Raw genomic sequence first — 68,292 nt, forward strand, 5'->3', positions numbered from 1 at the left:
CAGAAAATTATAATAGAATGTGTGAATAGAATGTTTGGAATTTTGCAACTAAAATACTAACTGCATTCTGCATTATGTATTTATTTATTTATTTAGGCCTATGCCTATTTATTTATTTACTGACTTATTTATTTATTTTATTTATTTGGTATATTAGTTAGTAGGCCTAGTTAGTAATATTCCATGATAGGCCTACGTCGGTTTATTATTGATTGTTGATAACTTGACAACTTGATTGATTGATCGATTGATAGTCATTTCACATTATATTCCTAGTTTATAGGCCAATTTGAATAACATCGTACATTAGATAAATATACCTATCAGTATTGATTTATTATATTCAGCAATATCAAGGATTACTATCAAACTTCTCATAGCTGATTGTCAGTTGGCTCAGTGGTAACGTAGTAGGTTTTACAACACCGAGGTCCCGGGTTCGATTCCCACCTCTGCCTATTTTTTGCAAGGCTGAGAAAAAATGAAATTTCTGGACTGCAAACTTATTTGGCGCGCGATCTGAGCTGGTCCTTTTCTGGTGGCTGTGTCTGTTACAGGCACACTCCCTCTGCATCCAAACCAGGTTCACCTCCCTTAAATGAACTTGTAAATATTATGACGACCAAGGACTGAATTTAAAATGTTCCAAGTCTGATTTATGCTATGTTTATGTAGGCCTTTTTTGAGGCTCTAATGATGGAATTTAGCTGATTGCGGTAAGCATAATACTGTGAAGCTCCAGAATTGTTCTTTATATCAGGCGGTTTTATCCGTACTGGTGCATACTGTGCCTGTCTAAAATCTTTCTTTCTTTCTTCTTCTTAGTACAACCGAAAATTGCCGAGGCCAAGTTTGTGAAAATATTGGATCCAATACATAATAATGATAAAATTGGATGCTTTACGCCTAATAGCCTATTTATTGGTCTCGCTATGAGTTTTAAAATATTGGACTCGACTACGTCTCGTCCAATATTTTAAAACTCATAGCGAGACCAATAAATATGGGCTAAAATCGATCCAATTTTATATCAAACTTGGCCACAAGAAACACACTGGCCCAAGCTTAATATAAGTTACACTCAGAATGGGTTCAAAGGTCATGGTAGGGGTTATTAGGGGTCATTTTGTGAAAATCTTAAAAATGCTAACTGCTCCATTGCACATTATGACCACCAAACGTGGCCAGAAGAACCGCTGGCCCAAGCTTTAAATACGTTGTACCACAGATTGGGGTCAAAGTTCATGTAAGGCTTAATAGGTGTCATTTTGTGAAATATTTGCCTGAAATTTCATGAAGCAGCTATCATTAGAGACAGCAATTTGACATATATCTTGTGCATGTAGACGCCTAGTCTGTCTGGTGTTTTGATAACAAAAATATAAAACATAGACAATAGTTCTGCTGTCTGTATTTCAAAACTTGTTAGAATTCGTCAGGATTCGTCTACTCAACTATTCAACTGCAATCCATACACCCTTCATGCAAGACATGACTTGAATCTTCCACACAGGGAGTGTATATTACAAATGGAGTCACCCATTCAGGTAGGCCCATTTGAAATTCACACTCCCTGTGTGGGAGATTAAGGTAATGTCTTCCGGAGGGGGTGTATGAATTTCAACTGGACCAGCCCATTTTGTGTTTATACCAGTATTTAGATCACATGAAATAATGCCTACCCATGATGCATTTATGAAAATCAATACATACACACTATAGGCTATGTGGTAAATGCTATATTGTTTTCACTGAAAATCAATAATACACACTATATACCGGTAGTTCCTAGTGATGGTGCAATAATGGTACCACAATTTGGTGCACTACCTTCCATTCTTCATCGGCAGGGGCATCGGGCGGCCGGGCGCCATTTTCTCATAAGAACACCACCGCACCTTGTTTGTAAAAACAGACAGAATCTTGTTCTGCTTCTTCTAGGGTTAATGCCCTTTTATTAATCTCCTTGAGTTCTGGGTCATTTGATTGTTCCAAAACCAGCTTGTCATGACTTAATGAGTCTTTAATAGTTTCCCAATTGCTCATGTTCAGAAGTTGCATCATCTTTAGGGATATTTTTATGCCCCAAAGAAGGAAGCTTTTCTTCTTTCTCATTCAACTTTGACACAAATGTGTCTTCCAAATTGTAGCCTAAGTCCTCATTCGCTTCTAAGGCAGCCCTTGTACTCATTGCCCATTTGACTGCACATGCAGGAAATATCTTATCTTTCTGAGTATCATCTTCCTGCAAAGAGGGCTTATCTGTGACAATTGGGTCTGGAAAAACCTTTCCCCCTGCTAAATCATTTCCTAACAACATGGAAACTCATTTCACTGGCAATTCCTGCATAACCTCTGATTTAACCAGAAACCAAGTCACATATCAAGTCAATTTTATGGAGAGGTAGGCCTACATTGAGTATTTCCATTCCAATACCCTGGATTAATACATAACTGCTGAACTATCATCATTAGGCCTAAAGGGCAAGGTTTCTTCCAGGATCACAGACGTATCTCGCACGATCTTTATGGGCTGTGGACTACTCTTATCATCAAGGGATACCAATCCATCTAACACAAAAGATTCAAATTCTTCACAAACCCTGTCTTCATTACTTTTTACTTGGGAATTCTTGTTTCTTGATTTGGCTGGCTCCTTGTTTGACTCAAGTAATACTGCACATTGTAGGTTATGTTGGATTTTAAGTCAGTCCCACTTTTTGATTTACTGTTTGAGCCCCCTGAGGTCCGTTTACTATGCTAATCTTTTCATGTCATTTTATAATGTTAAAAAGTGCAATATTAAGATAAATGTTTTTACTGTGACTTTTATATGCAATTTTCTGTATATCTTTGTGTGTTTCTTATCAGGTGCAATTTTTTGCTTAAATATTTAATTCTGATTGTTTTTATATCCCGGGGGGGCCACTGTAATGGTGAAGGGGGGTATCAGGCGCGTCCGTAAATTCACGTTAAAAGGGTATTTTTTCAGACTAGGGTACGTTACGTGCGTAACGTGAATAGGGTATCAAATTCATGTAAAATTGGTGTAAAAGGGTATGTTTTTGGAGCTCTTACGTACTTAGGGTAGTTTTGCCAAGTTTGGGATTTTGTGCTTTCTCTTTCATTCATGAAAAGTGAAAGGAAAGTGTCTTCTTCCTACACCCCAAAAGCAGTTAAAAGCCATCTTTTAGCTGTCAGAGATGATAGATCCCTATACTGGCCCAGCTAGCATACCAAACAAGAGGTCCCCGGACGAGGTCACAACTTGTTCAGAATATACAACCAATCAGCATGCTTTTGATAATTTTCTTAACTGTGGAGTCAATAAATTATGAGGAAAAATATAAGAAGATTTCCGATAGGCCGAACCTCTTTAAACTCATTAATATTCATAGTCTTGGTGGCTTCTAGCCCAGAAAATTTGGTTGATCGGAACATGGTCTAAAGGAGCAACAAAGCAACCACGAACTTCTAGGTTTGTAAACAAGCTGTGTCAATGAACGTTTGACATGTGTGAAATTTTACTGGGTATTTACAAACACAACGATTGAATAATTTGGAACTATTTTGGCTTTCTTAAAATATAAATCAATGAGTTTCAGGATTTTGGTTGGGTTTACCACTAAATCCAGTATGATAATTAATGCTCTAGGATGTTTTAAATCGAGACGAAATTAGGAAATAAACCAAGCTAAACTGGCTGTGTTTGCCGTCTTCTTCCAACTTCAATGTGTGGTTTGCAATCGCCATGGTCGTAATTTGCGTTGGACTTGGATATGTGGAGAAATGGGTACATCCCAATCCCAAAGAATAAATTCTACAATATTTCAATAACAAGGGTTGGACCTGTGATCCAAAAAGGGGAAATTATTGGCCCCAAAATCCCCGGCCAAAATCTTGAAAATATTGGACATACTGCATGAACTTTGAGGTAAGCTTTAGCACCACGTCAACTTGTATGGCTCAAAATTCAGACGGCTTGCCACAAATTACTTGCCCTATCATGCCACTCGCCGCCTGGGTTCTGTGTGTTTACTTGTTTAGGGGTAATAATTGCATCAATTACTTGTTTAGGGTTGGGGAAAAGACAACTACTTGTTTAGGGTAGCAAATCCTGCAACTTGTACTTATTTAGGGGGGAAAATTTCAGTCTCGGAAATACTTGTTTAAGGTGCTTTTTGAGAGTCCTCGGACGCGCCTGATACCCCCTCTTGACACTATAGTGGCCCCCCGGGTTTTATATGCGTATTTTTATATTGTAATTTATTGTATGTAATTTGGCCCACGGGCCACGAATTTGCAATAAAATAATATCAATCAATCAATCAATCAATCAATCAATCAATCAATCAATCAATCAATCAATCAATCAATCAATCAACCTTTACCACATGCACTTTGCTGTGAAGTAGACTGATTTTTTACTTCTTGGGTACCACCCTGATTTGTTTTAGGTTGGTTAGGCATGTTTCCAAAACTTCTGTTATGACTGAATTTGCTTGAATTCAACTTATGGGTTAAACCATAGTCATCTGCGATTGTTGCTGCCTCATGAAGTGTTTTAATTTTACTAGTACTCTCATGAGTTTTAATGTCAGCATGGACACATCTTTTGAACTCTTCTATGAGAACTAATTAATAAGTTGTCCAAAATCATCTTTGATTTCCTTGGAGCCGAGCCACCTCTCTAGCAAATTCTGGGAGCATCTTCAACATGAGTTTGGTGTCAAAGATTTACAGATGACGATTTTTTGTCAGCATTTATAAAGATCAATTTTTATACCAAGCTAGTCAAAATTTATTTCTAAGTCATATACGACGTAAGTCCAGTACGCGAGTTGAAGTCACCTATTAAAAGAGCTGTATTATTATTATCAAGTTCAAACCATAATGTAGATTCTGATGCACAGTTTCCAATCATTTTAAGTTTCGACCCTTGAAGTAATACTGAAATACATAAATGATAGAATCTGGGTCTAGATCATTGTATTTAGTTTTTGATAAACAAACTATGCCAAAGTTATTGTTATTAACGTAATCTTATATGGTATTTAAATACGAATTGCTATGAAATCCACTAACAAGCTAGGTTAAGTGAATTGTTAGATGGAGCACAAGATAAGATACAGACTTGACATTTATATAGTATGGAATATTTCTTGACGAAGTGCCAGGAGCAATCTGGGTATGCATAAACTGCACGGGTTAAATATTTATTGCGGTATGTCGGGAGATGGTGTCAAATAATTTTTGATTGAAAATGTGCTTTCCATGAGTTTACATTATGGTGCTCATAATGTGGTGCATTTGCCTAAAATGGCGGATTTTAGCTCCTCCCACATTCAAAACTGGTACAAGTGCATTTCAGTTCTGATCAACACTTATTGGTATTTAGGTTCAGAACATATCACCTCAAACTAATTAATTTGATAATATCATAACAATGTTCTGAAATTTTACCTCCCACAAAACTCAATTCAGTCTCCTTAAGGGTAGACTCGGTATTGTTGGTTGAAGCAGCCAAAATATCGATTTTCATTATCTAAATCAATATATTATTGAAAAATAACACTTTGATGTTTTGCAAAAGTTCATTCTGCAAATCATATACTTTGAAAACTTGCTTGATTTATTGTTGTTAATAAATTATGTACGTTTTACAAAAGTGTTTTTGTTTCAGCCCTCTTTAAAACATAACTCATGAACCATATAGGACCAACAAAAGTAAATCTGTGATATTTGAATTCTTCTACATACTCGCTATAAAATGATCAATGAAAATTTTGCCAAAGCTCACTACCATTCGCAAGATGCTGTGAACTACCAAATCGCAACAGTTTAAAATAGTTGCTAACCTTAAAAGAGGTTCGCTTTTTGAAAGGGACAGCTAGTCATAATAAAGAAAAAGCAGAATGAAATTCAGTCTCCTTAAAAGAGATTCGCTAGTCAAAATTGGCATTAAAATGCAAAATGCAAAAAAAAAAAAAAAAAAAAGAAAAAAACGCGCATTTATCCAGGTAAGTCCATTGTGTGAGCAAAACAGCTAGACGGCCCCTATATAATTAGTTAACTTGGTTACAAATCAGATCTATAATTCCATCTTATTTATATAAATAGCGAAATATTCTATGTTTGTGGGTTTTATGTTTGTATGTTAGTATGAAGATCGAAAGGCTCCGTCAGTTTCGATCCCAATGTCGCAAAATTCACACGGGAGATTGATGAATACTAGGCGGTTACCCGTATTTGGCGGTTCTCGGCTGTCGCGATTACCTGGCTGATGGTGACTGCACTCCCCAAGTTTTATGCCCATAGGACAGTTTTTACTAATTTGACCTCAGATGACCCCTTGTGACCTCGAAATGACCTTCCAAAATTTGGCTCTAAATGTTGACTGTACCCATCACGTTTCATGCCCATATGACAGTTTTTAGTAATTTCACCTTGGATGACCCTAAAATGACCTTCCAAAAATTTGACTCTTAAAGGTGACTGTACCCACCAAGTTTCATGCGCATACGACATTTTTTACTAATTTGACCTCAGATGACCCCTGGATGACCTCGGGTGATCTTGGCCCACTAACTGAAACAAACTTGTTCTGTCTGAGGTCCAGATGCACCCATCCACCAAGTTTGAGGAACGTGCGACCCCTAGTCTCCGAGAAAATAGACGGAAAACAGTTTTTACTAATTTATAATAAATAATAATAAATACTGAACTTATAGCGCGCACAAATTTCCAAGGGATGCGAGGCGCGAGAAGAAGACAGAAGGAAGGGAAACATCATATTTGGGGGAACAGATGAGTTTTAAGGAGACTTTTAAAAGTCCCAATGCTATGGCCCATTCTGATGACTATTGGCAGCTTATTGCAAAGACTGGGGCCAGCCACAGAATTGACCTCAGATGACCCCTGGGTGACCTTGACCCACTAATCAATACAAACTTGTTCTGTCCTAGGTCAAGATGCACCTACCCACCAAGTTTCATGCCCATATGACAGTTTTTACTAATTTGACCCCTAGATGACCTCTGGTGACCTTGACCCACTAACCAATACGAACTTGTTCTGTTCCGGGTCAAGACGCCCCCACCTGTCAAGTTTGAGGAATGTGCGACCGCCAGTCTCCGAGAAAAACAGTTTTTACTAATTTGATCCCTGGATGACCTTGGGTGACCTTGACCCACTAACCAATATAAACTCGTTCTTCCTCATACCAAGCTGCACCCACCCACCAAGTGTGAGGAACGTGCGACCCCCGGTCTCCGAGAAAAGAGGCGGACAGACAAACAGACACACAAACAAACAAACAGACTGAGTCTGGTGAATTATAGTAAGATACGGGGAATGCAGTCGAGAATTGGCCTCAAAATCAGTAAAAAAAGTGAGTTTTTCGGGCAAATATATAGCGCCTGTTCGCACTGTGACAAAAACCCAAAAATGCAAAAAAAAATATTTTTTGCGGCAATATTTCCAAAATGTATTGATTTTGCCCCTCTTGAAATTCACTGCCCCCCGAAAAAAGTCCTGGTGCCGCCATTGCTGATATCCCTTGAGAATCCCGAGGCTAATAGTCTCTCCTTTTCGGATCGAGCATGGGTATCGAGCCAGAATTCAAGTACCCCTAGTAGGTTTCGCTAAATTTATTGATAACAATTTTAACCAATTACCTTATCCAAAGGGGAGAATAGGGCTGACCATCAAAATCGAAAATTAGGGGGCTGGTGAGGCCAGGGGGGGAGGGGGCACATCGAAAAATTTTGGTGGGTATGCTCCTCCGGAATTTTGAGGTAGTGGGTCTTTGGGAGCTGACGGCGTGTCGGAGCTCGATTTTGGTCAAATATAGGGTTTTTCGGAGCTGCGAAATCCAAAAAGGGGGTCTTTCCGGGGAAGCATACCCGTATGGTCATTTGTGTTGAGTGCCTCCCCGTTGAGGCCCATCGTAACGTTTTACAGTAGAATTCACTTGAAATTTTCAAAAATCAAAATTAACCCATGCATTGGCACCAGAACCTAATCTTGGTGGCCATGAGCATAGATGATAGATTTCTACAGTAAAAAGGTTTCTACAATAAAATTCACGATTTTCATTTTGCTCTAAATTATTCTAAATAAAGCACGTTTGTTTGATGGCATGTAGAATTGTATTCATTTTAAAGAAAAGTTGAACACGGATGGCGCTATTTATCTTAAATGTTGTTTGCATAATAAACAAGGGGTATACACTTGTATAATGGTATTCAAACATCATAAAAATCAGTAACATAATAGCAAGGACATTTTCAAACTACTATTTATCATGACATGAAAGGATTAACTCATATTATTGGGCTAAATTAAATTAAACATATATATAAATAGCGCCCTCAGTTTCCACACAAATACACAGTGTATTGAGTAAAAATTACCACAAAAAGGCAGAAAAAGATAAAAATAATTCATAAAGAAAAGAAAATCTAAGTTAAAATAGCTAAAAATATATATTTGTACATTAGTGTGGTAGCTGTTTGCATTGTAAATGTCTAGAATTGAAAATGATGTAATGTTTTGTTAGAAACATTAATAAATGATCACATCAAACAACCGTGAAAGGGATATGGATTTAAAACTTGACATTACGTGGGGAATGTTTGTACTTGTTTTGTTATCACTCGACTCGATAGAGGAGAACCATAGCCACACATTGACACCAAACAACAGTTTCACGTTTAATACAGAAAAAAGTAACTGCCCCCCCCTAAACAATGGCCATTATTCAAAAACGGGCTATTGCATTACAAATCTGAAAAATGTGTTGGAAGCAGGATATATTTCTGCGCATTTTGACATCTCATTTGATACGATAGCCCAGAAAACAATAAAACAACGGTCAGTTTAATGTACTGAGGTCCAGATTTGAAAGTTGCACTTACAACAATACAACAACTTTCAAATCTTGAGTTACATTGATTTAAATGTATGCTGCTGTGCTGTCTATATTTAATCAATTGCTGCAAATGTGGTGTCAAAATGTGTAGAAATAAATTCTGCTTCCAACGCATTGTACAGATTTGTAATACAATAGCCCGTTTTGGAATAATGGTCATTATTTAAGGGCGTTAGTTACTTTTTTTTAGATGTTTATAAGGAGTTGCACCCCCTCCACATACACCCCAACCCCGCACCCCACATCCCTTCCATCTTCCTTCCTTCCTTCCAACCATATACGTGTTTACCTCAACTGATTTAGTATGACGCACGGGCTTTACGTGCACAGTATGCACGATCCTGGAACCTAGGATTGATTTCAGATATGTGACCATCCATCTCAATCCTCTCGTGAAGTCGGCAAATTGTATTTCGATTTACAGTCCAAAATGTGCAAAAAGCTTGTATTCAAAATGTACCTAATAATTGTCCTACAAGTTTCTCATTTCAGTTGAGTCAAATACCAATCTTTAATCCTATTGTTGAAGAGGATAATAAGCTTATACCTATAGTAAATAGCTTTAGTCTTTGTTTGCTTTGGCTAAATCCTGTTCAAGTGGTGGGTTAACCAACAATTAACAATGAGAGGACATTCCTGAACCTCGTTGACTTGGGGATGATTTGGAGTGACCGCCAATTATAACCATTTGATATTTAGTACCAGCAATATAGAAAATGAGATATATTGAAGCATCAAAATAATGTACCTTTTTACTGAAGGAGCAAAGTTTAACAAGCCATAGCTCCGCTTCTGGATATTGTTTGAAGTCAAATGATATATCATTGTAAAGCTTATGATATATATTTTCTAAACACGGAAGAAAACAAAATTGACCAGGGGCCGACTATACACGAGCGTTTCGATGTGGATGGTCACATATCAGAACCGGGGATGGTTCCCCTTCTCTTTTCGACTAGCTTTTACACTTAATAACGTGCACAGAGGTTGACTCATTCTATACCCCACCCCACTGTGCTGGAATGTATGCATTTTCAATGCGCCATTTATTTACTGTCATACTGCAGTTACTGTCCGTTTTCCTATACACAATACACAGTGCTCTCACCATTGACGCGTGACCGCTATAAATAATGTATGTTAGAAGTATAGGCAATTGCCTAGTTAACGTCACTGTGTGAAAAATAACCGGCCAATATTTAAAGTACTCTTCTAAAATTCTAGAAAATATAGTTTTGTAACATGTCCTAAATTTTTAGCTAATTTAGATGTTTGGAAATATTCGCACTTTGATGTTTTAGTGTATGTTATAAGTAATAGGACATTGCCTTGTTAACGTCACTGTGTGAAAAATAACCGGCCAATATTTAAAGTACTCTTCTGCAGTTCTAGAAAATATTGTTTTGTAACATGTGGTAACATGTCCTAAATATTTAGCTAATTTAGGTGTTTGGAAATATTCGCACTTTGGTGTTTTAGGAAGGATATGTAAACGACAGATAACACCAAAAATATGAAGAAATTATTTCCAAACCGTGTTACGGTCCACAGTCATTATGTTTCTCATTTTCAAGAATGCTGGGTAACAATATGCACACTATTGTCTCATGTCGTGAACAAAGTATTGTTACCTTGCGTTTGCTTTATAATCGTTCACCCAACTGAAAATATAATACCAGCTCATTGCTCATTACACAGGTAAAACAGAAACATATGTAGTGTGGATTTAACCAGAGAAGATCTGATGTAACATAGTTGAGCTGTTTTCAATGAGTGTTATTTTGGTTTAATAGCTTTTAATGAGGTTTAAGTCCTGCAAAGGTCGTGGTGAATTCTACTGTAGACATGACTGCATCATGTTGTGTTTTGATTACAGAAACAATATCCAAAACGAACTCGGAGACAAAACTCATTGCAGACCTTCTCGCTGGTTATCACCCAAGTGTTGTCCCTTCTGACAATGGACCGGTTGAAGTAGGGATGGGATTCGGCATGGGCTACTTCGATTTCATTGTAAGTAGCAGTATGCACAAAAAGTATCCGTACAAAGGCCATATCTTAGGCACTAGCTATAAAATTACATAAAGTAGTCAATAGATGAACAATATTCTGCGTATTTTGATACCTTTTATTCGGCACAATGCGACTTTATTTCCCCAACTTATACAATTTAACTATGAACACAGCGTATGAATGTTGACAGGCTGAACGAGCCGTTAAAAAGCCGGCAGGAATCGCCCTGAAGAAGAAAATATATCCAAATATTTGCTTACTTTTTCTCGCTTTTGTATTCAACTTGGTATATTGCATTACTAGTGGGAATCGCGCTTGTTTTAAGTGTACGGGTACTGTTTGTAAGCAGTAATATTATATCAGTAATTCAAATACATTACCGGTTTCGTATTTCTTAGCAATACGTTCAGTTCGGGAAGCGTTGCTATGAAATTGTGATCCGAGGTCAAAGGTCAGGTCAAATATAAAGTTGCTCCAATTGATCTGATACTCGGGGGAAATGATTCCTGACACTTTGAGAGTATGAAACCGCAAAGGTCATCAGAGGTCAAAGGTGAGATCAAATTTAAAGTTGCTTCGATCGAGCTGTAACTTGCAGAAAATGATCCCTGACACTTGGGAAGTATGTAACCGCAAAGGTCATTTGAGGTCAAAGGTCATACCAAATTTAAAGTTGCTCCGATTGGCCTGCAACACGGGAACAATGATCCCTGACACATGGGGAGTATGAAAGCTCATTCAAGGTAAAAGGTCAGAAAAGATCAAAGGAGGTCAAATATTTAAATGGGCCCGATTTGGCATAAATGTGACGTAAATTATCCTTGGTTTGAGACAGCATGAGTAGTCAACCCGAGTTTATCCAAGGTTAAAGGTCAAATGAGGTCAATCAGAAGCCACCGCCTGATATTCGTGGCTCGTGAGCCACAGTAGCTCTAGATCTTCTTCTTCTTCCATTTCTTTCGTCAAACCATCTTTTAAAAATGCTACTAGTGCCAGACGCTTACGCCAATCTCAACTAAACGTGGCCACAAGAAGACTGACCCAAGCTCCATCTAAGTTATACACAGTTAGGGATGAAAGGTCATGTAGGGGTTATTAGAGGTAATTATGTGTCAGGCTGATCAAAGTTGAATTAAGTTATACAGATAAGGTTCAAAGGTCATATAGCGGTCAATAAGGATAATTTAGTGAAAAATGCTGCTCTTCCTTTAAATTATATGCTGACCATCAAATTTGGCCAGAAGAACCACTGGCCCAAATTGTACTACAGGTTGGAGGTCAAAGGTTCCCTGGGCCTCAAGGAAGAACAGATGATTAATTGTGTTATCAACTGATTGAGTGTCCCAGGTTAAAGAAGAAATAAAACAAACAAACAAACAAACAAAGGTCAAATGAGGTCACATGTTAAAATTTGCCCGACTTGGCTTAAACTTGGTTTAAATCATCTTTGACATGAGGGGAACATGAGGAGGTCACCTGAGGTCAAAGGTCAAATGTTAAAACGAGCCCGATTGGGCTTAAACTTGGTGCAAATCATCATTGATATAAGCCAACCTGAGGTTATCCAAGGTCAAAGGTCAAAAGAGGTCACATGGTAAACTTGACCCAATTGGGCTTAAACAAAGCATCATTTATATGAAGGAAACATTAAAAGGCAACCTGAGGTTACCCGAGGTCAACGGTCATATGAAATCAAATGTTAAAATGGGCCCGATCGGACTTAAACTTTGTGCAAATTATCTTTGACCATGAAAAAATGGTCAAAAGTCAAATGAGGTCAATCAGAAGCCGCCGCCTGATATTTGTGGCTCTTGAGCCACAGTAGCTCTAGTTTCCTTCTATATCTGTGAAACACTAACATTTTCACCACTCTGAACTTTTTCACGACCCACATTACAATTACAGAGCCTATATCATTAAAACCGCAGTTCCGGAGCTCTGCAGAGTCTATGATACAACAGTCCAGGCTGTCTTGATTTTGTTTGTTTATTTGTTTTTATGTTTAACCAGTCGGTCCGGAGTATGCCCCCTCCCGTAGAGAATTGTGAAAAGTTATGCCAATAAGCCTGAAAATGCACCCAAAGTCTATCCCCACCTTTCCACTATGACCCCCCTGCACTGTACAATAGACCACATTTTCACAACTTGTGGAAGCAGCAGATTATCTGTAGGCTGTTTGTACTCCAGGTGTGTACAATTACTTGTTTAGCTAATAGCCTCAATGGCAGTTTCTCTTGACCAAGAGGCTGACAGTAAAATGCACTTGATTTTATTGGAAGTGGCTTTTTTCCTTTGATCTTTATCTTCACATTAAATTGTTTCTCTCTTTTCTTTCCATATAGGTCAGCAAACCTAGCATGCTTTAGTTTTTTTAGTATGGGTTTTAAGAGCATTTAGTTTTTGAGCCTGGTTCCATTAGGACTCAAGTATATCTCCGCACGGACCAACCATTTTAAGGTGGTACTACACCCCCTGATAAATTTTGTGACTAATTTTGCATTTTTCTCAAAAATAACTAGACACTGGTGACAAAAGTTATGTATAGGGACAAGGAATCCAACTACTTCACTGAAATTGTAGTGATTCAAGACAAGTGGTTCATTATATATATTAAGAAATGATGCGCATTCTAGCGGTACCTCTTTTTTTTATCATACGTACCGCTTGTCTTGAGTCACTAAAATTCCAGTGTAGTGACTGGATTCCTTGCCCCTATTATATACATAACTTTTGTTACCAGTGTATTATTAGTTTTTGAGAAAAATAGTCACAAATTTATCAAGGGGTGTAGTACCACCTTAATCAAGCAAGCTACATGACTACAAGATACTAAATTGCTGCTTTAGTTCAATTTCTTTTAAAAATGCTGTTTGCAATATTGTTTTGTTGTTGTTGTTGTTGTTGTTGTTGTTTCTTAATTTATAGTTTCTTTTGTTTTATGATCAATCACTTTTAAATCATGGATAAGTGAGCTTATGATTTAACCATTTTCATGTCTATTTTGTCAAGTATAATATCAAAAATGACTCTTTTAAAATATGTATGGTAAATTAATAGCACTGTATATGTGAAAATACTCCCCATTCCAGAAAAATACAGCACTAATGTTTTGGTATTAAAAATATTATCAAGTTCTGCCAAATGAAACATAGCTCAATCCTAATCATTCATTTAGTTCACATTTACCATGTTTACAAGAAACATTTTTAAACACTTAAAAGTGTTCTTTTTGCATGAATACTGGAAAGCGACAACATTTTATGTTATACGTAAGTTTTAAAGAATTTGATTTTCCAAATATCGGGTCACCTTCCTTTAACAGTACGTCAGTTTACTTAAGCCAACGAACCGTTGAAATCTTACAAAGATGACGAGCTCGTTTTTCTTTTTACAGTAGAATCTTTCAGAACTTGGGTGCACAAAGTTCACATCCAGCACCAAACAATATGTTTTAAGCAGTATACGAATTGGTCGTTACATGACAACAATAGTGTTTTGCAACAATTGAAAAATTCAATCAATTTTATTAACACCATATGTTAAACTTGTTCATTAACTTGAACCTTGACGGTACAACACATAACGTAACAAGGGCCGCATGAACGGAACTATTAAAAAACATCAATATTTTGGTTTAAATATTGAACTTTGCAATATACTAGTATTTAAAGCGCTTCATATGAATCTGAATTCATTATTGATCTTTAATTTTGTGGAAAACATACAGTAATTCCTATATTTTAGTTTCATTTCTCTGCGACCCAATATAAATTGACAAGACAAGACAAGACAAGACAAGAACAACAAAAATAATAAAGGTCTGAATTTGAAACATTTTACTCTCTTTGAATAGATTCATCAGGTTTGTTCTGATGAGTAAATAGACATTATGGATTTTAGTTTGACAAAACCAAGTGAATATTTGGTACTCACTACAATATTTCGTCCTACTCATCGGAGTGTAGTGAGTACCAAATATTCACTTGGTTTTGTCAAACTAAAATCCATAATGTCTATTTACAATCGCAAATTTCCAATTTGCGAGTGTTCTGTTTTTGGTCAGTTCTTCTTTCTTTCTTCTGTCAAACTTTTAACGAGCCATTGTAGCCATATGCTTTAGGCCAATGTAACCATATTTGGTCACAAGGACCATTGGGTAGGGGCACAAATGTTACATGACCAACTCGAGGTCAAAGGTCATCCAAAATGTGATTTTCACTAAAAATGCTTCTTCTTCCACAAATTACATAATACAATGACGTCACTTGCATACCTGCATCGCCTTTAGCCAGTGTCTATAAGTTGTACAAAGAATTGGGGTTAAAGGTCATTAAGGGGGTAAAATCTTACAATTGCATTATCTCGACATCCATAAGGGGTGTGGGGCTCAAACTCGTTAACAACAAATCTCATGACCAGGGGAACATTTTACAAGGGTCAGGTCAAAGGTCATGCAGAGGTCATATTTTAGAAATGCATTTTCTGTACATCTGTAAGGGGTACGGGACTCACACTCTGTGACAACAAACTTGATGACCAGGGGAATATATTGGAACACTTTGTAGGGGTCAGGTTAAAGGTTATCTGGGGTCAAATCTTTCTGGACATCTGTAAGGGGTATGGGGCTCAAACTCAGTGATAACAGATCTCATGACCAGGGGAACATTTTGCAGGGGTCAGGTCAAAGGTCATGCAGAGGTCAAATTTTAGAAATGCATTTTTTGGACATCTGTAATGGGTACGAGGCTCAATTTTGATGACAACAAACCTTGTGACCTGGGAAACATTAAGGTCAAATGTCAGATCAAAAGGTCATTAAAGGGTTACATGCCTGGCGATTGTCTGCGCTCTGTGAGCGCAAATTATCTCTAGTTTAACTTTCTGTCTTTTCCTTTTTTACATTTTACACAACGTTTCTCACATTCCATACAAAACTAAGTAACGTTCAGTTATGTATGTCCTAACCGACTAGTATATTCCGTTATGAAATTCACGTAAATTTGTCCTGTCAAACTTTGTCCTTTCAAAATTGGTAGGACCTTTTGTTTCTACAGATTGAAAACTGTGTGTCATACTGTTATTGTTATTTCTAGTAGTGCAATGGCAAGGTGCGCACATTTTGATGAAGGTAAATCTGAATAGCGTGCCACAAATCTTTTGAAGCGTAATATTTTGTGACTACCATTCTTATCCTGTAATGAATAACCTTCAATTGAAGACCAGAGCGCAAGAAGACCGTAAGTCCACTTGGCCCCTCAACATGTATAAACTCAAGTTGCGTATAGTTTCGTATAGTTTGGTAATGTTTTATACATGTTCAGGGCCCAAAACAAATCTTGCACAACCTTTCATGATGTTTTCACCCTGGAACATGTTGTGAAAGGTTGTGGGTTCGAACCCCCACCGCGGCCAGTGTGTTGCGTCCTTGGGCAAGACGGCTTAATTGTAAAATGGTGTAAAATGGGGAGCTGCTGGGGGTAATCACAATCTAAGTCAGCTGAGAGTACCTGCGCATCAGTTGCGGACTTGTGGAAGCGGAAATGATTCTGATATATCCTAATGGCAGCGGAATAATTGTTGAAGTGTGCTGGTACTTAGATGTAGCGCACGTTAAATCACCGACATTATTATTATTATTATTATATTTAACATTATAAAACCCTAAGAAACTATACGTAACTTTATATAGTGTATACATGTTGAGGGGCCATGTGGACTTACGATCTTCTTGCGCTCAGGTCTTCAATTATGTATCACAATGTGCAGAGTCATAAAAAACAAGAACTACAGAGGCATATTCATAATTCCATGCCAAATTGCCGTGACTGAAAAACAATCTTCCAAACTCAAAATGGTTGGTTTAATTCTCCTATTCTGAAGCAGATCATAATAATTATTTGTTTTCTGTGTAACACAAGACATATCGGGGTCAGTTCTTTAATTTCTCAATATGGTAAAATGCTCCAAATTTTTCTAAACAATGTCGCTACCGGTGAACATTTCTTATTTTGAACAGGCACGAAAACGCCGACCGGCGCAGACAGAAACATAAAAGACGATTTGAATTATGCAGAAAAAAAGAAATTAATTTCAATACATTGCGTGTGAAATACAGGTGTTTAATAGAAGTAAATGATAAATGATTGGAATATTTATCGTTGGTGTCAGCAAATTACATCAATTATTGTTCCCATCACAATATGGACGACATAATCAAAATAAAGTTGTGAATGTGATTCTTGCTGTTCGAGCAGTGCATGCTGGGAAGCAGAGAACAACCTTTGCCAAAACTCTGGACACCAGGTGTGTCCTCCGTGCATCAAGAGTAGTAACATAGAGTAGACGTTGAGATGGCACTCTATTCACGTGGTTTCTTTTCAAACGCAAAAAGATTACAAATTTTGATGGTTTGCAAGTGAAGAGTGTCCGCAATATCGATTGATTACATGACTGTTATGAATGATTTATTAGGTATTTCAATGCAATCACGTCGATCCATTAGTGCGTATTTATGAAAGTATGAAAGTACTTGCAATGTGAGTTCAATGAACTACGCCCTAATATTGATTGAGTTTCAGCCCTCCATACACAGATGAACAAATACAATAGGCGAAGGTCAAGACATATGACCTGCTTAGTGACATGTTATAATGAGTTGATGAGTTATATAAAAACCTGAATATTATAAAGTCTTCGTTTGTATTTTCATTTCTAGAATTAAGGTTTTCCAGTACACGGGATGTGCATGTACTAATTTAATGCTATTTTTTTTAATGAATGCGTGTTCCCGGTTGGCTTCTTTTTCACAGTATGACAGCTGACCAACCCATCCAACGTGACCGGCATGATCACAGACGTCCAAAACAATAAAGCAATGCAACCAGTTTCTATTTTCCTTGCTCTAGCGATTTCATAGTGTCAGTCCGTTGGTAGTATGCCGCGTATTATTTTATCTCCTCGTGCTGCATGGATGCGTTTTTATGGGTCTACAACATCCGAAATGGGGCTGACTCCCCCGATTCTGCATGCTTGTTGCGAAAAGATATCAGACGAAGAGAGACTGACCAAATGGAGAACGACTCAGGCGCTGTGCAATAATTATGACCCCTGGGGAGGGTAAAATGGGGGGAGGCAAGAAATTTTTGGCGAGCCGAAAGGGGGGGCAAGCAATTTTAGCAAGCCGAGAGGGGGGCAAGCGATTTTTGGCACACATTCATCATTTCATGGGGCGCCTTTTAAATTAAAAAAAAAAAAAGGTTCGGAAAACCGTACGGAAACGCTTAAATATGCAAATTTTCCTGCTCGCTGCGCTCGCAACATGTATAGGTAATTAGACAATTAGATAATTATTGCCAGGCTTATTGATAATAATCGTATGGTATTGAATGTCGTATGGATCCCCCCTCTCTCTTCCCCTCCTCCCCTCTCTCCCCCTCCTCCCTCTCTCCCAGGCGCGTAGCAAGCGGGTGGACTGGGTGGACAAAATCCATGGGTCCCGACTCCCGAGGGTTCAGGGCCCCGAGCAAAAGAATTTGAATTAAAATCCCCATCATGCAGTTATTGTTAACTACATGTATGCACACAACACAGGGGCACTCACAATAGGTAATTGACCCGTACTGGTAACGCTATGTTGTAGATATAGGAGATGAACTAGTTAGCATCATATATCAAAAAGTATAAAAGCTATGATTTTAGTACTTGCTCTATCTTTCAATTACTAATTCTTTTCAAAATATCTGAATTTTTAATCCGGTATAAGCTTTAATAACGGGGGGGCATACATTTGTATGAGAAAGGAAATCTACATCTTATGCAAACTCCCGTGTTAATCCAATGCACATTTTGCTTCACCGGGCCGCCCTGACTTGGTCGCATTTGTAAGAGGGGTGCCACGAAAACGTAATAGGTACAAATTTAGTACTTTCTGTCAATCAAGTATGGTTTATTCTCTACATGTCAATCTTTAAATTATTAGCATAGTCCTTATAATAACGGGGGACCGCCTTGATGAGTAAATGATAGCAAACCAGTAAAAAATACCCCAAAACTCAGTCAGTGGAGCTCCGCCCGTACATGTCAATAGCGTCATTATCGATTGGATTAGTCGACCGTAGCGGACAATTCGATCGCTCATTGGATTAATATTATTACGTGGTAAGAAATTTGGACACTCGATTACTATAATGGTTTAGTACTGCATATCTCGGTTTAATCCTCACTAAGCGGGTTTATGGCTGAAAAGGTCACGGTGAATTTGCCGTGGACAAAACCGCACTATGTCCATTAGAACATCACAGTAAAGAGGCTGAGATAAATGGCGGTAAAAGGACCCTTGTACGTACGAGTGTACGGGGATATAATCGCAATTTTTCCTAAGTTCAATGTCAAATATTTTCTATCTAGAATATGTAAATTGTTGACATGGAATGATTTATATACTGGGATTTATGTATACATTATTTTTTCAAAGGTTTCCATGACTACTTGATTCATGAAAAGACGCATGAATAATCTCATAATGATCAAATGACCCGTGAATTCTGTATAGCTAAGAATTACGTTCATTACACATGTTACAGGTAGACTTAGGACTATTAAATTTAGTTAATATGATGATAACAATATGAACAGACTTCGTCTTCCATTTTTTTGCAGTCATTAAAGTTTCAAAAGTCATAATCATACATTTTGGCCAAGGATTATAGACTTCAGCAAACATGGAAACATATGAATTAATTTATATAGTTTACCAAATTAATTCAGATAAAATAGGTAGCTAATTAAATTATTGTAAATAATTTCAATAGTGCACTTTGAAAATCAAAATTTGCAGCCCATGCAGTTTTTCATTGTTTATTTCTAGCCCGGCAAAATTCATGTATATTAAAGATAGAAAAGGGAGTCGCAAATGGCCATTTGCCAATTTATGGCTAATTAAACCATATAATTTTGGCCCACTTCGTTTTCTTATTTTCCTAGAAAAATACTGGCATTTTCGATATTTCACATTTACGTTAGAGGGAGGGGATGGATTCAGCCTCCTAGCGAAAGGACTTTTGTTTATAGGACTTCGTCGAACTTCCAGGTTGTTTCCTAAGGGATAAGGCTATTAAAGGAGATGTTAAAAGGCCCCATATTGCTCCTTGTCCATAGGCCCCCGAGACTCTTGTTTCTGGATGGTAACATAAGCACCACAAATGTGTGGGGGCCCAAAATAACACTGAATAAGGCTAAAATAGATATGTGACAAATATTCTTTTGAACAAAAATAAATAAATAAATTTCCACCTAAGTAATAGTATTTGCTCATCTTTCTAGCATTTTACCAGTCATTCCAGAGTCAGAATCTTCCATATCTGAGAAGTCAGATTCTATGTAGACAGTGTCATCTAATGTGCATCAACGTCTTCCTCTTCTTCCTCTGTGACATCTATATACTAAGAGTTCCTCTAGGCGTGAATGAAGAACAGCTCTTTCTGTCCAAACTAGTTCTATGACCTCTTCTGTTATGGTTGCCTTATCCAGCCATGCTTTATCGAAGGAGGGACTTCAGGAATGTTCGGTTCGGACCCTTATGTTGAAGAAGATGGTGGGTGAAGGTGACACAATCACAAGGAAGTCAAAAGTAGACCTGGCAAAATTTCCACATTGCAAAAGGTCACTCATTCCGCATGTCAAACGTGCAAATTTATAGTTTTTATAACCATTTTGGGCGCCATTTTGAAAATACATTGACACTTGGGACTTTTTTTTCTTGATATCAACTTTAGTTTATGCTGAGCTCTTTAATTAAGCTAAAAAGGTTAGTTTGGTTCAGAAATTGTGTTCATATATGGTAATTTATAGTGGTTACCTGCATTTGGAAAAAAATTTTGGGGCCCGTTTATAATTTTGGAAACATCGTGATTATGTTTTGGGGTCATCTCAGGAACCTAAAAAAATTGGTTTGGTTGGGTTCGGGGTGCTTCTAGCTCCCCCAGTATTATACTATCGGGAAGTGCATGGTCACACAAATTTACGCATAAGTGGTACATCATGTCAGTGAGCTCAATTGACATAGGTCAGTCCTTCCCGGCATAGGTGCCAATTACATGTTACTCATTTCGGCCACAAATGGACGATTAATTCTGCGCTCTATAATAGAATGTGACTTATGTCCGACTTTAGATTGATTTTGCTTGAACACAGCACAAAATAAATAAGTGATAATTATACTTGGAATTTGAAATACATACTAGAAGGTCTGTTTTGATATGGATACTATTATTATTTTCAAGTGTGTTGTTTTAAATTTTATTCTTTTTTTTTTTTCAAAAATAGGACGAGACAAAAGAGTTAGCCATTGCCAACGGATTTCTGTTTCGAGTAAGTGATTTCTTCTTTATTATTATCCCTCAAAACCGGTTTAACCCACCAGAGTCTGGTCTAAGTCCAGAGACCTCAGAGATTCCTGCTTTGTGGACGCAACGTCTGAGGATATGTGCTTTTGAGCTCATTGCACAATGGTTGGTGTGTATGCAGGTGCTCGGGATCATTTCGGCTGATGGAGTTCGTGTCAGCACTGGAATATGCGGGGAGCGGAACGGTTGGGGTCCCTAAAACCGGTTTAACCCACCAGAGTCTGGTCCTAAGTCCAGAGACCTCAGAGAATTGTTTGATGCCTACCCAAGACAATGAGATATGCAGCTCAAGAAATACTTCCCGAGGCACCTTCAAAGAGGCATTATAATGGAGTGTTCATCTGTATTAGGGTGAAATAAGGCTCCAAAGGTGACTGCGCTGGTGCTCTACCAATGAACTACTTCTCGTGTAATAGCTATTTAGAGTTAATTTGTCAAGACCAAGTGAAAAACTTACGTTTTTCTGCTGACAGTTTCGCCAGAAACCTTCTGGCTTTCTCAAAGAATTGATGATGTTATTGATCTTTCTGCTTGGAGCCGGAACCTTGACCGGATGTGTTGATTTTCCCGGAAGTAGTATTCCTGTCTCCATCGGTGGTCTTGAGCAGAGGATCAAAGATGTGACTCAGAAAGAACATGCCCTCGTCTCTGTTCATGGTCTTGTCCCCTCTCTTGCAAATCCAGATCGCTTCCTTTACTCATCTTGCTCTGCGATTTTCTTCTCTGTCGATGATTGATGAACTGTCCCAGTCTATGATATGGTTTTCCCTTGACACATGATCAGTAATTGCGGACTTATTTATTTCTGTAAGAGATTTCGTTCTTTTGGAGCGTGTGTATTTAAGCTGGCCCGCTTTTTATGCTTCCCGTTTGTGCTCACTCATGCGGACGCCAAATTGTCTTTTGGTCTCACCGATGTATGTTTGGGGGCAACTTTTGCACGGGATCTCATAAACACAATTGGCAGTTCTTTCTCTTTCTTGTTTGTCCTTGGGGTGAACAGGAGCTTAGTGCAACTTTCAAAATCCGACTTGAAGCCGCTCAAGCGCCCATAACTCAACCAAATGATATCGTAGAGCTACAAAAGAGGTATCAAAATGCGCAGGAGAAAGCTACGCTTTATAAACATTAAATAAGTTTTTGCTATATATTTCACTTCCCGGTATATTATATCTGGCCAACTATAATCGTTTCGATACTTTCTGGGTTGAGTTTACTTTGGTTGTAGTAAGGACGAAGCTCATTAATTCCATGATGTCCTCGACTTCAAGCAATGTTCCATTTTTAAGATCTTGGTCGCGAGAAAGGCGATCTCTAATTATTTCAAGCGTTTGGTTTACCGGGGTGTTGGTGAACAATGATACTACGTCATGTGACACAAAAATTTCGTCTTCTTCCAAAATCACTTCACCTAAATCTTGAGCCAAATGTTGGGAATTGTTTGCATGGTGGATGGAAGTGCCAACAATAATTATGGCCAGTATATCTGCCAATCCAAGAGAGGTGTTGTAACCTATGCTACCAGTATAATCAACAATTACCTTGAGGGGATTGTCTGGTTTGTGAATCTTGGGGGTGGCATACAGACGGGGGGGGGGGGGTCACTTCTTCCGATGGTCTAAGCAGATTATATTGAGCTTAAGTAATTTTGACTTCACCACGTAACTTGCTCAGAATTGTCATAAGTTGTTTCTTGTATTTGGCAGTAGGATCGGTAGCTAGCTTTTCATATGTTTTTTAATCAGAAAGCAAAACATTGATTTTCTCATCATAATCTACACTGTCCATGACCACTGTGGCCTTTCCCTTGTCTGCCGGAAGGATGGTGATTATTTTGTTTTTCTTTAGATCATTTAGGGCCCGTTGCTCTTCTTTTGTGATGTTAGATTTGGGTGGTTTTGAACCCTTTATCGCGCCAGTAACTTCGGCTCGTAAAACCGTGGCTTCCGCATTCGGCAACTTTTGACATACCTGCTCAGTCGCGACTACCAAATCCACAATTGGAAGTTCCGAAAGGGCGATGGCGAAATTAAGGCCTTTAGCCAAAAGCGATGTTTCAGGTTTTTTGAGCTTATATTTAGAGATGTTTACTACCCACCTCTTTAATTGCGTGCCGCTGAGATCTATGTCTGGTTCATTATTCGGTTTTTGTTTCTCTCGGAGGGCATCCAATTTTCTTGACATGTCGATCTTTGGCAGTGTTGAATCCAGCTTGTTTACATTTGTCAATATGGGACAATGAACCATTCCATGAACAGAGACGACGGCACGTTCTTTCTGAGTTACATCTTTGATCCTCTGCTCAAGACTACCGCTGGAGACAGACATACTACTTCCGGGAAAATCAAAACATCCGGTCAAGGTTCCTGCTCCAAGCAGATGGATCAATAACATCATCAATGCTTTGAGAAAGCCAGAAGGTTTCTGGCGAAACTGTCAGCAGAAAAACGTAAGTTTTTCACTTCACTTGGTCTTGACAAATTAAAGTCTAAATAGCTGATTAATTAACAGACCTGATGAACCTCTTCAGTTCTTATAAATTTTCAGCAATTTTGATGATATTTGTCTGAAATATTCCTATCCCTTAAGGGATGGGGTATGAACGTTTGGACAGTATTTATTGTGGGACATTAGAGCACATCAGACATATCGAATTGCATTCTGAATACGAAGAATGCCCGGGAAGAATGTCCTTCTGATATCAAATAATTTTGACTTTTGAAATTCAAAATGTAATACACATTTTATGGCAAATGATTAAAAATTGATACTTTGAAATCTGATGGTTTATACTGAAAGTGTATGTAGGTGGGATAAAAAGCCGACGATCAATTGAAAATTTTGACCTTTCGTATTGTCTTTTGGGAAAAAATCCATATCTTCAATATGAAAGGTCAAAATTTTCAATTGATCGTCGGCTTTTCCTCCCAGCTACATACACTTTAAGAATATATCATTAAATTTATAAAATTTACTTCGAGGACTGTTATATATCAAAAATGTGAAAAATATCATATTTTAATAATTTGTCATAAAATTTGTATTATAGCGTGAATTTCAAAAAATGAAAATTATTTGATATCAGAAAGACATTCTTCGTATTCAGAATGCAATTCGATATTTCTGATGTACTCTCATGTCCCACAAAAAATACTGCCGAAACGCTCAAATCGCTCATTCCAGATCCCTTAACATTGTAGCACATCTACTGATCACTTGGTGGTCTTGGTATGGCCCCGGGTATGGCGGCGCCCATGGGTCACGTGGGCATTTAATTTAGTGCCTTTTATTTAATACCCTATGGTAACTGTTAAAGACGCGTATGAAACTAACACACAATTTCTCATTTCTACAGTTTTGGTTCGATCATCGCTTGCAATGGAGAGCAGACGATTACAATGGTACACAAGTAATAACCATTGACCGAAATACCATATGGGTTCCGCATATTCAAGTAGAGAATAGGTAAGATAAACACCTGGCAAAATATTTCAAATAGAATCAATTCTTTTGTTCTGCAAGACTCACTCAGTCATTTAATGAGGCAATACAAACGATCGAATTTGGTGTTGAAATTAGCTAAATTTTGAGTTACAACTTTTCAATGTAAAATTTATTTTCTCGGCCAAATAAAAAGCAATCATTTTCATTTTTTCAGTAAATCTCAGGTCAAATTGTAGTGCTTGATACTGTATTTTTTTTTCAAATCCTAGTGTTAAACTTAGGCGTGAAATTCAGTCATTTCGTGTAAGATTTTCGATTTTGATAGGCTTAAACTCTGCCCGCGAGCCTTTTTTTTTGATCAACCTTTTAGCTTTTCAAAGTAATATAGTTCGCTAATGAAGGATTTTTCCCAACTTTCTAACGCACATCACCGTGAGCGATATATCATAGTTTTGTCAGAATTTCCGTTTTGATTTCATCATTTTTTATTCCCGCCTGAAAAATTTCAAAATCAACGCGTGAAATCAAAAGCTAATACTAGCATTGTGGATCGATATCCCTGGGTTTAATAGGAATACCGGCATGGGTACAGTGTTGCCAGAACTTCAATATAGCAACGAAATTCCCAGACCTAATGGCGCTCCTCCTGACCACAGCCGCGTAGCTGGGATTTTTTCCAAGGGGGGGGGGGGGGTAAGCCTGTATGGAGCGGTGGCCCAAATCCACCAAATTTCCCCGCACTTGGGGGGGCGGGGCCCAAATAGACAATTTTTGCCAGGCTTATTGAATATAATCGTATGGTATTGCATATCGTATGGATTCTCCATCTCTCTTCCCTCTTCTCCCTCTGTCAGGTTTTTGTTTTTAAAAAAACCTGTTGAAGCAATTATTTAAAATTGCTTACCTAAAAACAGAATAACTTGGATGTTAATACTTGACGTAGTGTTTCAATTGTGTGACTGGGTATGGTGCCTTTTGTTTGTGTTTGTTTGAAACTGCTTTTGGAAACCCACCGAAAGTCATAGGCCCTAATGAAGCAGCCAAAACAATACCAGGTTAAACATGGAAGTTTATAAAAACCTATAAATAACCATAAGGGAAAAAAAAAAAATTTGTGGCAACAATAAGCCTTGCATTGGAAGTCATGGTTAAAGTATGTTGAGTACCACCCCAAAGTTTCCCCACATACACCCCCACTACCCACCTCACACACCTCTGCACCCACCCCACCCCATAGCCTGCATGCACATGATATTACATAATAATATATAGCATAATACATTTAGGTATACGCCTACATGTCAAATTAAAAACAAACCCGAACACAAGTCTGAAGGGTGTCATGAAAATGGCAACCCGCGATGGGGGGGGGGGGGGGGGGGGAGGTCATACAAAATTCACCTGGAGATAGGAGGGACAGAAGATTATAATATATAGACCCACACGATGTGCGTTCCAGAGGTGGGAAATATCTTTCTTTAGCAAACTATATTAGTTTGAGACGCTAATAAACCAAATACGGACTAACCTAGGTAAACAAACAAACAGACAGACAAAATGGTTTTCATAATCATGGAATCCATATAAATTGAAATTGCAGGCTATCACGGGAGCAATTTTTTTAAATTCACCTCATTTACCAGAAAAGCCAATTGGGGATTTGGGCTACTAAATCGCTGGTCGGGCAATATGCTTTTCAATGGAAAATTGCCCTGGATGACAACAATGAAAATATAGACTATTTCTGCTGGTTGCTCACGAGATAAAAGTACTAAGTTTGACATTTTCGGAGCATGAAGGAAAAAGCGTAAAATAAAACGCAAATTCTGACAAAACTATAATATATAGACCCACACGATGTGCGTTACAGAGGTGGGAAATATCTTTCTTTAGCAAACTATATTAGTTTGAGACGCTAAAAAACAATTCCGTAAAAAGCTCGCAGGCGAACTCAAGGCCTATAAAAATCAAAAATATCACACTAAAAGACACAATTTGATGCTTAATTTTAACACCAGGATTTAAAAAAATATATATATCCAAGCACCAAGTTTTTAACTGACATTACTGAAGAAAAAAAAAATATTGCTTTATATTAGACCGAGATAATTAATTTCATAGCAAAAAGGTGTATCTCTGAATTGTGCTGATTTTAACATGTATCGATCGACTTTTAGCGCGACTAAGCATTTCTAAAGAATCGGTTGTCCAGGCTGCTAACTGTATATATTAAGCTTTCCAATTGCTTGATTCATCAGAATCAATGCTGTGAAGATAATTAATTACAATGCAAGTCAATGCCAACAACACCAGTGGTGGTACACTTATTCACTGATTTGTGACACAACGATGCTATTCAGTAATCTTTCTAATAGTGAGAGAATACAGTCTGTCCAAAATAGTAAAAGGTTCTCATCATAGTAAGCATAATAAGTTAAAGCGAGTCCAAATTTAAACTGGACTTCCGTGAAATGTCTACAACTGTTACAACATGTATTATTAGGAAATATCGTTGTTAGCAGACATGGAAAAGGGAAGCAAGTAAGCTTTGTGAAAGTTTATTATCATGGTTTGGTTTCAGGCCTGTGGTTTATCAGTCACGTGTTTTCCCGCTTTATTTTATTTCAGTGTAACGGTGAAGGAACCGACCGATGGCCAACTAAGGGTCTTGAGTTCAGGCCGAGTAAGTTTCAACCAACCATTACATATAGAATTCATTTGCGACATGGACCTCACGTACTTCCCATACGACAAACAATCCTGCAATATCGAATTCGGTTCTTTTCTTTACACCACCGAATTCGTTAATCTAACTGCATCCTCATATCCCTTTGTGATACCCAATGCATCCTTAGTTAAATCAGCAAAAGACTTTCAGGTGACCACATTTACTGTCAAAAGGAACGAGCCTTATAGCCAATTTGTAGCCCCCTACGGGTTCGCAGATGTGACTTACACTATTGGTCTGAAGCGCCAATCCAATGCATATACCGCTAAGCTTATTATACCATCGGTTCTCAGCAGTTTCTTAATTTTGGCTACATTCTTAATCCCAGCTGCTTCTAATGAAAAGATTACACTTTGCAGCATTCTGTTCCTATGTCTCCTGCTTCTGATAGCATTACTGCATATCACCGTGCCGGGTACTGGCGAGACGATTCTTGGGCAACTCCTGGCATTTTCTCTATTCGTGGATTTCTTTGCGACTATTATGGCGGTTGTGTCGTATAATATCAAGGTCAATGGTATTTGGAGCCGGAAGGATAGTGATATCATGTTGAAAGATATTAAGACGAATGGAGACAGTCAGAGTGACAGTGGAGACAAGACATTGGTAACACCACCAAGCATGCCAAGTGTAAGTAGAATTTGCAGTCTTTGGAGTTAGCGCCTTTAGGAACCAAACTCTTCCCATATAGAATGTTACCCTATGGTGCCAATATTTTTCCCAGAAAAATACTTTTCGAAGAAAAAATATTGAGCCCATAAACAGACTTTTCCAGGAACGAATATTTATCCCAGAAAAAATATTTATCCCAGAAATTTCCCAGTTTTTGTATTTATTACAGAAAACAATTATGCTAGAAAACTATTTCTCCAATAAACTGATTTTTACCAGTTCAAGTTTTTTACTTATCCCAGAAAAAACAAATCCCAGAAAATCATTTTCCCTAGTTCTTTATCCCAAAAATATTTTCCCTGAAAAAAGCCAAGAAAATATATCTATCCCAGAAAAATGTTTATCCCTGAAAAACATTTATCCTAGTAAAAAGTAATTTCCCCCATTTTTTTTCGGAAAAATAATGGCCCTAGTGGGACACCGTAGTTACCAAATGTTACTTTTACTACAATTCGCTGTCGTAGTGCACGTTACAATATGGCCGTTGCCAGGTCAACTGGATCACGCTTTCTTTGTTACGAACCACTGATCGAAATGATCACAACACAAAGGCTATGGCATATCAAAATTCGGAACAGGTGTATGAGCCCAGGCTTGGAGCAGTAACCAATGGTTACTAACGTGCACTACGACAGGGAATTAGGGATGACCAATGAACCATCAACTTGATTAGAACATTCCCATAGACATGCAGGGAGCTCAGCTGTGCACAGCTTGCACAGATACTTCTAAAATTGAGCTCATTCTTTTATTTTTCAATATTTATATGTAATCTTTCAATATTTATCTGTAGTCCAAAAATAGCAATTAGGAGCAAAATTGGCATAAGCATATATTTACCTTTATATATTTCTTTATATTAACATATATGCAAACATGAAACAAGCATATTGTGAAAGTATCAAAGGGGTTTCTTATGAAATGGCACTTTACTAGTCAATGGCATAAATTTTTTTCAAACCGAGGCATTGAAATCATGCATTTAGAGAACATTTGCCAAAAATCATCCAAAATGGCCGATATGGCACAAAATCAAAATTGCACTAAGTCCAGGTGAACTTTTTTTTCACAACCAAAAATGTCAATGTTATTGGGTTTAATATTACCAATTAGTAGGTGTATGCAAACAAAATCTTAAGTGCCATTGAAGCTCATTGACTCATTCACAACAATCGATGTTATCCACTTCTCTCATACATGTGTGACTTCTAACAAAAGGCGCGGGTTCCCATAGTATTCCTCATTCAAACCAATTCAATGTATGACCTTGGAGTTACCTGCATGACTTTCGCGGGCTATTTTGATACAGTTATGGTTGCACATTCAGGTACTTCTTTTGAAAGTCCTAAACAAGGTATAGCCAGCAGCAAGTTGTACATGGTATAGGCCTAAATATAAGAAAACGTTTAGGGTTGAGATCAGGTAAAAAATACATCGAATGAGCACGAAACTTTACATTTATGTTCAGAAAGGTGTCTTCTTAACATGATTCGAAAGGAGTATGGAAATTCCAAAGGGAAGCTGGTGATTTAATTTGTAACTCGAGATCTACTAGTTCAATTTTTTAACCGTTTTACAGAGGGTATGATAGAGGTATTACTGGCAACTCTGCCAAAATACAGCTCAGTAGGCCAAGGTTTTCACCTGATCTTATTGATCTGAATATTTTGTGCCATTCTTGAGCAGTGCTGAACTCAGCCACTGGCAATTAAGCGCACTGTGGCGATGGACCAATTTTGACTCGCACTTACAGTTACAGGAAAACGAAATAAGTTATGTTGCTGTAATTTGCAACATAGTTACAAATTATAATTGGCATTAACTTCCCCAAGTTTTACAGAAAAATAAAAGAATGAGCTCAATTTAGAAATATCTGTGCAAGCTGTGCACAGCTGAGCTCCCTGCATGTCTATGGGAGTGTTCTAATCAAGTTGATGGTTCATTGGTCATCCCTACCTTAAGTTGTGGAGTATAAGACTTTTGTTGGTGACGTCATCATGGTGTATCTGAATTTTCATCATGGAATACCAGACGACCCCATGAATCGGGTCGCCAAGAATGAAAATCAACATTTTGATAATTTTTTATTTTCTTTGTCCTTTTTCAGCGCAAACTGGCCTGGTTACGCTACATTGATGCTATTAGTTTCATTGTTTTCTCCATTGTGTTCGTCATTGGAGTCTCAGTAATTATGACTCAGCGAGAATGAGACAATGTGGAATACTACTGATTGCATCAACATACAGCAACAAAAGATGTAAATTTAAATCAATGTCCTGTGTTCATGTAAAAACCAATGATATGCAATGAAACCTAATGTTGCGCTTTGCTTTGAATATCGTTTTGCGAATATTGTTAATTAAACCATAGTATATTATTACTCGAAAATCCTTGATTAAACGCGATCACATAAAAGAATTCAAAAGCTGTAAGTAGTAGTGTTGTTATTATTAAAATTAGGCCTATAAATTTATTATGGTTATATTATATACTGCGCCAATAAAGTATCCTTACACTTGGAAAAATAATCACAATTTCCAAACTAAACAATATTGGAGTAAATTTGATTTTTTAATAGATGCACTGTCTAATCCTGCACATTATGACACCATATTGAATCCAATGTGACTTCAAGAAGTAAAGTTACAAGCATTGGATTAGGCGAAGGTCCAGTTTCAAAAGTGACAAGATGGCCTATTCAAAACTCCACAGACCACAAATCTGGTTTGAGAGTGGTGAATGGCTAATTTATGCGTTTGGCTTTAATTTAAAACAAAAGGAACAAAAAAAACTGAAACAAAAGAACTGACAAATAAAATGAAAGTTATGAAAAGTACAGAGAAGTAAAAACTGAAATAAAAACTGCTTTAAATAACGCTTCATTGAAGAAACTGTATTGTCTCTTTGTTGCGCTTGTTGGAATCTTTTTGCGCCTTGTATAGGCCAGTTTGTCACTTTTAAAACGGGACCTTCGTCTATTCAATTGCTTGTAACTTTACTTCTTGAGGTCACATTGGATTCAATGTGTTGTCATAATGTGCAGGATTAGATAGAGCATCTATTAAAAAAATTTACCCCAATATTGTTCAGTTTTGAAATTGTGTTTATTTTTCCAAATGTAAGGATACTTTATTGGCGCAGTATACTATTACTAAGCATTGTATATTTTATTATTATTATTATTATTTAAATATCAATAATTTTATCTAGTGGAGCTTTCATAGTACACTTACGCCCTGTAAATAGAAAAAGTATAAACAGTTTACCATGTTTACTAACGTTGGTCCGATGTCGGCATTCCGACCGTCATATTAAGGTTTGTGCGACGACGTTAACCCAACCTCGGCGTAACGACCGCCATTTTAAGATTGGCTGGCTACATTGACTCGACGTTGGCATACCAACCATCATTTATAAGGTTGGTACAACAACGTTGGTCCAACCTGGGCGTACCTACCGTCACTTTAACGTTTGCAAACTACGTTGACCCGACCATACCGATCATCATTTTAAGGTTGGCACAACAACGTTAGCCTAATATAACGTCGGCGTACTGACCGTCATTTTAAAGTTGGCTAGTTTAAGTTGGCTCGACGTTGGCATACCGACCATCATTGAAGGTTGGCTCAACAACGGAAGCATGCCAACTGTCGTTTTAAGGGTTGGTGGAATTGTTTTTTTGAAATTTCCCAGAAATGGGAGGAATTTGCCATGTTTACTGTGAATTGTTGCCTAGCACATTGATCATAGGTTCAAAATTGATGGTGCACACCAATGACCAAACTCTCTAGTTTTATATTTGAGCATGGTCACTTGTTTAAAGTCATAGGAAATTATGTAAATAGGCCTGTGTATATAATGTTACATTTCTGCTCGCGCACTTTTTCACTCAGCCGAGATTTCATAACTTTCCCTTGGGCCGATCTCCCCATCATTTGTCTAATCAAATGCTTGTAACTTTGCTTCTTGAAGTCACAATGGATTCAATGTGGTGTCATAATGTGCAGGATCAGCTAGTGCATCTATTAAAAAAACAAATTTACCCCAATATTGTTCAGTTTGGGAATTGTGATTATTTTTCCAACTGTAAGGATACTTTATTGGCGCAGTATATAAGTAGGACCTAAGTTTTTGTTTGTTTGTTTGTTTGTTTGTTTGTTTGTTTGTTTGTTTGTTTTTTCAATTTACCTCATTAGTTTGACTTAAAATGACCAGAAAACTTTCCTTACATTGTAGCTCATTGTTACTAATAATATTTTAAAACCTTTTGGCAAAGAATGATCAAATTAAAATTTGACCTAAATCGTTAAGGCTTTAATAAAGAACATAACTAACGCAAAATTGCATGGTAAAAGGAGCCCATGTGTACGAGCGTACGTTATAATTTATATGTCAAATATTTTCTATATCTATAGAAAGTTAACGGACTGGTCCAGAATAGGTAAATATCTGTTCACTGCAATCCCGACTGCAATCTATTGAAAAATAATAATGTCAATAATATTGTTGACATGACAGGGAATGACTCATATCCCCGGAATTTATCTGTACATTATTTTTTTCAAAGGTTTCCATGGGTACTTAATTCATATGAAGAAACTTGAATAACTTCCTTTGTATTTTGCAGACACTAACAATGAAGTTCGTTACAGGTAGATGACTATTTAGTTACGATAATGAAAATAATGGCTAGTGTAACGGTAATTGTGTAGGACGCCATCTACATTGTGTATTTGTAATTTGTATCTCTCATACCCCGGTAGGGGTCGATAGGGATCGAATAAAAGTTCCAGGTGGCGGCGGATGCGATATATCGCCATTTTTCACGTCGCCATTGGATTAACACATAATCATGAAATCTTCACAAACAATTCTAAATTTGTTATGTGGTGTCCAAACAAAATTATCTTACTCTAAAATCGTTGGGGTACGACAATGTACCACACTGTAAGTATGTTGTTTTTCAATTTATAAACTGCTAACCGTATATTTTTTGAATGGGGCTGTCAGCCTTGTATTTTCGCGCCTCGAACGCGGGCTCGAACGTCACGTCTCGCGTGACCTATACCGCCTGAAAACACTAACCGGTGTGTCTGTGTATGTGTGTATGTTAAGGTTATCAACTATTTTTTACCTGCCAAGTTGCGATTTGGTACAGCATCTTACGAATGGTAGTGAGCTTTGGCAAAATTGCATATTGATCATTTCATAGCGAATAATAATAATAATAATAATAATAATAATAATAATAATATATAAGCATTTGTAATGCGCCATTTATCTAGAAAATTAAATCTAATTCAAGGCGTATGTACCATACCTCCCCGTTAACAAAGAGGGCATAGCAGTTCATTTATTTCATCAAATAATATTTAGAAATCACAAGATTTTGAATTAAATCAAATACTTGAACTTACATTTTTTTGCAACTTGCTACGTTGCGTCTGAAACCATCAGACCGCTGAGCTGGTCATGTGACACTTTGAGACGGATAGGGATCGTCTTGATGGCCCGGACCCATGCTTGAGATAATTTGTGTCTCTCAGTCCCACTTTCTTATTAAGTGTCGGCTGCTCTACTCCCGGGCTCTACTCTCTCCCAGATGGCTTCCTTGATGCCTCACCTATGCCACGGTTCCTCCTTATCGAGAATCACTGCGTCCTCGGTGTCAATATTATGACCAGTGTCTTTAAGGTGGAGTTATACGGAGGAGTTTTGAGCCTCGATTATCTGGTTATATTGGGCCTCCTATGTTGATTGAATCTATATAGCTATCAAGGCTTGTTTTGTTTCACCAACATATGCAGCAGAACAATCAGCGTCACCACACACTAATCCATACACTAAGTTGGAGCGTTTTTCTTTAGATTGTTTGTCTTTAACTTGCACGAGTTTGCCACCGGGCCATCAAGACGATCCCTAGTCGTCACAAAGTGTCACATAATTATGTTGCCTATATAACAGTATTTGATTTAATTCAAAATCGTGTGATTCTAACAACTGAATGACTGAGAATATTCACTATTTAATATTTTAAAATGTCTTCTTCTCTTTGATTGTTATCATATGTGACGTGTCATGTCAAAAGGATACACTTTTGGGCAGGATCAAATGGAAAAATAGTTTGGGTTTGTTGCGAATTTGTGATGTTATTAATGTTCAAAATATTGTCTGATAGTTTCAGACCGGAATATAACTGGCATCTTGTATTTTTTGAGACAAGGTAATTCCTACTCTCGACATTGTCAATATTATTTTTAAAGGCCGATATCTCAATTTCCAATTTTATAATACCAGAATTTATATACGAACTCAATATCTTTGCTTAATGTCCGATTTCATTGGGGAAAACAGCGTTGTGGAGCAAAATATCTCTATATTTAAGATATGTAAAAACCTTAAAATTGATAACCTGCCCAAAAGTGTCTCCTTTTGACATGACACGTCACATATATAGTTCGTTTTTTTGTAATTTAACTATTTCCTGCAGCCAGTCATATTCGGATTTAATGTGTTTGTACATAAAATAAAATAAAATTGGAGATCGTGAAATTGTCAATTAATGTATACACATAACATTTATCATTAATTAACCAAATTTGACAACATTAAATGTGATAAAATTAATATTCCTTATGGTTTAAGCCTTATGTCATAAAGTTGCTTATAATACGGCATAGCTTGCCCGCTCAGTCGAACCACATCTTGAGCATGTTGAGGAATTTCAGCTCTCGGCGGCGGCTTCGAGGCTGGATTAAATTTTGTGCTGGAAAAAGCTACTCCATAAGCATTCCCTATCTGATTCCCTAATATGAATGTCTTAGACACATACCAGTTCTTCTTGATTATATCATCCCCGGATTCCCATTTCAAGAGGCTATCGTTGTATGGTATCCCAACTGCTTCACAGTATTGGCGTAGGATTGAAGCAGGGTGGTTTTGAAGATCATCAGCATCGACAATGACAGGACACGACTCTTCACCTTGTTCCTTGAGATGCGTCACCAAATCAGCAACAATCTTGAACGGATTCTCCTTTTGACGGATTCCATCACGGCATCCAATTGAACTGATCACTTGGAACGCCAGGTGGGAGAAAGTTCTGAATGAACAGTTTGCGCAATGACAGGAACGTTTTGGTTGGGTGTCTGATGATAAAGGTGTGACGGAAGCCACGTGGTATCATGTCAAGATGATTCGGGATAGATGTCACTATATCCTTGCAGAAAATTATCTTCTTTTCAGGATAATCAGCCTCCATGGTGTCCTTAACCCATTGGAAGGAGCAGATACTGTCTTCCCAACATTGTACCTCCACATTTGCATCTGAAGTTTTGGCAGCATTCTCCAAGAAAGAATCCACTCCGGGCAGGTCTTGGGTTTCTTTTTCTTCGTGGATTACATAAATACCATCTACATAGCTGATGCATTTGGTGAGGACTGTGGTTAGTGACCTAGGGAGTCCCCACAGCATAACTCGCGCAGGCTTACGGGCAATCGCTGAGTCAGACATTGTGGATGGTCGATATAAAACAACAGCTAGTCTGCAACAAAAAATACAATCATTATAGATATAATTGCCATAAAACGTCGGCCGTATCACATACTGACGCCTGCAAAATACGCATTTCGAGACAATCGAACTTGAAAATCTAGCGATTTTCATTTGCTGCATAATCTTGATTAAAATTTTATTGTTGATTAAAACCAGTTTAACAGTAATGCAAATATACCATATTTTCTATATTATTCACTTATCACTATCAAAGCATAACTTATTCTGTAAAAAATCAATATTAAATAAATACGTCACAATGTGAAAAGGACTAATGCCAATTTCGCCGTTCAAATGACAAATACGTCGCGCAAATACGTCAGTATGAGAAACAGTTGCGCAAATACGTCAGTATGTGAAATGAGCCGCGCAAATACGTCGCGCAAATACGTCAGTATGTGAAACGGCAAATTCTTCAAATTGCAGATACGATATACTGGGCTTGCGCAGTATAGGTGATCGGCAAATACGTCGTTATGTGATGCAGACATTTCAAGGTTTTGTAAATACGACATAATTAAATTAATTACTATCTTACTAATTAAGCCACTTTGAGGCATGATTTTTGGTGAATATAGAGTAGAACATAACAAACTAACATACAAATTTTCTCAAAAATGTTTAAAATGTCGAATACGTCAGTATGTGATACGGCCGACGAAAAGCACTTTAATCCGAATACTCTGTTGTGCTGAAGAGCACAAAAGGCGCTGCAATAAAAAAAAAATCACGGATAATCGTAAACTACATCATGGTACATGGACATATAGAAAGATCTCAAGAGCGGCACTTAACTACCAATATATCTCAGACGTGAGAGAACTATAATGTTACCGACATGCAACAGGCATACGCCCACCTCCTATACATTATCAGCCAGGAATAATTAGGCGTAGCGTAGGGTAGATACTTTATAGTATTAATATATGTTTAAATTTCCTTACCTTAACGAGGACCTTATTAAAAATGTTATTCGAAAGTTTTAAGTCGATGGCTTTACAGCAGGCGATACCTCCCATTAGTACAGTTTTAATATTAATAATTAATATGCTGTACTTTGGTCTTTGTGGTTATTTTCACCTGACCAATAATCTCTGTAACCCTTGTTTATACCCATGTAAATGACAGGTAGTGGTTTATGTATTTCTTTTGCAATTTTAAAAACTTTATTATTCTTTATATGCTTTTACATTAAAGGCCCATTCAGCGATTTGCCCATTCGGAGGATCGTTGGAATCATCGCAATTCAGATATTTGCACTTCGTTTATATCATAGATATGATCACATAGCCTGCTAGTGGATAAGTCGAAAGCCGTGCATTAAAGACAAAATAAGATATTTCATATGGATCTGCAATATTTTTAAACACTTCAGAAAGTTTCTGCAATTTTACAATGGAGCCAAATTATAATTAGCCTTGGTCGATCCTTAAAGGAAGTCTCCGGCAATCACAACATTATGCCAACATTATGTAAGAAAAATAATTATCAAGCACGAATCACGTGGTTTTATATATTTAAAACAAACTCATAGTGACCATAACAACGAATAAAAACATCCGTTTCTCAACACGCGATATTCAAAATTCCCGGGCGCCGAAATTATCGAGTACAATGACGTCCCAGTAATAAATTGCAGGCTGACGACAATTGAGCACAAATAACCATTACGTCATTGCACTTAGACAATTATTTCGGCGCGGAAAATTTGAATTTCGCGTGTTGAGAGCCGACTGTTTATTCGTTTTTTATGGTCAATATGAGTTTGTTTTAAATAAAACCATGTGATTCGTGCTTGATAGTTTTTCTAACATATAAGGCATAATGTTATGATTGCCGGAGACTCTTTCGTTGTTCGCAACACATAGTGGCATACAGTGCTTTTCTAAATGTCCGTTTCACATAGTTGTGTAAAGGTTTTAAGCTAGGTATATCCTATAATAGTTATTCCTGGTTAACTATTAAAGATAGAGTTTAATATTTTGAAATTTAAACTTCAGTTTCAAATGGAATCGAGTCACTGAGAGATTACAGTTGAGGAGTATCGACTCCGATATTAGTAGCGTATCTTTCAAAAAAGTTTTGCTCGGACAAAATATTGTGTCCTTCACGTACGCCACTATGTGTTACGACGATTTATATAATCAATTAATTGACTATTGTTGATTGTGATTACATATTCAACAATTCTTCCTATACCTTTGTACAGGAGCCAACCGTTGTTAATCCGTGATGAATCCACACTATTACTGTAGCGTATACGCGAACGCGAGCGAGACTACGCGTTACTCGAGAGCGCGTACAATTCGTCATGCCTGGAACCTTTGTGCGTATGCAAGCTTACAAGTTGAATTCAGTATTTTTCAGGTAGCGGCTAAACATTGCCGTTTTATTCTGTAGTTTTATTGCTGATATCAACAGAGAAATCATCGAAGTTTTTGTAAGGCTGAGTGGCAATGATTAACTGACATTCCTCGTAAAATAATCATGAATTATACGATCTTTAGCTTCTTTTCGTTGTTGAAAGGATTCAATCATGTTTCACCGTTGTTCATCACCGTTTAACAACTCGCGTCCGGCGCGTCTGCGTGGTTTACTTCGCTCGGGCAGCTAAACCGAGCGAAGTAAACCACTCAGACGTAGCGGACGCATCGTTGTTAATCGGTGATGAACAACGGTGAAACATGATTGAATCCCTAAATCAATCTGTGCATGTAATGATATTCACCAATACAAATTTTAGTTGATCAAGCATCGAAGCACCGTTAACGTCGATCTAAATACCGAACAAATTAATTTTGGTTCCGGTGCACAGCGTCAACACCAGGTAAATAATGATTTACTAATAGAAATACGCCCTGTATCGAATCACGTGTATCTGCTATCACACCACTAATCGGCAATTACAAAATAGAGTTGCCTCTCCATTTCGCTCCTATCAAGCAAGTAAAGTTTAAACAGTCATTCAACACAGAAAGTAATTGAGAACTAACCTCAATATTTGTCACAGGTCCTCATCAGGAGATGTTTTGAAGGAGTTGACTTCACGATAGACCTGAGATAACCTTAGGTCTAATCAATGAAGTGTTGAGTTTCGGTGAGTGTCTTCTGATTTGTATGGTTTCCCTCACTAAGCGTGGATAATCTCTGTCTTCTCTGTCAAGCACTTTAACATTGACACTTTTGACATCCCGGTCTCTCACAAATTTAGCGTTATCGGAACCTTAACACATAGAACACATAGAGCGAAAACAGCAATGGGCTTTTGACTTGGCCAATAGTCAGAAAAAGCCCCGGAGCCTGCCATTGAAGCATCCGAACGTACACGTTCAAGAAAAGAGGAAATGTATGACCAACGGATAAAAGTTGCACAAACTTCAAATGCGATTATCTCAAAATGGCCATTTTCGTGATACGCCACTATGTCATCCGAGCGACGATTTAAACCCCATACTACTTCCAGGAAACTACTTGTTTCACCAATGGATCCAATCCCGCTGGAAAATGAGCTGGTTGTGTGTGCCAAATCAACTGTTTGGGCTCCCAAAAACGTATATCGGACAAACAGGTCGCCAGCTGGGAACACAGTACAGTCTCACGCCATTCCATAGATTGTGACAATGTTAATGTGCTTGACAAAAAACAGATACCCACGCTTAGGGGTGGTGCAATAATTATGTGTACCCAAGGGGTGGTGAATTCTCAAAATGGTCTGCCAAAAATCGCTTGCCCCCCCCTCTTTGGCCGTGCCAAAAATCTTTGCCCCCCCTTTCGACGTGCCAAAAACCTTATCCCCTTTTGGCGTGCCAAAAATCTTTGCCCCCAACACATGCTAGATTTTGGGGAACCTGAATTTATAACCTTAAATTGTCTTATCATATAATGCGAGCGCAGCGAGCAGGAAATTTTGCATATTTAAACATGTTCCTAACGTGTTAGCTAACCCCCCCCCCTCTTTCGACCTGCCAAAAATCGCTTGACCCCCCTTTCGACCTGCCAAAAATGCTTGCCCCCCCCCTTTTGGCCTGCCAAAAATCTTTGCCCCCTATAATTCACCACCCCGGGGTACACATAATTATTGCACCACCCCTTAGTGAAGGAAGCCATGCAAATCAGGAAACACTCGCCGAAACTCATCTCGAAGGTCATCTCAGGTCAATTGTGAAATTCTCCTGATGAGGACGTGTGACACATGACGAAATATTGAGGTTAGTTCTCAATAAATTCTGTGTTGAATGACTAGTTTAAACTTTACTCGCTGTTTAAGTACGTATGAACGAACATTCACTCGAATACCCATTGCTACTAACGACCAAACAGAATAAAAAATCCTATTGTTGAGGGGAACAATAAAATAAGCATGAGAAAGGGTTTCAAAACAAGTCTCCACATACATAAATGACTGCCAGTGAAAAAATTTCACTGATCATCCAGTATTTGAACCTGGGACGTTCGGATCACCGGACCGATGCTCTACCAACCGAGCTAATGAGTCAGATGGAGAAAAGCAGTGATGTTATTATCTAAAATAAGCAGTGTCTCACTCTCTATAGAATTCCTAGCCTGGCTCAATGACGTGATTTGAAGTGATTGCTCGCGCTCTTATCCTTTCTAGGTGGGCTAGGGGAATTGGGTTAGCCGCGTTATGCATAGCGTAGTTTATCTGTTATTTGATATACAGACGATAGATCCCCGGAGATAGATGTTGATGAATATCTCCCGTTATTTTTGGTTTCCATATAAACCAACTGTAAAGCTTGCACGGAGATCATCAGCCCAAAACTATCAAAACTATTAAACAAGTCGGAACAAAATGGCTATGCGTTGCTGTTAAAGAACTAGAATTTAAAAAAAAATGAAATAAATAAAATACAAATTCCGATGTTTATAAATAGCGCCTTTCAGATATCAGAGGTTTGTAATTTCGCTGCCATGGTGAATCATCACAATCAGATCGCAAACCTATCCGCACTTAGATCCACCAATTATCTGTGCAGCTCCACAAATTCCATTGGATGAAGAAAGTTTTTGATATTAACCAAACAACTAATAACCGATTTTTGAAAGCAGGAGGAAACTGAAGATCCCGGAGAAAACATGCGAGAGCGAGCATGGAATCGGGATAACCCAAGTGCACATAAGTTCTTGTGCCGCGCCGGGGCTTGAACCCGAGTCATCAGTGGTGCAAGGCGAGAGAACAACTGCTGCTCTCTCTAGGGGTCTTGTTATAATAAAATCTAACTGCAACATTTTCCCTTTCAAATGAGACCAAATATTAATATTTCCATTAAGGTTTGCTAGCAAAAATTAACAAAATTAAAAATGATATAGTGAAAAAGTATGATTCTGCATAGACTTTATAGTACAGTCCCTCCCCCTAACCCTCCGCCCCCTACTCCTTAGCCATCCTTGGCACATTTCATTTAAAATGTTATGAAAAAATAATGAAAGTTGATTTTAAAACAGCACTCTACATGAGTAATAAAGAATAAATTACCTTAAATTTAAGACCTTAATGAGCCTTCTAGGTAAAGAAATACTCAGGAGACAATGTTTTGTAATCCACACTACACATCAAAATGTAACAAAACCATCTTTTTGGGTACCCCAGTATATGGCACAGGATCATATAGAGAGTATTATACATATTAGAGTGACCAACTGAATCCTTAATTCGATCGATCAATCAATCAATCATTAGATTAGGGTTTAAGTCTCATTTCATAGAGTTCCTCATAGTACGGCATAGCTTGCTCGCTCAGTCGAACCACATCTTGAGGGATTTCAGACGTCGATGGAGGTTCAGAGGCTGGATTGAATTTTGTACTGGACAGTGCTGCTCCATAATAATTCCCTATCGTATTCCCAACCATGAATGTCTTGGACACATACCAGTTCTTCTTGATTATATCATCTCCGGCTTCCCATTGCAAGAGACTCTCGTTGTATGGTATCCCAACTGCTTCACAGTATTGGCGCAGGATTGAAGCAGTGTGGTTTTGAAGATCATCAGCATCGACAATGACAGGACACGACTCTTCACCTTGTTCCTTGAGATGCTTCACCAAATCAGCAATAATCTTGAAAGTATTCTCCCTTTTAAGTCCGCTTTCCATTGCGACATCCAATTGGAATTGATCACTTGGAATGCCAGGTGGGAGAAAGTTCTGAATGAACACTTTGCGCAATGACAGGAACGTTTTGGTGGGGTGTCTGATGATAAAGGTGTGACGGTAGCCATGTGGTATCATATCAAGATGATTCGAGATGGATGTCACGATATCCTTGCAGAAAATGATCTTTTTTCCAGGATAATCAGCCTCCATGGTGTCCTTAACCCATTGGAAGGTGCATATACTATCTTCCCAACATTGTACTTCGACATTTGCATCTGCAATCGTGGCCGCATTCCCCATGAAAGACTCCAAACCTTGGGCATTTTGGATTTCCTTTTCTGGTCCAGTGGTCATAGCTGAAGCAAAAGCTTCGTTGATTACATAAATACCATCTACATAGCTGAGGCATTTGGCGAGGACTGTGGTTAGGGACCTCGGAAGTCCCCACAGCATAACTCGTACAGGCTTATGGGCAGTAGCTAAGTCAGACATTGTGGATGGTCGAAATAAAGCAACAGCTAATCTGCAACAAGAAAATACAATCATTATAAATATATAAAATTGAATATTCATCAGTAGTGGTAAAATAAATTAAATTTGACGAATTTTCTTGACTTTAACACTACAATATAAATTGTCAAGACCAGGACTACCAACAAATGAAAGACTTGAGTGGACTAACAAGAGTCAAGATCACGTTAAAACCGATATGAATGACCACTACCTGAACCTTTACATTATTTGAACAGGTATGAATGATTAATTGATTCATGATAGATACTTAAGGTTAGCAACTATTTTAAACTGTTGCGATTTGGTAGTTCATAGTATCTTGCAAATGATACTGAGTTTTGGCAAAATTGCATTGATCAATTCATAGCTAGTGTGTAGAAGAATTCAAATATCATAGATATCGTTATGAACACGGCAGAGTGCCGAATACACAAAATTGCTGTTCTGAGTAAACGGCGTTAGAAAATCTTGGTACCATCCCATTGGTCCTTCTAAAAATTTAGAACATTCGTGAGCACTATTTGAAATGTATATTATAGAAGTGAATGTACACGAAATATTTGCAATACATGTTCTGAAACAATCGATATATCCCTCAAAACGCGTTTTAACAGTTATTCGGCTTTATGCTGTATCCAAAATGTCTCTACCACTGCGCAGAGAGAGGTCGAATACGCATTCAACTACGTGTAAACCATAGCACGCATTCTTGATTTGGGGCTTTTGTGTAGAAATTACTGGTTGTCCTAAGGCTATGCAGACTTAACTTGCTATAATAAGTTCTAAATAGTTATCCCTGTAATATTTAACAAAAACTCGAGGATTTTAAAGCAGAAATAACAATATTGGCCTATATTTTGCGTATGATTTTCCGGGATTTTCCAATTTCACGGGGGTGCACTCACATTATTAAACCACAGCAATATCATGTGGGGAATGTTTGTACTTATTTTGATATCACTGGATAGAAGATACCTACAGCTATACGTTGGTATCAAATATATCAGTATAGGACATGTAATGTAGAAAATTCGGGGTTTCCCGCTATACAATACTATAGATCAACATGATTTGTACAGCTATGTATACAATTCATTTATCGCACTTAGGCGCGATTCGTCCAAATCAAAATTTTAATAACTACGTCGGTGAGTAAGATTTAACATTAATTTTTGCTGGAAATAACAGATAACCTGAAACATAATCATAAGCATACAAAAACTCAATTTGCTCAAAATTCTCGATTCGTCACTCTGCTGAATTCATAACGAATTATCAATCATTGAGTTATGTTGTAAAGAGAATTTTAGAATGAAATATTGCAAAACATGTTATTTTTCAATAATATATTGATTTAGAAAATGAAAATCGACATTTATTTCAATATTCTTACCTTAAAGAGGTTATGAAAAGTTCTCGAGGGTTTCCGAAGAAGTAAAGTTGTAAGTTGACGGCTTTATAACACCAAGAATGACCGCTCTATGCTTTATACAATAGGTGTGACCTATCCTACTGTAGAAATAGCACTGAACAACGACCAAGCTTCCGGATTATTCACGTTTATTAGTCATCAAAGCAAAAGTGTCGTCGACTATTCACTTACCAAGCTAACTATTTTCCTGCTTATTATGGAACAAACCAAATTATCGATGATGTCCTATAAACGAAACTAGTTTCGTTTAGAGTGGAAGGGGTAAAAATGCTCGATTACGTTTGTACAAAAAAAATCGGTCTGATGAATGTCTCATAATTATGATTTTTAAACAAAAATAAAACAAAACAACAAAGCAACAAAAAAAGTTTGCATAACCGTTTTTGCAAAGGTATCTAATAAATAATTCACCTTTTCGGTAAATCCCATAACCCTTTGCGAGTACACCTGAGAACTCGTCATTTGACGTCACGCCGACTTGCCGTAGTGACGATGTTCGATAAACCATGTGCGCATCGGTGCAGATCGGCGTGACGTCAAATGACGAGTTCTCAGGTGTACTCGCAAAGGGTTAGGGGATTTACCGAAAAGGTGAATTATATTATTGCAACTATAATTAAAGACAGAGCACGGTTTGTTTACAAGTGTCGTGATGATGACTTGCTGAACGCGGCGGTATAACCGGTCGCCTTCTTGTTAATTTTGCACATGCAAACATGCAAACCATCTCAAAAGTTAGGTCTTTATAGTAGGAAACTTTCTTTGGCGAAGGCACCATGTCAACAATGCCTAGAAAAGCTGCTTTTTGCCTTGCAAAAGTGCGTATTTTTCGCCATTTGCTGCTATGCCTTTTCTCCGATCAGCACCAGATAGATCGGTCTTCCTTTTACGCGCTATTAATTAACCTGTGTTAACAAATCAAGGATCGTAATTGACAGTGACATCAGACGCGATTCTTTTTATCTTTGTCTTTAAGTATATCAACATGTTTCTCATTTGTAGCAGTTGTAAACATTTAAGGGTGCGTAAGCGATGACGTCAGCTTAGCATCACTCAAAACTTCCCCTGGTATTTCCAAGAATTACCGTACAACATTTGGATAATTTGTTCTTTAGCCTTATATTATGATGTAATAATTGTATCTGCAGGGATGGACCATAATTATGAAATACATAAAGCCGTCATTGGTGATTGAAGCACGGAGGGGAGGGGGGCATGTTCTCTCTAAATTTATTGGGGAAATCCCAAGAGAACAAATAAAACAAAAATGACCCACTTCCTTTGGCCCGGTTTTAAGCCACAACGCTCTCAGCGCAAAAAAAGTCATTTTATTTTAGCAGCGTGTCAGCAGGACGATTGGGAAATTTGCACCCCTGGCTCTGTGCGCCCCTGGGTACCACTTACGCTAAACAGAGTTTTACAGAAAATTCAATGGACATAAGACACAAAGCAGCAAGCTGATCCGAATTTCATATTGCTAAAAAATGAATGATTGATATGACTTGTATACAGTAAAAATATCAGTACAAAAGTAACCATGGGTACCGCAAACTGGTGTAAATAGCCTAGGGACATGAGGTGGATAGGAACAAGCCGAGTTGGAAAATTTTTCGGGCTGTGCAATAATTATTTTAGGGGGAAAATTTTGACCAGTCGGACGTCGGGGTGCAAGCAAGTTTTGGCCAGCTGAGAGGAGAGCAAGCGAGTTTTGATTCACATTCATGGGGCGCATTTTAAATACAACGCTCTAAAAATGATTATCTATAGACCATTTAAGGTTTGCAAATTGGGACCCCAAAATTTGGCATGTGCAGGGGGGATTTTTTGGTATGCCGTGATGAGGTTGGGTTGCCAGGTCGAATGAGGAGTGGCAAGCATTTCTTGGAACGCCGTTTGGAAATTTTGCCCTCACCAGGGGCTCATAATTATTGCACAGCCCCTTAATATCTGCTGAACCATCTTCCAAACACCGGTGGTTTGGTTTTCCAACTTGTTGTTTATTAAGTTTTAAAAATTGACCTCCAAAATACTGCAAACTTTTGTCCGTATTTGTTCTATTTCCACGGTCATTGGTTTCGGAACAATAACACGAAATCTGTTCATTATATTGTAATAATGATCCAATCTGGGGATTCAATGACCCCTTGAGATCGCGTGAGATATATCTCACGCGATCTGTAATTCATTATACATATGACCGCAACCTATTCAATTTTGTATAAATGACTATATTTGATTATATTTTATGGAATTTTTTGCAAAAAAAAAAAAATAAATAAATAAATAAATAAATAAATAAATAAATAAATAAATAAATAAATAAATAAATAAATAAATAAATAAATAAATAAATAAATAAATAAATAAATAAATAAATAAATAAATATATAAATAAATAAATAAATAAATATATAAATAAATAAATAAATAAATAAATAAATAAATAAATAAGAATTTAAAACCACAGAAAATTTGAACCCTATAGAAATCATCATGTATAGGCTACATTGTATTCGTATATCGCCTCTAAAACTAGTATCAAACTAAAGAAAATAGACAAAAATGCCACTGAAGAACGTCTGCTAAATATCCCCGGGTGTCAGCAGGACCTGTCCCACGGTTTGAACGATAGTATTACAAAACGTACAACTAATCGTCAAATCGTGGATCTGGACTACGCCTGATAGGGAAGTTTGTTTTGGGACCCCATTTTTCAGCCCCAAGGAAATCTAAAAAGCGGAGACCTAAAACAGGAATCTCAAATCAGCCATCCCTACTCGTACGTAGAGAAGTAATTCATTGGTAGAGCACCAGCGCAGTCACCTTCGAGCCTTATTTCATCCTAATACAGATATAGTGCACTCCATTATAATACCTCTTTGAAGGCGTCTCGGGAAGTATTCCTTGAGCTGCATATCTCCTTGTCTTAGGTAGGCATCAAACAATTCTCTGATGAGGTCTCCATGGACTTAGGACCAGACTCTGGTGGGTTAAACCGGTTTTGATGGATCCCAACCGTCCCGCTTCCCTCAGAGGTAGATGTAATTAACCCATCATCAGAGAGATTGGGCAATTCGTCTTACTTTCAGGCTAGGAACAGCTGGTATGAGTGGCGTAAACCAGCGTGCCAAGTCAATGCCCCTATATTACCCAGCAGACCCTTGATCTAGAGTCAGCTGAGCAGAGCTTGCACTGCTGGAAATGGGATGTGCAATGGGATGGTCACAGTAACCTAGTCTTACTATCAGTTGGAATGTCATTTGGCATATTTAGGTCTGAGTGTCTTGTGCTTTGATATTTTGTTCAAACACGGTATAAATCATTCTGCGACACCCTACAGGAGTACCGTAACTCACAGGTAATCAGTGTATGTGCAAAATGTTTTGGCCCATGTTGAAAGTAAGTGTTCTACAAAATTGTAAATTTATTTTGATCATTCTGAGACTGAATTTCAAATTGCGCTGCACCAGGAGAAATTACACCATAATTTGCAAAATGGGGTGAAAAAAAAATACTGAAATTGCACCTGACCATTACACCTGGCCAGTACATTAAAACGAATATAAAATGTCAGCACCGCAAAAGACAGTGACCGCGAAAGACGGGTGACCAACCGCTAGTATTTTATGTCTTCTCTTTTGTGGAAATGCCAGAACTTAATTTACCCTCCATAGCGTTACTACATTATAGGGGTAATTAACCTATTATGCCCATTGTCTAATTTAATTCCTTGTAAAATATATAAGAACCCCGGCAAATTTTCAACATTTCAGGATTACGTTTCTGGCAGGGAGGGAGGGAAGGGTCGGCCGAAATACGAAACTAGATTCGTTTATATGACGTCATCGATCTTTTGGCTAGTTCCCTTACTGATGTTGCCATTTATAACAGAATTGACTCGGATCATATGCCCATTGTATTCAACATGCATTTTGAGAACTATTTGGACACTGAGAATGTTAACATTTCATTGTTTTTTCAAGTATTTTAAAATTGTGAAAATTTCATTTTTTTTCTGCTTTGTCATTTCTTATTCTTTTTATTTCCATCATTTTCATAATACCTTAAATTTGGGTTTTATCACTTTCGTTCAACCCAATATAACCTTTGATAATCACCTCCATATATTTTTGACCAACTTGAGATAGGCATTGCATATACCTCCCAATTTACAAATAGGGTATATGTGACCCGGCAGCACAAATGAGCCGTAAATTCCCTAAATTGTATTCTGAGTTACGGTGTAAAATGTGTACGAAGGTCATATTCATCGGTAACTTAAGCTGGCCCGACATCCGTCTCATTTCGATAGTCAAAAACTAATCAATAATCCTATTGTTGAAGTGGATAAAAGCTTCTACCTTAGATGGCTATAGAACTTTTAATAGCTCTGGTCTTTGTTTGGTTATATTGCTAAATCCTGTTCAAGTGGTGGGTTACCAAGCATTGTATTTTGTACAATTAACAATGAGAGAACTTTCTTAAACCTCGTTGACTTGGGGATGATTTGAAATGACCGCCAATTATGACTGTTTGATATTTATTGCCAACAATGTGGAAAAAGAGACACATGTAAAAACGTAAAAAGCTATAATTTTGTTGAAGGAGCATAGTTTAACAAACTATAACCCCGCTTCTGGATATCGTTTGAAGTCAAATGATATACCATTTTTAAGTTTATGATGTTTATTTTTTAAACACGAAATAAAACAAAGTTGACCGGGGGAGGAATTTACGGCTCATTCGCCGTGGACGGTCACATATTATTTCTCCATCAAGTGATATCTGATGCACATTTAGACATATTTTCTTCTCTTTGACTATTATTATCAGTTCGTTTTCTTGAATTAAGGAATCAGATAGCAACACTTACACTGTATTTCGTGGGACCTCGGAGCACACCAGACACACCATATTACAGTCTGAATATAGAATGTCAAAGGTTTTAATATATTTTTTTTTAATTCGCGATATAATACATATTTTATGGCAAATTATTTAAAGAGACGTTATAAGAGCGGAGATATGACTTATTGAATGATCCTCGTACATAGAATAAAATGATGGTGATCAACATGACCAATAAATCGTCAATTAATCTATACATGTATGGGTATAACATGTATCAACAATCAACTTAATATTACTTATGGTTTAAGCCTCATGTCATAAAGTTCCTTGTAGTACGGCATAGCTTGCTCGCTCAGTCGAACCACATCTTGAGGGATATCAGCTGTCAGTGGCGCCCCCGAGGCTGGATTGAATTTGGTACTGGACAGTGCTTCTCCATAATAATTCCCTATCTTATTCCCTACCATGAGTGTCTTAGACACATACCAGTTCTTCTTGATTATATCATCTCCAGCTTCCCATTGCAAGAGGCTATCGTTGTATGGTATCCCAACTGCTTCACAGTATTGGCGTAGGATTGAAGCAGGGTGGTTTTGAAGATCATCAGCATCGATAATGACAGGGCACGACTCTTCACCTTGTTCCTTGAGATGTTTCACCAAATCAGCAATAATCTTGAACGGAATCTCCTCTTGATGTGATTCCGTCAAGGAATCCAACTGGAATTGATCAACTGGAACGCCAGATGGGAGAAAGTTCTGAATGAACATTTTGCGCAGTGACAGGAACGTTTTGTTGGGTGCCTAATAATAAAAGTGTGACGGAAGCCACGTGGTATCATATCAAGATGATTAGGGATACATGTCACTATATCTTTGCAGAAAATTATCTTCTTTCCAGGATAATCAGCCTCCATTGTGTCCTTAACCCATTGGAAGGTGCAGATTTTGTCTTCCCAACATTGTACCTCGACATTTGAATCAGACATGTTGGCAGCATTCTCCATGAAAGAGCCCAAACCTTGCACATCTTGGATATCCTTTTCTGGTCCAGTGACCAAGGCCGAAGTAAATGCTTCGTGGATTACATAAATACCATCTACATAGCTGAGGCATTTGGTGAGGACTGTGGTTAGCGATCTAGGAAGTCCCCACAGCATAACTCGCACAAGCTTATGGGCAGTCGCTGAGTCAGACATTGTGGAAGGTCGGAATATAGCAACAGCTAGTCTGCAACAAGAAAATACAATCATTATGCAATATACCATTACCATAATGTTCAGCACTTTTGATTTGAAGATAAGACAGATAAATCATAAAATCACAAAAACCTAAAAAGGCGATAGAATTTCGTAAAGCTACAATATGGTACATGATCACCCACAGTTTTCAAGACCAGGACACAACTACCAACAAATGAAAGACTTGAGTGGACTAACAAGAGTCAAGATCACGTTAAAACCGATATGAATGACCATCACTTGAACCTTTACATTATTGAACAGGAATGAATGATTCAATATTCTTACCTTAAAAAGAGGTAATGAAAAGTTCTCGAGAGTTTTCGAAGAAGTAGAGTTGGAAACTGACGGCTTTATAACAGCAAGCATGACCTCTCCATGCTTTATACAATAGGTGTGATCTATCCTGCTGTATAAATAGCACTATACTTTGGCTTGTGTAGTGGGAGAATTAAGTTTCCAGATTTCGGAAACGTCCAAGCTTCCGGAGTATTCACGTTTATTAGTCATCGAGGCAAAAGTGTAGTCGACTATTTACTTACCAAGCCAACTAATTTTCCCGCTTGTTACTGATGTTGCCATTTGTAATAGAATTGAGTTGTATCATATGCCGTTGTATTCAAGATGCATTTTGAGAACCATTTGGACACTGAGAATGTTAATATTTCAGATAATGACGGTGATGATGAGGCAGGCATTACCATTAATAACTTACTGAAGCTTCAAAATTGAAAAAAAAAGCCCCCATAATAATTCCCTATCGTATTCCGCAGCATTAGTGTTTTAAACAATACCAGTTCTTCGTAACGATACCATCACCGTCTTGCCAGTGCAAGAGGGAGGCTATTGTTGTATGGTATCACAACTGCTTTACAATGTTGGCGTCAGCATCGACAATGACAGTACACGACTCTTCGCCTTTTTCCTTGAGATGCCTCATGAGATCAGTAGTCATTTTCTAAGTATTCTACTTTTGACGCTGTTTCATCACGATATCCATCTGAAATTGATCTCATGGAACGCCAGGAGAGCTCTGAATGAACACTTTGCGCAATGACAGGAACGTTTTGGTTTGGTCTCTGATGATAAAAGTGTGACGGAAGATACATGGTATCATGATGTTAAGATGATTCAGAACATTTTTTGTCAAAATCCTTGCAGAAGATGATCTGATTTGAAGAATAAGCAGCCTCCAGGATGTAACCCACTGGAAGGAGCAGACATTGTCGTCTCAACATCGATATTTGCATCATAGACGTTGGCGACGTTGTTGGACAGACTACATACTGGGCTCGTTTTGGCTTCTCTTTCTGGTCCAAGGGATCTGTTTGAATCAAAATATGCTTCGTGGAATGCATATAATGATACCATCTACATGGACGCTGTACTTTGTAACTACAATGTTTAGAAAAATGACACTTTACTCAAGTATTTTAAAATTGTGAAAACTTATTTTTTTCTTTTTCTGCTTTGTCATTTATGATACTTACAGGTACAAAAAAAAATTAGGGCAACTATTTTGTTCTTATGTTTCCCCCATTTTCATATTACCTAATTTGAATTTGAATTGAGAGTTTATTACTTTCGTTCAACCCAATAAAACCTTCTGGTATCAGCTCCATATATTATTGACTATTATTATCTGTCCGGTTTTTTTTTTAATTAAGGAATTAATTAAGCAACATTTGTACAGTATTTTATGTAGGACCTGAGAGCACACTAGATTGCATTCTGAATATAGAATGTCCGTTTGATATCATCTTTTTTAAATTCGCGATATACTGTAAAAATATGTTGTTTTCACTTTAAAATATCGGAATACCTGCTGGCAGTAACTTACGGGTAAAAAACAGTAACCGTAAATACAGTTGTTAAAAGAACATGCGTGAATTATAGTGACACGTAAAGGAAATTATCCTTAAAAGTACGGTCTTAAAATATATAATCCGTGGTGTTAAATGGAATTTTCCCTTTATTTTATTTCTCCCGCAAGCCTTGATTCTACAGTTTCTCTTAAAAATACAGGGTTTTTATAGAAAAGTGTAAAAGCACAGTTTACATGCGAGTCTATTATGTATTATTAATTAACACAACATTAAACATAATATTCCTTATGGTTTAAGCCTCATGTCATAAAGTTCCTTATAGTACGGCATAGCTTGCTCGCTCAGTCGAACCACATCTTGAGGGATTTCAGACGTCGATGGAGGTTCAGAGGCTGGATTGAATTTTGTACTGGACAGTGCTGCTCCATAATAATTCCCTATCGTATTCCCTACCATGAGTGTCTTAGACACATACCAGTTCTTCTTGATGATATCATCCCCGGCTTCCCATTGCAAGAGGCTATCGTTGTATGGTATCCCAACTGCTTCACAGTATTGGCGTAGGATTGAAGCAGGATGGTTTTGAAGATCATCAGCATCGACAATGACAGGACACGACTCTTCACCTTGTTCCTTGAGATGCTTCACCACATCAGCAATAATCTTGAACGGAATCTCCTCTTGATGTGATTCCATCAGGGCATCCATCTGGAATTGTTCAGCTGGAACGCCAGATGGCAGAAAGTTCTGAATGAACAGTTTACGCAATGACAGGAACGTTTTGGTTGGGTGTCTGATGATAAAGGTGTGACGGTAGCCATGTGGTATCATATCAAGATGATTCGAGATAGATGTCACTATATCCTTGCAGAAAATTATCTTCTTTCCGGGATAATCAGCCTCCATTGTGTCCTTAACCCATTGGAAGGTGCAGATCTTGTCTTCCCAACATTGTACCTCGACATTTGCATCAGAAATGTTGGCAGCATTCTCCATAAAAGAGCCCAAACCTTGCACATCTTGGATATCCTTTTCTGGTCCAGTGATCAAGGCCGAAGCAAATGCTTCGTGGATTACATAAATACCATCTACATAGCTGAGACATTTGGTGAGGACCGTGGTTAGTGACCTTGGAAGTCCCCACAGCATAACTCGCACAGGCTTATGGGCAGTCGCTGAGTCAGACATTGTGGAAGGTCGAAATAAAGCAACAGCTAGTCTGCAACAAGAAAATACAATCATTATAAAATTAATATTTGCATACATGTAATTACTATAAATGTTAGCAAAGACGCTGTTGTGATGAAGAGCACAAAAAGCACTGCAATAATAATAACAGTAATACTAAAAGCATGATAAGACAGTTAAATCATAACAAACTTCAAAAGGCGAAAGAATTTCGTAAAGCTATATACTACCTAAACACACATAGTTCTCAAGACCAGGATACAACTACCAACACATGAAAGACCTGAGTAGCCCTACTAGAGCGCCTTTTAAACACACTATATCCGAGAACCGCTAAAACCCACTAACTGCTCAACCCGGAACAGTCACAGGGTTTAGCAGTTCTGTGGATATAGCCAGGTTTTATGATATAGCATGGTTTTGGATCACCACAGTCAAAAGGCCCTATACCAGTAGGGCTAGACCTGAGTGGATTAAAAAGAGTCACGATCACGCTAATACCGTTATGAATGACCACCACCTGATCGATACATTTTTGGACAGGAATGTATGATTAAATGATTCATGAGTACCAATATTTATTGCAATATTCTTACCTTAAAGAGGTTCTGAAATGTTACTCGAGAGTTTTCGAAGATTATTAAAGTTGTATATCAACGGCCTTATAAACAGATAAACAGCAAGCATGACCGCTCCTTCTTAATACAGCGGGCGTGACTTCTCTTGCTCTATATATTAATAGCACTGTACTTTGGCCCTTGTGTTTATCTTCACCTGGTCAATAAATCTGTGTAACCTTAATTGTTATCTTTCTGCATAGTGACAGGTCATATTTTTTAAATATTTCTGCTGTAATTTTTATCGTATTCCCCAGCAAATATCCTTAGACAATACCAGTAGTTCTTCTTGATGATATCATCCACGATTTCCCATTATAGTCAAGAAGCAAGTAGAATGCCGTGCAAATTTTTGTAATCAAGGACCCATTTTTTGTTTTTAATTTTAACCCTAGAATTACGAGGGGTGTAAAACTCCCCCAAGGTTTTCCAATCACGTCGCACAAAATGTGCGTCTTTACGCCCAAATAACTTAAGCTAATAGTGGATCTACCATTAATGCGTTCATGTTATTGATAAAATTAGTACCCCGACACCTTACCCGGGGGTAGGACCAACCATCGAAGATGACCATAGAGGGGGTGGGGTGTTGGTGAGGCCCATCATAGGCTTCCACAGACAAATCGATGATTTTCATTTCCCTCTTGTAAAATTGTTTCAAGAGATATTGACTTTATACTTGTTTGTTGGTTTGAAATAGTCATTTCCTTTGATATTTAGGAGAACATTTAGTGAAAATCACATGTTCGTAGAATTTTTACCCAAACATCAATTTTGCCTATACTTTTGAACATAGCCAGAATTTCACAATTTTGCAAGAGGGCGCTCACAATTTGACGTCAAAGCGACATTATGCGAGGAATGTTTGTACTTATTTTGGTATCACTAGATGAGACCCATAGCTAAACATTAGTACCAAATATAACGGTATATGACGTACGAGGGTCATCCAACAAGTGCTCACCCAATCAAAGTTAACAACCTATAGGAACGGGTCAATACGAAGGCCGGCTATTCTGATTTATTCTAATGTATCGATTTTGTTTTTCAAAAGACATGATACCCAGTAAAACTGCAAGCATTAGATAATGATTAAATTATTTTCAGATATGAATCTGTAATGATTTCCACATCGATGTAGGAAACCTTTTTAATCAATATTAGCCTTTCTTTTCAGACCGTTTCCAACGTACCAAATCTGTATTCACTTTTATCAACACATCTTAACAACCAAAAACCACATTTTAATCAACTTTTATTTTGTAGCCAAGATTTAAGAGTATAGCCATGTATAATTTCAATATCCTGGCACGTAAGATAACAGAGATATGATGATGGAGGTAGAACATTTTGAATGACCTTCGTATATAATTGAAAATTATTGGTTCAACCCCCTCCCTCCTCCCTATTCGTAGTCCATGATACAAAATATGGTTCAATAGGTCTAGGGTTTAAGTCCATGGGTGCCATTTAGAAATAAAGGGCCTTTAAAGGTTCTTTGTTGCTATAAAGTGCCTGAAACTGACTTTATTTCCAACAGTCCCAATAAAAATGTCAGTGGGCGCCATTTTTGAAAATAAACGGCCATTTTTACATCCTTCAAGTGTGTTAATCCTAGAACTACTGATATATATCTTGCAAAATTGGGAAATTCATATAGAAAAGTATTTAAGAAAATGGCTTAGATTATTGAATGGCTTAGAATTCAAGATGGCCGGCACAAAATTGACATAAATCGCTGATTTGGCTTCAATTGCAGGTACAACCGCACCAAGTTGTCTTAAAAGAGGTTTTGGTTAGGCCTATGTGCATTTCGCACTTTATTACATTTGGACAGCAGTGACATATAGTAATAATCAATTATGAAATTGGTATTTTACTTTAAAAAGTATCAAATTAGGAAATTCCAAGTGATATAGTTTTGGGCATAGTATTGTTCCTGCTGGTTCCTCAATAATGCCTTGCACTTTGTATTCCAAAATTGGTATATCTGGGTAAATTATCCTTATTTGAACTTATTTGACATTATTATTATTACTGAAATATTTATTGGGCTTGTTGAATATACATGAAATAAGTTTCAGTGCTTAATAGTCACTTTAATAGTAATATAAAACCTACAAAAAGAGTGTAATGCACACAAGTTACATAACAATGGAATTGGAAACCTCTTTTAAGACAACTTGATGGGGTTAAAATAAAATAAATAAATTTTGGATTTATAAAGCGCCTTTCTCCAGATCTTAGAGGACTCAAAGCACTGTAATACCTGTAATTGAAGCCAAATCAGCAATTGATGTCAATTTTGTGCCGGTCATTTAAATTATTTGAGATCACTGAGATTGAATTTTAAGCCATTATATAATCAACTTTATATTATATCATCATCTTCATCGTCATTATCAAATTCTTATTCCCAACTGAACATTTCGTTTCTGTCCTCGCAGTCCTCATCTTCACGGTTCTCATCTCCAAATGAGCGAGTGAAAAGGTCTGCACAGTTAAGGGCAGCCCTTCGGTACTTGCAGTGATTTGTTGAACACTGCGTTGTTGGGCAATTACATTTGATAAGCACTGCATCCGGTGCTGGCTTCAGGTAGGTCATGATGGGGATCCATGCATCTCATCCAATTTCCAGCTATACCCTACTGGTGATGGTAAATTTGGTTAGTAAATGGTTGGCAACTTTATGTTTATTCCAAATCATAGTTTGGTAGTGGAAGGCAATCTCAAAAGTACACACAGTCTCGACACTTGGCCTGATTGAATTTCCTAGATTGTCCAATCCCTCGAGAATGTTATCGCCGGCGTCATTCAAAACTTTCCACCATGTAACCATTTCCTTCCCTGCAAAACTCCCTGTTACATCTGCACCACTGTGAGCAACCTTACGTGGACCCGGAGCCTTCAAAGATCACTCTCATGCCAGTATTTTCTGGCATCCTCAGCTCCCATTACAAGTTTTGTATTTGGGCACAAATCTGGATATCGACTCAAGGCAAGAATGAGAACATCCGTATCTGGTGAGAAGATTTTGATACATACATGTATGGCACCACCAGAGGTGGTGCATCTAGAGTGTGCAAGATCAGCTTGGTGTCTGCAAGTGAGTAACAACTCTGTGGGATGCTTGTTTAATGTAGGTTAATTGTCCGAGCCTTTGCGACAGTTTTGGTGGCCAAATACAGTTAGCAAAATAATTAAGGTACCAGTTATGTTCAGCCCCTGTACATCCTAAACAAAGACTGATATGTCATAATTGGAACCAGCAGTCAATAGCTGTATCTTTTATCCGAATTTAAGACCTCAGTCGTTGAAATCGTTCAAGAAATAAAGACCCGACAATCCAAAAACACAAGGAAGATACAAATTCAAAGGTTGCAGTTTGCGCTATTGCATGCCCTATTGTTTGTATACAAAGCGTTCTCGAACAAGAGAACTAGCGCCGTGCGTCCATTGATTAGCACTTTAAAACTAGCGTCGTGCTTTCATTGATTAGAACACAAAAGTACAACTTTTGCTTTCGTTTCTTCCTTAGGTTTTAGATCACCGTTTCTTTAATTCTCAACCAATTTCAACAAATTAGGTCTTAAACCAGAGCTAAAGAGTACGGGTATTGGCTGCTTGTTTTAATTTTGACATCATGAAGAAACTACAACAGAAATGGTATACACTGGATGGCAGCCATTTTTGAAACGGCCGTACCTTTGTTCAGAGCAAACTGGATATTTGCCACCCAAGATTTTCTGTAAGTTTAAGGTGTTTTTTACATAAATACTTGTTTGAAGCCTTAAGGTGGTACTACTACACCCTTTAATAAATTTGTGACTATTTTGGCATTTTTCTCAAAAAATAATAACACACTGGTAACAAAAGTTATGTATATTATAGGGGCAAGGAATCCAGTTGGATACACTGGAATTTTAGTGACAAGCGGTACGTTATTTATGATAAGAAAAGTGTTACTGCTAGAATGTACCTCATTTCTAAACATATATAATGAACCGCGGAAGGCGTTCAAAATCTATTCTCTTGCAACTGGACTATTGCAAGAGGCTCTTGTTGTATTGTATCATAACTGCATCACATTATTGGCGCAGGATTATTAAAGCAGGCTGGTTTTGAGATCATCAGCATCGACAATGACAGGACCCGACTCTTCAACTTATTCCGCTTGAGATGCTTCACCCAGATCAGCAGTCATTTGAATGGATTCCCCTGTTGACGCTGTTCCATCATCCATCTGGAATTGATTACGTTGAACACAAGGTCTGAATGAACACTTTGCGCAATGACAAGAAAGTTTTGATTTGGTCTCTGATGATAAAAAGTGTGACGGAAGCCACGTGGTATCATTTATTTTGCAAAATCCTTGCAGGAGATGATCTTCTTTTCAAGATCTGCAGCCTCCATGGTGTCCTTAACCCATCGGAAGGAGCAAACATTGTCGTCTCAACATCGTACCTCGATATTTGCATCAGAGACCTTGGCATAGTTGTCGATGTCCAGGATAGACTGCGCACCGGGCACGTTTGGGTTAGTCTTTCTGTGTTTCAAATGTTTCGGGTAATACATTAATGATGCCATCTACATACATTCATGATGCCATCTACATATTCATAGACACTGTACTTTATCAATCCCAGACAAATTACACTTTACTCATATTCTATCTCTATTAAAATTGTGAAGACTTTATTATTCTCATTCTGCTTTGTCATTTATGATACTTGCCGCTACTTAAATTAAAGCAAATATTTTGTTCTTATTCTTTTTATTTCCCTCATTTTCATAATCTTATTTGAATTGAGTTTTCTTCCTTTCGTTGAAACCCGTATACCTTTTTGGTATGCCAGTTCCATTATATTTGACCAATTGGTGATTGGAAATCATATGAATGGCGTATGTACCATGCCTCCCAATTAGCAAACAGCGTATAGCAGTTCATTCGTTTTTATTATTTCTCTATAAAATGATATTTCAAGAAATGACTTTTCTTTGACTGTTATCAACAGATCGATTTCTTGAATTTGACCACATAGTTTGATCAGTTCGTAATCGGCTGGTATTGAAAGATAGGTAATCAATTCTAAAAACACTTCTGATCATGAGATGAAACTACTTTTTTATGATTTTTACAAGAGCTGTAAAACCTAACCTTTTTGGTTATATTGAATTTCAACGATAATGTGCCAAAGCAACGCTTTACAGTTTTTGACGATTACGTCTATCTTGTACGGTGAATCACTGGAATATGATTGAACATATAATATGATAATGATTATTATTCATCGACAGGATACACAGTCACCATTCATTTCCAAAATCATGAAAATAGATATACCGGTGTTGGATGACGCCATACATCAAAGAACATGGACTGTGCCATGCCATATTGCTCACGCAACACTAACTGCCAACACTTGGTCAACCTCAAGAGTCCGAGTACGAACATAATATAAGAACATATAATTAGTAGATATTTGTGAAAACGGGGGTTAATATTAACACTTCCGTCCAAGCGATTTTGAAGGCCTTTTTGTTAATAGGCCTTCAAATTTAAATTGTAACCATTAAAACAGCAAAATTGTTGAATAAATAATGTCCTTTCTGCTCAACAATAAATTTTTAACATATTCCATCCCCTTTTGCTTGCTTATTTTGTAAGATTGTGCTTGTTTTGAGACTAGAAACACAACCCGGAAAGTCGACCGGGCCAGTCACTATATGGCATATTCTGCATTGTTGTATGATGTCATTTCATGATTTTAGCATCGTCTTTTTGGAGCGCCCGCTACGGTCGGCCCCTTATATTTGGATTGACTTTGCAAAAAGCTTTTAATTTCGGTCTTGCTAGATTTACTTCGCAACTGTTTTGCTTAAAACTAGGCCTATGCCCAGCTTAGAAAAAACACAACTTGCTTGGTTTTGATTTGATTTTTGTTTTACTAATATGCACAGGATGAAATCTTGTGCGTCAAGTCACGTTATCCTTTGTTTAAAATACCAAATTAATGCACTTCATAAAAACACCGACGCTTTTCAAGAGATGGCGCTATTACGATCACATAGTATGATCCCGGGATTGATGGTCTCTTATCCCTGGAAAATCTAGCGCGGTAGTTGCAATTGACAAAATAAAAAAAATAAAAATTAAAACGCCCGAATCTTCAAGACATGAACACAATTATGGTGTAGTCTGATGGCAGGTAGGTATCTGATGGTAAAAAAGCCCAACTTTTTGAAGTAAGTTAAGTTGGGTGATGAGGCTGTGGATCAAGAAGTGTCCTTTTAATAATGACCTCGTGTGTAATCAGGTATGCAACAGCGCATAGTTAGAACATGAATGTGTGACTTTAGAGTCAAAAGGAATTGATATGAATACCAATCTACTACCGAATCCGCAGTATGAATCATACGCGATAAAAAAAACCAGAGCAATAGTCGAAGTTATATATGAAGTGGTGGCAGCCATGCTATCCATTGTTATTGAAACCCAAATGCTCTATTGCGACAGCTGATGTAAATTACCGTGCCGTTAATACCAACAACGTGCTAGTGTAAATTACCGTAACATATGATAGCCAGGATTGCAAATTCTGGTTTGAAGAGTCAACTTCCTTTAGCATTATAAACTGGCCTCAAAAAGAAACATTCACAAGGTCATATCTTAAAATCCTGTCTATAAAAATGAACAAAAATTACACACAGGATTACTTCAATACTCTACTCTAAACACATGTCAGTAACCAAGCAGTTGTCCAACTGACACAACAGCAAAATGTACCGACATTGAACACCTTCCTGGACCACATTCACAGTCTAACAGATTTCTTTTGCTGGGTTCCAATTATTCGCCTGTGAAGCTGTTCCGTGTCAGTGCATTTTACTGTTGTGTCAGTTGGACAACTACTTGGTTACTGACATGTGTTTAGAGTAGCGTATTGAAGTAATCCTGTGTGTAATTTTTGTTCATGTACAGGCGAATAATTGGAACACAGCAACTGTTTGGTTGTGGGCAGGATTTTAAAATACGACCTTGTGAAAAATTATAAGTTTCTTTTTGAAGCCAGTTTAGAAACATGATCCGTTAAAGACCCTTCACATACTTTCAAAGTTATCCTTGTCTTTATTTTTGTCTATATGTCATATACTAATGTTTTAGATCCTTTCCCCCTGGACCTTTTTCTGGTGATTTACTTTGTTCAAGAAATCTCCTATGGCACTTGCAAGAGTGTAAAGAAACGGATTCAGAGCTGAATTGATGGGAAGTATTAAACCCACCGTCCAAGCATACATTTGTGGCCCAACAGTAAACACACCACACTGTACAAGCAAACACACAAACGCCAAAGGAACCCAGCATAAGAAATCTGTCAAAACTACAGCAGACATCTTCATCGCCATCCGCATTTCATTACTCTTCGCCGTGCTTTGCACAGATCGACTAGACGCATTAGCTATTTGAAAAATACGAATGTACAATACAGCTATCACAATGAAACAAATCACATTAAGACCGATGAAAATTATAATTGATGTGTAGCTTGCTAATTGATAGCCAGATACTTGGCTTATTATGTAAGGGATATTGGAGGTTACATTCTCACTGGTTAACATCCAGTTGATATGCACTTCTTTCAAAAAGGATTCTGAGTAAAGATTACTATATTCAGTAAAAGAAAAATATGAAATTAAATCATATTCAAGGCCTGTTGTGGTCGTGAACTTATCTGTTTCCAATTGCACCGTTCTTTTCACTATGGGTAACCCTACACATACTTCTGACACAGCGTACAATCCAGGAAAGTATATGTCTAACACAATAGGTCCTACAGATATGATAATAGAAAGTAACCAACAGAGAGAAACAAATATTTTCATCCGTGTGTTACCTAATCCATTGTGAACACCCAATGGGTATTTAACTCCAAGATACCTGTCTGCACATATCAATGCAATCAAACCTACCGATGCTTCGCTTGAGAGTGTTGATAGAATTGCAGCAATTTTACACATAGGACCCTTGATCCATCTTGTTGACAAATTAGGAAAATAATCAGAATAATATAAGTCTGCTGATGACAAAATAAGCATGTCTATTCCCATTAGAAAATCAGAAAATGCAAGATTACATATAAGTACGTTTTGTACTTTGTTGCCTGTATTTACGATTGATCGATTGATAATGACCCCAGAATTGAATAAAACTGCAGCCAAACCAACTGTCCAAATAGTCACTCTCATTATGATGCTCGAAAACATCCGTTTACATGTGAGATATGATGTTCTAGCCCGTGACGGAAGGCATGTAATATTATCATGCATAGAACAACATGAAGCAAAGTCATCTACTAGGAAAGTTGAGTTGTCAAACGCAGAGAAAGACCGCGGACGTAAAAGCTGAAGTGGGTTTCCTCTCATATTATAAACAATAACGTGGTTAACATGGATGCTACTTATATTTACATTTTGAATGACATTGTGTGACAAATTTAGTAAATTTAAAACGCCAAAATGCTCTACTATCTCGTTTCCGATATGACCAAGTTTGTTATGTTGTAATTCTAGGGATTCCAGATTCTTTAATCCTATAAAAGCGTCACCATCTATGTATGAAATGTTGTTATTGGAAATTCTCAATATTTTCAGACTTCGCATGAGTTGAAATACATGACTTTCAATGCGAGTTATATTATTTGAATTTAAATCTAGCACAATTGAGGTGCCGAGCGAATCAAATGCATTCTGTGGGATACGGCTAAAGTTGTTGTTTTGTAGCATTAACATACTCAAATTTACCAGATTTCCAAAGCTATCAATTTTAATATGTAGCATCAGATTGTCATTAAGCTCAAGATAAACTAAGTTTGTACAAGGAAAAAGAGTTGGAACATTAATTAACCTATTATTCCTCAGATTTAAAGATTCCAAGGACATTAACTTAGTGAAAATATTAATTGGCAATACCATCAGACCATTGTAACACAAATCCATATTTCGCAGTTTCATTGTCATATGAAATATTGTCTCCTCGAAGATATATGAAATTGCATTATTTAACATTACCAAAACTTTTAATTCCCCCAAGGAGTCAAATAGACCGTTCGGGATTGCTTTTAATGAATTTACACCAATAGATAATATTTGTAACTGAACAAGTGGTTCAAATATTGTTGAATCCAACATCAACAGTTTATTGGCGGTCAATACAAGAAATCTCAAGTTAGCGTTTGAAGTAAAAAGACCTGAAGGTAAATACGTCAAGTTATTTCTATCTAACCGGAGTTCATCTAACAGTGTCATCGCTTGGAATGTAGTATTGTGTATGGTTACTAGTCTATTGATGTAAAGTTGCAGTTGAAATATATTAACGAGAGCATCAAAAATCCCAACTGGAAGTTCTGATAATTTGTTATCAAATAAGTCTAGATATTGCAGATAATTCAGCAATCTAAACTCAGGGCCGTGAAATTTCATAATGTCATTTCTGCCCAAATAAAGAACTCTCAGATTATTTGTATAATGATAGAGATCACTTGGAAAAGTATGTATATTATTATTATCAAGGTTTAATTTTTCGAGCTTATTTCCAAATGAACTGTTTTGAAATTCGGTAAATTGGTTATTTTGAAGATGTAAAACGGATAGGTGAATCAAATATCACACATCTGGAGGAGACACCATGTTGTTACCATAAATGGACAAGTACGTTAAGGGCTGGGGTATGAACGTTTGGACAGTATTTATTTTGGGACATTAGAGCACATCAGACATATCGAATTGCATTCTGAATACGAAGAATGTCATTCTGATATCAAATAATTTTGATTTTTGAAATTCGCAATTTAATACACATTTTATGGCAAATCATTAAAATTGATATTTTTGATATTTAACAGTACTTGAAGTAAACTTTATAAATCTGATGATTTATACTTAATGTATGTAGGTGGGATGAAAAGCCGACGATCAATTGAAAATTTTGACCTTTCGTATTGAAGATATGGATTTTTTTCCCAAAACACCCAAAAAATTAGGTCTTTTGGGAAAAAAATCCATATCTTCAATATGAAAGGTCAAAATTTTCAATTGACCGTCGGCTTTTCCTCCCTGCTACATACACTTTAAGAATATATCATTCGATTTATATAATTTACTTCGAGGACTGTTATATATCAAAAATTAGAAAAATATCAAATTTTTATAATTTGTCATAAAATTTGTATTATATTGTGATTTAAAAATAAATAAAATTATTTGATATCAGAAAGACATGCTTCGTATTCAGAATGCAATTCGATAGGTCTGAGGTGCTCTCATGTCCCACAAAAAATACTGTCGAAACGCAATAAACGCTCATTTTGGATCCCTTAACTTTATAAGAGACGTAAAAACCAAGTTAGGTAACTTTACCAATAAATTGTTCTGCAACTCAAGACCCATTAAGTTCACAAGATCATCAAATACGTCTTCGGGTAGCGAAGTCACAAGATTGTTTTGCAAATGCAAATATTTTAATATACGTAGAGACGAAAATAAAGTCTTCGACAAAACAATTAACCTGTTGTTGGCCATTTGCAATCGTGTTAACTTTGAAATCGTGTTAAATGTTCCATTAGCTACAAAGTTGATGTCATTGTATCTGATGTCAAGAACAGTCAATTCAAACAGATTGCTAAAAATGTGATCATCAAGGGGTCCTGTTATTTGATTATGACTTAGTTTAAATATGATAAGTTGTTGCAGCTCCAAAAATATATCATTGGGTAATATTTTTATGTCATTTACATTTAGGAAAAGATGTTTGAGATCGACGAGGGTATGAAATAACATATTGGGTAGTGAAACCAACTTATTAAATCTTAAATCTAAATATTGCAGATTATAAAGTGTCAAAAATATATCACTTGGTAGGTTTCGTATTTTATTTCTTTCCAAATTTAGAATTTGTAAACTTTCTTGTGAAGAAAACAAATTGCTCTGAAGTGATGCTATTTTATTGGATTGAAGATTTATACACTCAAGACGGCCAAAGTAGGGGAACAGATCTAAAGGCAGGGACTTCATGTTGTTGCCACTCAATAGCAGGTACCTAAGATTTAGTTGACTGCTAAATAGTCCTGGAGGTAACACCGACAACAGATTATCCACTAGACTCAAGAATCTCAACTCTTCTAACTCATGGAAAATATCCTCTGGTAACACTTCAAGTCTATTACTATTCAGAATCAATTTTCGCAAAAATTTAAAGCACCAAAACGCATCCGCTTCTATGATGTTGATATACTTATTGATATAGGACAAACCCGCCATGTTTGGTTCACACATAAGCAGAGTCTCATTTATAGTTACCTCTAAGCATTCTGTAATGAACTTGTTCTGGGTTAAAGTACAAACGTAATCATCCGGGCAAACTGAAGTAAATTCATAAACAGAAAGACGGAATCTTGTGTCCTCTACAAAACCGTGAACAGAATATGCTCTTTGATGGTACCAGTCAATATTTTCGTATTTTGCTTTACAACTCTGGTTTTCTGGGTAATTTTTAACAACACGGATAAGAAAATCGATTGAAATCCTATAAAGATGAAGTATTATTATTTTCCCTACCAGACCAGTTGTGCAGTTATTTAACGGAAATAAAAGCACTTTCTCCAGCTGCTCAACCTCCAGTGCTGGATCATTGTCACCAATCTCTTGTACAAGCAATAACGAGTAAGTAGCATTTCCATCTATTCGAAGAACGTCTAAGGTAAATTTTGAAATTGCACTGGCAATTAAGTGTATGGAGCATTTACCAGTTGAAGCTGCATGCAATTGTTTTGAAATATGAATCTGGTAACTTGCATCGCATGAATTATTACCAGGATCAATACTTTGAGCTTCAAAGTGGTTAAACACCGATCTTTCCCAAAACGAGATATACTTACTGCTACTCTCTGTATGATAGTATACATAAACACTACCACAACTATGTGCACAAGAGAATAACAATGGTAATAAACACAGCAATAGAATATTGACAATATAGTCCATTGTTTTGGATTCAATTATTTACCTTCTCTGATTGTTTTTATTCTATTGATTTTATCATGATGACTATATTCCTTTAATGTGGCTGTCGAACACTATGATGCATTCCGAAGGTTGTTATCAGAATATGTGTTATCGGAAGAGAATGACAAGTAGTGATCAGCAACGAGAACTATGGAATGAAACAATAGCGGATGGATTAGTAAAATAGAATGAACGGAGGAAAACACATCGTTATGTGTTCAGTAAACTCAGTTTCACTTGTTTATTTTGAACCTGATAATGTTTTTAATATTATTATGAAGTAAGATAATTTTTTTATCATGACCTAACAAGTCTTTAACCATTTTAACCCTAACACGGCCCATGGTTGTTTGCTATCGGAGGGGAAAGAAGGAACGAAAAGTAGAGAAGGTGAACAAAGAAGTCACTTAGGCCTAATTGGTACCCCGGAAATCCGAACCGCAGCACACAAAATCACCGACCGGTAGCCACGGGGATTTCGCTGGCCCGGCCAGCGATTCCGTGCGTATGACTTAGGGTGATTGCGTCACGTGGCACGCATGTATGTTCAGTGGTTTTCCTTGTAAGATTTTGTAAGAGTTACTGGTGTTAAGGTTAAAACAGACATAAGAAACTAGTTCTACTGGTCACATATTGCACAGTTTTCCAGTTCAGTGGTTTAGAGAAAGTAGTCAAATAGTCATTGCACACTCAGCTACACTCAGCTCAGTGTTGTTCACTCTGCAGCCTTTCCGCCCAAGCTCAGAACTACCCGAGCGTAAGCTGCTATATTTAAAGAGGATAGTCTTAGCCATGTTAACCCAACTCTGTCTTCAGATGCAATGGAGATGGGTTGAAATCGATCAAAGGACCAGCTTTCCTGTTTATATTCAAAAGTATTCTAAATGTATATACTTTTTTGATTTACACCAAAGAGCTTTGTGGCATTACCTCTCAAAGCTGAAACCATTTTTATACTCTGAAAATTAGGCATATACCAACATAGTATTATATTTTAATTGAATTTTTTTTAGATTGTCAACAGATTGGCTTCTTGCATACTTTATTTTATGTTTACCAAGTCAGTCTGATATAAATAATAATAATTGAATGATTATTTTCGTGTGATTCAAGAATATATTGCACTCGATAGAAAAATATTCTTGTATCACATTCTCAAAGCCATTCAATTTTATACAAGTATACATAAAGAAATGCAATGAATAAGTTTGATATATATTAGCCAATGATCATGGTAAGCCCAACCATCACCTGACAGCGGTAGCTTGTTGATTTCTAAAAAAGGTCGCTGCTCTCTGTTTTAATGTTAATTAACAATGCAATTTTCAATAAGACAACTGAACTGATATATTTTGAAGGTAAGTTAACATAATAAAGACCAACAAGCATACCAACTTGTAAAGCGCTCTTTAGCAGAGTCATCATCGGATAGTTCATTGAATCGAAATCAGTAACATTTTGCATAAGATTTGCAATTTAAAGATAATTGGCCATTGCTCATTCTAATGTACCCAGCAAACATAAAACGTTTTCGACATCATTCAAAAAAGGTTATAAAAGGTTGTCAGAAAACGTTTAAATGTCGGGTTATATAAAGGGTACATTAATGGTATAAAACGTTTTTATAACATTAAATAACATTTGTTGGTAATTTACTGTAAAGCGAACACAAATGTTTTACAGAAAACATTTAAATGTCGGGTTATATAAAGGGTATAAAAACGTTTTAATAACATTCCAAAAACATTTTTGAAAACTTGGTACAAATCATTCTAAACAGAATGTTATTTTGGGGTTGAAAAATATTTTGCAAAAAATGTTTGCCCAAAATATTTACAATAACGTTTTTAAAATGTTTTCACGACCTTTATATAACCCAACATTTAAATGTTATTAAAACGTTTTGTAAAAAACATTTTAAGAACATTTCTGTGTTTCCTGGGTGCAAATTATTTAAGATAATGTTATTTAAGTGTTGAAAAAATATTTGGCCAAACATGTTTGCAAAAATAGTTTACAATGACATTTCGAAAACATTTTAAAAATATTGTTGTAGTGTGCTTTCATACAAAACGTTTTAAAACGATGTCATGACCTTTATATTACCCGACATTTTAATGTTATTAAAACGTTTTTACCTAAACCAAAACCCAAAATATAACTTATTTAAAACGTTTTAAAAACGTTTTTTGTGTTCGCTGGGTAGCTAGTATATGGCCAATATAAGTATGTTCTTTCATAAACTCCTCAACGAAAGTTTGGAAAGTTTTTTCAAGCATCTATATCTCAGATTATTTGTGACCTGTTCATATCATGTTGCATATCAATGGATACCGACATTGCTCCCCTTTACAATGACACTAAATTTGAAACATTCACTTTTTTACGGCTGAATACACGTCTTGTGAATGCAGTGGGGTCTCAAACCGAATGTGCCAAATTGACCATTATTCTGTGCACCAAGCTGCAATTCCATATCTTCACAATTTGGGACCTAAGGCAATCATCCCAGATGACAAGGTTGCCCCCACAGAGCCAGGGTAGTCAATGACTACCTGCAGAATATGGGAGTAGAGAGAATGGAATGGGTTGCCATCAGCCCAGACTTCAACCCGATTGAACACTTGTGTGACCAGCTTAGACGTGTTGTGCGTAACAGAGTAGCCAATGCAACCATATTGAATGACCTTTGACGAATCCTG

At 37.3% G+C, this 68,292-nt stretch overlaps 3 protein-coding genes and 1 pseudogene across 3 annotated transcripts; 1 reads left to right on the top strand and 3 right to left on the bottom strand.

Moving 5' to 3' along the window:
* Nucleotides 1-10,777: 10,777 nt before the first annotated feature.
* On the top strand, nucleotides 10,778-30,626 carry LOC140144165 (acetylcholine receptor subunit beta-like 1). Its single transcript, XM_072165990.1, has 5 exons — nucleotides 10,778-10,945; nucleotides 21,269-21,313; nucleotides 24,704-24,813; nucleotides 27,421-28,150; nucleotides 30,300-30,626. Exons 1-5 carry the CDS (start codon nucleotides 10,778-10,780, stop codon nucleotides 30,399-30,401), a joined length of 1,155 nt encoding a protein of 384 aa, XP_072022091.1. The 3' UTR covers nucleotides 30,402-30,626.
* A 10,538-nt stretch (nucleotides 30,627-41,164) lies between these two features.
* Nucleotides 41,165-43,912, bottom strand: LOC140144184 (uncharacterized). The gene is made up of 2 exons (XM_072166010.1): nucleotides 43,770-43,912; nucleotides 41,165-42,386 (listed from the first exon to the last, which is right to left on the bottom strand). Exon 2 carries the CDS (start codon nucleotides 42,353-42,355, stop codon nucleotides 41,450-41,452), a length of 906 nt encoding a protein of 301 aa, XP_072022111.1. The 5' UTR covers nucleotides 42,356-42,386; nucleotides 43,770-43,912; the 3' UTR covers nucleotides 41,165-41,449.
* Nucleotides 43,913-48,282: 4,370 nt separating this feature from the next.
* Nucleotides 48,283-50,305, bottom strand: LOC140144181 (uncharacterized; annotated as a pseudogene).
* A 1,065-nt stretch (nucleotides 50,306-51,370) lies between these two features.
* Nucleotides 51,371-53,594, bottom strand: LOC140144188 (uncharacterized). Its single transcript, XM_072166014.1, has 2 exons — nucleotides 53,510-53,594; nucleotides 51,371-52,944 (listed from the first exon to the last, which is right to left on the bottom strand). The coding sequence occupies exon 2, from the start codon at nucleotides 52,911-52,913 to the stop codon at nucleotides 52,011-52,013; it is 903 nt and encodes a 300-aa protein (XP_072022115.1). The 5' UTR covers nucleotides 52,914-52,944; nucleotides 53,510-53,594; the 3' UTR covers nucleotides 51,371-52,010.
* Between the last annotated feature and the right edge of the window lie 14,698 nt (nucleotides 53,595-68,292).

This window comes from Amphiura filiformis, unplaced genomic scaffold, assembly GCF_039555335.1.
Source record: "Amphiura filiformis unplaced genomic scaffold, Afil_fr2py scaffold_44, whole genome shotgun sequence".
In the NCBI taxonomy this organism is placed as follows: Eukaryota; Metazoa; Echinodermata; class Ophiuroidea; order Amphilepidida; family Amphiuridae; genus Amphiura; species Amphiura filiformis.

Excerpts from the sequence above, each read along its gene's own strand:
- LOC140144165 (XM_072165990.1), top strand. The coding sequence starts at position 10,778 with ATGACTGCATCATGTTGTGTTTTGATTACAGAAACAATATCCAAAACG. Across the intron at positions 21,314-24,703 it reads CCAACGGATTTCTGTTTCGA|TTTTGGTTCGATCATCGCTT; the intron begins GTAAGTGATTTC and ends TCATTTCTACAG. Across the intron at positions 24,814-27,420 it reads CATATTCAAGTAGAGAATAG|TGTAACGGTGAAGGAACCGA; the intron begins GTAAGATAAACA and ends ATTTTATTTCAG.
- LOC140144188 (XM_072166014.1), bottom strand. The coding sequence starts at position 52,913 with ATGTCTGACTCAGCGACTGCCCATAAGCCTGTGCGAGTTATGCTGTGG.
- LOC140144184 (XM_072166010.1), bottom strand. The coding sequence starts at position 42,355 with ATGTCTGACTTAGCTACTGCCCATAAGCCTGTACGAGTTATGCTGTGG.